Source organism: Microchirus variegatus (genome assembly GCF_963457635.1).
Source record: "Microchirus variegatus genome assembly, chromosome: 7".
Lineage (NCBI taxonomy): Eukaryota > Metazoa > Chordata > Actinopteri > Pleuronectiformes > Soleidae > Microchirus > Microchirus variegatus.
In genome coordinates, this window is record NC_139808.1 from 961460 (window position 1) to 1033548 (window position 72089).

General features: G+C 37.7%; 3 protein-coding genes across 3 annotated transcripts; 2 read left to right on the forward strand and 1 right to left on the reverse strand.

The window, feature by feature from the left end:
* Positions 1-6810: 6810 nt before the first annotated feature.
* On the forward strand, positions 6811-24261 carry fkbp5 (FKBP prolyl isomerase 5). The gene is made up of 11 exons (XM_083892298.1): positions 6811-6949; positions 13786-13911; positions 15290-15434; positions 16780-16922; positions 18356-18470; positions 18568-18724; positions 21153-21243; positions 21376-21459; positions 21670-21855; positions 21964-22203; positions 23216-24261. Exons 2-11 carry the CDS (start codon positions 13807-13809, stop codon positions 23315-23317), a joined length of 1368 nt encoding a protein of 455 aa, XP_083748424.1. The 5' UTR covers positions 6811-6949; positions 13786-13806; the 3' UTR covers positions 23318-24261.
* A 3646-nt stretch (positions 24262-27907) lies between these two features.
* Positions 27908-44484, reverse strand: slc6a22.1 (solute carrier family 6 member 22, tandem duplicate 1). Its single transcript, XM_083892294.1, has 15 exons — positions 44376-44484; positions 37786-37964; positions 36746-36880; positions 36497-36637; positions 34979-35060; positions 33785-33917; positions 33164-33298; positions 32864-32967; positions 32208-32332; positions 31983-32095; positions 30940-31077; positions 30750-30852; positions 30563-30663; positions 29473-29643; positions 27908-28618 (listed from the first exon to the last, which is right to left on the reverse strand). Exons 2-15 carry the CDS (start codon positions 37958-37960, stop codon positions 28508-28510), a joined length of 1767 nt encoding a protein of 588 aa, XP_083748420.1. The 5' UTR covers positions 37961-37964; positions 44376-44484; the 3' UTR covers positions 27908-28507.
* A 6683-nt stretch (positions 44485-51167) lies between these two features.
* On the forward strand, positions 51168-58601 carry LOC310929733 (sodium- and chloride-dependent GABA transporter 2-like; the record flags this gene model as incomplete). The annotated part of the gene is made up of 14 exons (XM_083892579.1): positions 51168-51333; positions 51684-51818; positions 52115-52255; positions 52328-52412; positions 52500-52632; positions 52719-52853; positions 54005-54108; positions 54192-54316; positions 54379-54491; positions 54581-54718; positions 54952-55054; positions 56154-56254; positions 56606-56776; positions 58440-58601. The coding sequence occupies 14 exons, from the start codon at positions 51168-51170 to the stop codon at positions 58599-58601; spliced, it is 1812 nt and encodes a 603-aa protein (XP_083748705.1).
* Positions 58602-72089: the final 13488 nt, after the last annotated feature.

A 72089-nucleotide genomic window follows, 5' to 3' on the forward strand; every position in this document is an offset into this window, starting at 1 on the left:
TGTTTTCAGGAAATCTGATTTTCAATTGAAGAAATTGAATTGCAATAATTGTTGATTTTTTGTTACCCCACAGGCTGCCATTTGGGTTCGTACAGTAACCCACAGTGGACAAAACTCAACATCCTTTGAGTCGTGATGCTAACTGAAGGCTGCGCAGATTCTCCAGCGACTTCTCTGAAAGGTAAGGGTGAAACTTTGCCACTAAATGTTTGCGAAATTTGACACATTGTGCATTTAAATGTGAGACGCTGTTGACCCGTGTCACTGAAATAGAGTTTCTGGAAAGAGTTTAGGCAAAATAAGAGACGCAGAATTGCAAAGCTAAATATATGTTGCCAACATCAGTCTCAAATAGACCTACAGAGCTAATTATTGTATTCATTTAAAGGCGCCATATGTAAGAATGTGGCCAAAAACAGTTACTACATTCAAATTCAAAATACCGAGGTCTTTTAGTTTTTGTTTCCTGACGTAACTGGCAACCCGTGGTTGCTCGGCAGCTGAGACTCTACTGACTGCGACGATTGGTAGACGGCGGTAGGTGGCGCCACATGACGCCAAAACATGATTTCAAAACATAAACATGATTTGCGGTCTGCAAAATATTTTTTTTAAATGCAAATATTTTGTCTGTACTATTGTTATTGTTGCTGAGTTCAGTATATTTATATGAACATTATTCCTGAGTTTAGAATTAGCTTTATTACATAATGCACCTTTAAAGTTAAAATAAATAAACACACTGTGAAAATGACGTTAATATTTGACTGTTTAAAAACCCAGAAGCATCGAGACTCAAAGAGGGAAAGTCTTTAACCCCTTTAATTTTTACCGTGTACCCATTGAGCATGAGAGCCATCACTGAAAATAATATAATAGTAGTATATTATACACACATATTATAAAATGAAGAAATTGCCGCTGTTTAATGTACATTGTACATGTATTATGCACTTTTATTTTATTAATATTTGCATATCAGCCGCAGTAACAATACTGTTGAATAACACTGATAGGAGTCTGATAGCACTGTTACCAGATTGTCACTGGTTTGGATCCATGGTTTTTGACCAAAGGGCCTTTTTCTGTGTGGAGTTTGTTCTCCCTCTGCATGTGTGTGTGTGTGTGTGTGTGTGTGTGTGTGTGTGTGGGTTTTCTCTGCATGGTTTCCTCCCACTCTCTAAACTGACCGTAGGTGTGAGGCGTGTGAGCGTGAGTGTGAGCGTGGTGGTGAACGGTTGTTCGTTTGCCCTCTGGACCGGTGACATGTCCGGGGGTGTACAGCAATGCCGCCTTTTGCCTTGTGTCAGCATGGGACAGACTCCAGCCTCTTCATAAAGTGTTAGAAAACGAGTTACTGAACACTGATAGGTGGCTTGTGCGACGTATATATATATACTTTATTTGCTTCTCTATGCTTGCTTTGAACAATCTAATGCAAGATATGTCTTTTTATTTTATTTCTTCAAAGTGTTAGTTCTTTCCCCACAGACACCTGCATGTAGTTAAAGTTCAGCCTTTTATGTGGTTATTGCCATGACGTCAAAGTGGATTTGTACACGTCATCACAGTCGGTTCGGGGGGGGGGGGGATGTAGACGTTAAAGACATTTAAAGAATAAAGGATCAAGCTGACGTGGTGATGATCCCTTCTGTTATTTCACAATTTGTCTTCATTATCATCATCATACGCAGCAGCAGCAGCAGCAGCAACAGTGTGGAGTCCTTACAATAAAGAACTCACTGCTCGAGCAGGCAAACGTACGTGGATAAGTGAGCTCACCCAGGAGATTAGTGCATGTACGTAACAGGGATGTCGAGAACACAAACAAAGAGCATTATGCTGCTGCTGCTGCTGCTGCTGCGTTGTATTCCAGCCGCCGCGTGTTTGTGCATGAGCTGGTGCTTCTCCAACAAGCTTATTGTCAACACCGGTCTTTTTATATCACCAAATAAGGAGTTATAGCTCGGCATGTTTTTTTTTTTTCTTTGTATGTATGTGCCCTAACTCCCCCTTTATCCTCACCCCCCACCCCCCCGCGTCGCCTTCTTGCCATATGATTCTCCTTTTAGCCGTTTCAATGAAACATCCTTCTTTCCTCGCAGCCACTCAGAGGGCAGTGTTTTTCAATCAGATTAGTACAGCACATTCTGTTCTGTTTCACTTCCTGATGACGGTGCAGCCTGTGTATCCCTGTATGAACTCAGCCTCATGCTTCTGGTTACACCAAGACACTCATTCAGACAGAAGCACTCTTGCAACCGCCTGTTAGATTTCAGCGCTGTATAGAATATTCAATAGACGCGTGGAGTCAAAACACGATATTTACACTGTATTGGTGCCTTTTTAGTGCACCATTTTTATTCTTATTTAAGACTAAAGTAAGATTTACTCACTAAAAAAAGAGACAAAGTTAAGTAATATGTACACATCATCATCATATGTAATGTGTTGTTTTTTATGTTACGGAACAGCTCATTTAACCACTTGTTTCCGAGCAGAGTGCTTGTTCTCACTAGAACAGAACAAGATGTTCTTGCAGGAAGGAAGACACAACAGCGCAGGGCCATGTGTCAATAAAGAAATCTATTCATACATTTCAGTTCAACTCAGGTCAGTTGCGCGCTCGCTCGCGTCTGCGGAGAAGATGAAGTGCCAACAAAGCAGTTCAAGAGTCTCAGGTTTAACAATAACACAACAACAACAACAACAAAAAGAGGGTCTGTTTATTTATTGTTCCACGCTCTCAGGTGGTGGGAGGCTGAGAGGCTGTGATAACACGATCATCGCAGCCTCCTGCTTTTGTCAACGTCAAGGCAATTTTTTTTTCTCCCCCATCTGATACGACAGCGAGTGAAACCTGATGTCTTCCAGTAAGTGATTGCTCTGACCATTACGCAACTGGTGGACGGCAATCTGTGGCCTTGCCCCGGAATCAGGTTGACTCGTGCTGTGTTATGTCACCTTTTTCACCGTTCATAACATCATAACGGTGCCATCGTGTTCCCTTTGGTACGGACGGTTGTCCTCGCCACCTCGACTGTGACTGTGGGACTCACCTACTGCACCACACAGACGTATAACAGGGTATCTGCGAGGTCTTAAAAAGACTTAAAGGGACACTGTGTAGTATTTATGGGTTTATATAACCCAAAATCCACTCTTTTTATACATATTATGTGCTCCTGCATTGTCTAGTCGTTGTATAATAGTTTTTGTTTCATTTTCGTGTTTCAAAAAGTCATGTTAAATAACATGGTTGCGGGCCGCGGTTGCATAGACACTGTTAGCAGAGAGACGCCATGTTTCTACGGGAGCCTGTAAGGACAAACGCGAGAGAACAAATCAAGCGTCTCTTTACTTGTAGCTGAAGTCCCGCCTCCTCTCTCTCCGCTTCGTCTGCTACGGCCGCGGTAGCTCGCCCTCTCCCTCGCCTCACGAACCTCATCTGCTGACGAGGACGACATTTGACCCTCTGAGGATACCGTAGCGCTCAGGGAAGGGAGGGGGTGAGCAGAGGAGCGGTTCTTTGTTGTAAATTTCAGCCTCTCCTCTAGATGGCACTATAAACTACTTACTTCACCTTTAAATTCTCCTAAAATCTCATAAAAGGTCTTAAATACAATTTTGAAAGGTCTTAAAAATCTATTAACGTTACTTTTATTTAAAACATGCATAAACTTCAGTCTCGCTTTTTGAGGATGCGATAACATAACTACAACGCGGAACTAAAGTAGTCCACCTGTGCTGCCCGCTGAGAAATTATCGCGCCACTAGCTAGTGTGCTGTGCACGTTCCGCGGTGTGTTATAGCTTAGCATAGCATAGCAGCGGAGAAAACTTAATGAAAGCCCACAGCTAAGCAGAATTGCTTGCATAAGATGGGTAAGTGCAAGTTCAACGATTTGTGGCTCCAATTTTCCTTCATGTCTTTTGTACTTTTTTTTTACCAGTATGGATGTGAAATGGGTCTTAAATTGTATTCATTATGGTCTTTAAAAAGTCTTAAAAAGTCTCAAAGTTGACTTGTTGAAACCTGCAGAGACCCTGGTATAACTACCACACATCAAGAGTTCCCTAAAGTTTTTGATGTAAAAATATCACCGACATGCCGTGCTGCAAACATTATATAGGGATGCAATAATGCACGGCGCCCACATCCTCACACCACAAAAACACAGCCATAAAAATGCTTTTTTAATGACTTTTAGAGTGGAATTTCAGCAAACTAGTATGAAAGACATGAAGCATTACTGCATCCCTATATAATGTTTGCAGCACGGCTGCTTACTCTTTAAGAAAACATGAAAGACATAACATCCAATATCACAGAGACTTAAAGGTGCCATATGTAAGAATGTGGCCAAAAACAGTTACTACATTCAAATTCAAAATACCAACGTCTTTGAGGTTTTGTTTTCTGACGTAACTGGCAACCCGTGGTTGTTCGGTAGATGAGACTCTACTGACCGCAATGGTTGGTAAATGGCGGTAGGTGGCGCCACATGCCAAAACATGATTTCAAAACATAAACATGATTTGCAGTCTGCAAAAGATTTGTTTCTAATGCAAATATTTTGTCTGTACTGTTGTTGTTGGTGAGTTCAGTTTGTTATATGAACATTATTCCTGAGTCTCTGTGACATATTAGGAGGATTTTATGGTCAGTTGATTTAGATTTATTACATAATGCACCTTTAAATCAATATACCAGCAACTGAATGAGTGGTTTTGTCCAGATTTAATTAATTTTATTCAACACTTTCTCTCTCTCTCACTCTCTCACGGTGTCGTTGCTCAGCTACAGTAAAACCAAATGTGTTTCATTCACCTTTACATAAATCAACTTTGAATAACCATGAATATAAAGTGACGGCTGAAACGGTGATTATGCACAAGATTTAATTTACACGTAACAATGCGGATAATTACTTTGAGCTGATTTTTAACTACCTTCAAACAGCAGAATGCTTTTGTTTATTTTGTCTTTTGACGGTTCAAGGCCTCATCGTCTACATGAAACCTGATTAAAATGCAGATTTCTGAACTTTTATTTTAAATCTTACAGAATATGGCTTCAGATTAAGCTCAAACGTGTAGTGTAAGAGTCAATAAAACAGTGTTTTTTAAATTATTTTTCACTTACAACATCTGGATCTACTGACCTTTCATTTACATTTACTCCGATTAAAAAACAACAACACTTTGTCCAATGTTTACTCTACTGTTCCCCTGAATGGTTCATTTCAGGGAGAAATAAGCACGCTGTGTATTTTTAAACGTAGAAATTAGCTGGAATGTTTGCTTTCAGAGTTAATATGTGACTCACAATGTCACTTATAACTAAACCCATTCCTATTTACCTACATCACAACAACAACAACAATAATAATAATAATAATTACACACGACATCACCTGAAATTAGCTTGTTATTTTGAATGTAGTCATCTATGCTTACTGTTATGTTAAGTATGCTGTTGCAGGGCGTGGACAACCTCACCAGATTATAGCACCAATTTGGGAATGAGGTAACAAAGTAACCTCATAACCTATATATGTACATACATACATACATACATACATACATATATATATATATGTTAGTGATTTGTATTATTTTAGTAGCCATGTGTGTTTTAGCTGTATTGTTCTCAGTTTCCTTTGCTTTGTAGTTTATTTTCAACAAGAGTTCATCAAAACAAACACTTGACACAGACTTTATTTAACCTTTTATTACCTATTATTACACAGAACTTGATTTTTTTTTACAAGTTTCTTCTACATTATAGTATATACTCACAGATAAAAGACTCAATATTATAAAAAAAAAACTTCACTACAAGAATACATCACTACTTCCTGATAAACAAGTTAATAAATCAAATTAAACAGTTATAAATTATCCCTACCTTGAAATAAGTTACAGACACGTTCAACTTGAACCACAACAACAAAAAACCCTCGCCAAAAACAAAAACACAGCATGAACACGGTTGTTTGTTTGTTTGTTTGTTTGTTTGTGTGAGTAAATCCGTGTCCTCGCGCGTCTTATCGCGGCCGTGAAGTGAGCGTTTATTTCGGGTGCTCGCACGTCCCGTCTGCTGCGAGCGAGGAGGGCGGACGGGCGGGGGCTGAAAAGCCGGCGCTCGTTCTCTCTCAGTCTCTATTATAATAACAATAATAATAAACGAGCAGTTCGTTTGGATTTCATAATAATAACAATAATAATAATATGGGTTTGTTTTGAGCGAATAGACACACAGTGTGTAGGGGGGAGGGGGGAGGGGGGGGCGGAGACAGAGAATAGGACAGTCCGCTGCGGTACAGGCTGTCCCTGGTCGGCACGGAACGGGTTACAGGGTCAGGGTGTCTGTTGGAACACAGTGTTCTCATCAACAGCGGCAGCAGCAGCAGCGACGGTACAGCGGCACAGCGCTACAGTACAGCCGGAACATTGTGTTACTTTGTGGCCGCTTTCCAAGACCTGCCCTTAATTTTACACTAAACGCCCTCCCACAACTACGCGCGCACACACACACACACACACACACACACACACACACACACACACACACACACACACACACACACACACACACACACACACACACACACACACACACACACACACACACACTGAGTAAAGGTGGATGTTGAAATAAGACACAGAGGCAGCTCCACTCACACACACACACAGAGAGACACACGCGCGCGTCCACATCACACACACACACACACACTCACACACACGCGCGCTCACGCCGGGCTATTACGCGCGCCCACGGAACGAGGCGCACACACACACGGACAGAACATTTAGTACCGTGGATGTGAGATGAGAAGAGGGGCGGGTTAGAATTAGGAGACACAGACGCGGTTTAGAGAATCCACCGACTGCGCGGACCGCGTCAGTCTGCGAAGAAACGGAGAAGGAACAAAAAGGAGCGCGTGAGTGTCTTTATTTTTATTTATTGTTATTATTGTTATTATTATTATTGTTTGTCTCTCTTCTTTTATTCTCCTGCTGCTCTTTACACTCAATTCATGAGTGAACGGAAACATAAACGCCGGCTTTTTTTCCTCTGCCTCAACATTTTTGTTGGAATAAAAGAACAGATTGTGACTTAAAAACAGGGAATTTAATCAGTATTTTTTTTTAAATTATTTCTAACAATAATAATAAATATTGTTAGAAATAAAAATACTACTAATAATAATGATAAAAATAACTGCGAATAAAAATGTGCCAAGTTTGGACAGAATGGCTCCTTTACTTGAAGGTGTCCAGTGTGAAGTTGTGAGTGGACGTGGGGGCATTTAAGGTGAACAGAGCTGTGGAAAAGAAGGGGCTGATAACACTTCACCGTGTGTGTGTGTGTGTGTGTTTGTTTGCCTGTGTGTGTGTGTGTGTGTGTGTGTGTGTGTGTGTGTGTGTGTGTGGCACTTGGCTGTGTTTCCATGATGAGGACAAACGGTTTTACATCCACAATCCCTCGAGGCTGAGGTGGATCTCCCTGCATTTGTTGGCATGTGTGAAGACAGCTTTCTTCACAATTTGCTCTTTTCTCTGCACTGACTCACATGTTTGGACCCAGTGTGTGTGTTGTGTGTGTGTGTGTGTGTGTTTACATGTTGGATCATGACTTCTACACAACTTTAAACACATATATCATGTGTGTGTGTGTGGTGGATGGCTTATGGTGCTGGCTTATGGACGCAGATTTGTCAAGTTTGTGTTTTTGAAAAAGTTTTTGAAGCTTTGTCCTGTGATCTATTTATTTATTTAGTATTAGTCCCTCGTGCATGGTTAGTCCACCATATGCTGACATGTTCACACATCAGTAGCAGAGAATGGATGTGAGACAGAATGTGCAGACACACACACACACACACACACACACACACACACTGACAACACTTTGTCTGTCTGTGGATGTGCTCTTTGATTCATTGTGTTCTTCTGATCCTGCATTCCTACACAGGCTATGCAGGGAGTTTACTGACTAACATGTAGAACCTACACACCGTCTGTCGCTTACTCGGTTATGTTGGAACTGTTTGCAGATGCACGTCTCATCTGCATGTTCCGTACAGGGAAATTTACAAGAGATAAAATTTGATGAATTCATTGCGATTCATTTGTCGCAATATAGGAGTCCACTTGCTTGTGTAACAGCTGTTAAAAAAAAAAAGAAGCACTTGCTGGATTGTAAAATTGTGTGTGATAATATACCAAATATAAAGGTATTAAATAATCACTAATATCTGCCTGTTTTTAAATCCATAAATTGGAGCTAGGTTGTATGTGAGGGTGGGGGTCAGATTGGTAAACACCATCCGGCTTTGCCAGCAGGGAACTGTGAATAGAAGGAACATTGTGTTCAGAAGCACACGCACACACACTCGCGCACGCACACACACACACACACACACACACACACACACATCTACAATGAAAATCCTTGAAATTCAAAAAGACACAGGACCAAGGTGTAATTACAGGAGGGGGACATTTTTGCTGTATTTGCATCGAGGAGTTTATTGAACAGACTTCATATTTGAAGTGGACGTAAAACCAAAGGTCTTTGTGGGACATTGGTTTGTGCCGTGGCTTTTATCTTAATCTTCGACTGATTCCGAGATCTGTTTCTTTCGTCGAGATCCAGCACGAGGACCTCGATGCTGACTGTGATCGTTGGTGCACCTCACAGCAAACAACCTCTCCTCGCAGAGAGAGCTCTTAATGAACAAAGGCAGAAGGGGTTTTCTCACATTCGTGCACTTTCATCACCGGCGTCTGAGACAACTGACGGAAAAAAATGTTCGTCCAATCCGTCTTCTACTGCTTTATCCTCCACACGAGACTTAGACAATGATGTTAAAGATGATAAACTGTCCCTGTGGAATTGTTATAAGATGTCTGCGTAGTGTCTGACATAACTGTTCTTCAAGCTCTGGGTTACTTACAAACCTATGAAGCCTTTGGAGGTTTTTTAAATCTACGTTTTGGAGAAGTAAAGGAACAGAAAAAGTAAATTTCACTGTTGTAATTAGTGATTCTGGCAAACGCTTCCCTACTATATATTATTAATTCCTTCTTATTCGGCCATTATTTGTCCTTTTTTTAATTATACCCTACAGTATTTCAGATACAGTCCTCTACCAAACGGTGGAGACGTCTGTTCATAATAATAGTACAAGTCGTATTAACTGCAATTTTGTGACCATTATTACTCACTCACAAATATTTTTGGTGGCCTGTACAACAGCACAAATGGTTTTTGACCTGTTGGAACACTGAAAAGAGCACGGACATTGCATTACTACACCAAACGGTAAAGATGTGAGTGTTGTCCACCAAATGGTTGCAAGTACCATTAAAGGTGCATTATGTAATAAATGATAAAATCCTCCTAATATGTCACAGAGACTCAGGAATAATGTTCATATAACAAACTGAACTCACCAACAACAACAGTACAGACAAAATATTTGCATTAAAAAATATATTTTGCAGACTGTAAATCATGTTTATGTTTTCAAATCATGTTTTGACATGTGGCGCCACCTACCGCCGTCTACCAATCATTGCAGTCAGTAGAGTCTCAGCTGCAGAGCAACCACAGGTTGCCAGTTACGTCAAAAAAAGAAACCTAAAAGACCTCTGTATTTTGAATTTGAATGTAGTAACTGTTTTTGGCCACATCCTTACATATGGCGCCTTTAAAGGGTTAATGAAAAAGCAACAAAATGAGGACACTGGCGTTTGTATTTCCTCATTTTGTCCCCTATTAAAATTAAATAAAAATGTCTTCAAAGACGCAAATATTCAGCTTTTGTTACTTTTCAAAGAAATATTCAGCTTTTTTCAACGACTTACTCTTTCAAAATAATACAAAAAAAGTATAACTTTCATCCCTTAATTCAGCTCTTTATAAAAAAAAAATTCATTTTCAGCCTATTCCAGAATTTTACATTGGTGTGTTTCACTCCCTGATTAGAGATAGGCATCTACCTGTCACACATTTCTCTCCTCGCACATGATTTTCAACCAGAACGTGGACAAAATTGTGTCCGTTTCATACAAACTAACGACCACGGCAGCAAAGTGACTCACAGACTTTGAACTGCGTCTCTCGGAGTGAGAGGAGAACCGTCCAGCTTCTGCAAAGAGAGCGATATAAAAGGACCTCTCCCCAAAAAAATAAATCTCAGCCATTTATGAGTCCATCTTCACAAGACTTACTGTACGTCAGGGTCTTCGGTCAAGTGTCTTGTGACACCGAGTTCATTCCGGTGTCACTGAGTTCGTTTCAGCAGAAACGACGAGTGTTCTGGAAGATGCATCAGTGGTGCTGTATCTGTGTGTGTGTGTGTGTGTGTGTGTGTGTGTGTGTATGTGTTAATGGACCAGCTTCACTCGTAACCACTTAAAACATGTGTCACACTAAAGCTGCAACTAACGACTGTTTTCGTAAAGAGTCGATTATTTTCTCGATGAATCGTTTGTTAAACCTGTAAAATGACGATGTTCATCAAAATGTCTTGTTTTTGTCCACAAACCAAAATGAATCACTTTTAATGATTTTCTTCACGTGGAGCAGAGAAACAAAGAAAATATTCACATTTAATCCTGAATAAAAGCTCCAAACCGATTAATAATCCATTAATTGTTTCAGCTCTATGCCACACAGTTGATTCAGATCAGCAGATTAGACTGCACACAGGTAAACACATACAAACATGCACTGACAGCAAATATTCAGCTCATTTAGGACATTATGGATGTTAGGATGTTAGTCCTAATGGATGTATTTAGATTTTCCATATATATATATATATATGTATGTCCTACTTTCAATCCCTAATTTTGGAAACATTTTCTACGTCGTTATTATAGCTGCAACTAACGATTATTTTTGTAATCGATTAATCTGTCGATTATTTTCTCGAATAATCGATTGGTCCATAAATTGTCAGATAATGTTAAAAAACATTGATCAGTGTTTGTCAAACCTGGAAATGACGATGTTCTAAAACGTCTTGTTTTGTCCACAAACTAAAATGATTAATCGTTTACTGATTTATTTGTTATATGGAGCAAAGAAACGAAGAAAATATTCACATTTAAGAAGCTAAAACTATCTGAAATCTTGTTTTAATCAAGATAAAAACTTCAAAACAATTAATCAATTAATTGTTTCAGCTCTATGCCACACAGTTGATTCAGATCAGCAGATTAGACTGCACACAGGTAAACACATACAAACATGCACTGACAGCAAATATTCAGCTCATTTAAGACATTATGGATGTGAGGATGTTAGTCCTGATGGATGTATTTAGATTTTACATATTATGTCCTACTTTCAATCCCTCATTTTGGACACATTTTCAACGTCTTTACAAACATTAATTCATTCTTGACAGAGTGGCTTCAGCTTCAATTGTTGTTCACTGCTTTTCTGTACTGAAGAATGTTTATTTATTTTTTTTTAATTAAAACTAAGTTACATTTCATTACTTTTAGGAAATATTGGAAGACAGCAAACCAATTTTGACCCAAATTTGAGCCAATCTGTGCTTGGAAAAACGCTGTATTTCTTCATCTAATTAAATCAAGCCACAGAGCACTTGTTGAGTAACCTCACATGACGTCTCATGGTGTGTGCGATACTTTAATATCCTTAGTCCACAGCTCTTGCTCAACGTTGGTGACATCCTGACATGGTCCTTGAGCAGAGTCGCTGCGATCTGACGCCGTTTGAGTAAATGTCAGCGCCTCAGCAGCTGTCGCACGCGGAAATAAATCACCCAATGGAACGTGACGATTGGTTTACGTGTCAAAACTTTTTCATTGTCTTCAAACGGTGTCAAAGATTACTCTGTCGGGACATAAAATTAAAATTGCCCGTGGCCGTGTTTACTGAGACGGCAGCAGTGTGTGTGTGTGTGTGTGTGTGTGTGTGTGTGTGTGTGTGTGTGTCATGATGCAGGAGGCAAGGTTTAACAGCTGTTACACAAGCAGGTCACAGCAGTTTATTTATTCTGACAAAGCTGCTGCTGACGTCTCTTTTTTTCTTTACAAGGATGTGTGAAATGTCATTGAGTACTTATTATATGTCTGTCTGTCTGTCTGTGTGTCTGCAGAGAGAAGAACTGAACGCTTGGTTAGATTAGTAAACGTATTTATGTAGAGCTGGAACAATTAAAAGTTCACTAAATTAATCTTCAACTATTTTGATAATCGATTAATGGGTTTGAAGCTTCTTTCATGATTAAAACAAGATTCCTGATCTGTTTTAGCTTCTTAAATGTGAATATTTTCTTTGTTTCTTTGCTCCACATAACAAAGAAAACGTAAAAACTGAGTCATTTTGGTTTGTGGACAAAACAAGAACATTCGAGGACATCATAATTTTTCACTGATACAGAAAATAACTAACAATTTAATCAATAATGAAAATAATTGTTAGTTGCAGCTCTACAGTTATGTGTTTTCTTCAATCAGATAATCCTAATTTCATCCAAATTGGATCTGAAATGTTTCAAATTTCACACATTTTGTTTTGAAGTTATACAGATGCATATAAAAAAGAATGAATAGGAAGAATTCCTCATGGATCAGCACTAATTAATAAATCGTGTCTATCATTATCAGTATCTGGTCAGGGTGGTAATCCCGAGGTCAGCGTTTATAAACAAACATCCTACGTGTTAATAATAATAATAATAATAATAATAATAATAATAATAATAATAATAATTTCAGTTTTTATATATGCATACATTAAACAACAACTGATGTAACTTGAAACACCGCACTGGTAAAACATGCTAAATTAATAAAATGAACATATACATTATTCATGATATAATTAGGGTAATTATGGGCTTGATAAGAAGTGCCACAGAAAGAGGAAAATTGTCCAAAAGGCTTTTTATATTTTGACAGATGACAGTATTTAATCTACAAAACATCACATCTCTGGAATAAAACAGACAATAATGTCGCAGCCTCATAATCTGATATTGTGACTCAGTCGATATAAAATAAATGAAATATGTCAGAAAATGTTGATCGTTTTTTGGTCAAACCTGAAAATTCAGTTTGAATAATTTCTTTGTTTATAATTGATAAAATATTCACATTTAAGAAGCTGAAACTATCAGAAATATTGGTTTAATAACGAAAAAATCCTCCAACCGATTAATCGATTATCAAAATAGTTGAGGATTGATTTAGTAAATGATTAATAATGGATGATGCGTTTCAGCCCTACTTACTTGTTGAAGTGTAATTTATGAACAGTTAGTTAAAGTTAGTTAAAGTTAGTTTACCGTTGGCCTTGAAGATTCCAGAGATCATTAATGTGTTATTTGATCATCACACAGTTGTGGATCTGAGATTCACGTCTCATTCCCACAACAACAGAGGGAAATCAATACATAAAATTGACTAAAAGTCGACGTCAGAGTCACTTCCTTTTAAAGAAAATAAAAGGCTCATACACCGCTGCTCTTGGAACATGAAGGAAATGTTATTATTTAAGGTTACGTTTGTCACTACAATGTGGCTTTTGCAGATGAGCTATAAACCATAATATCTTTAGTCATTTTTAACGGTGGATTATGCAGATCTTATATTGACAGTTTTCTTTGTCCCATATGTTGTTTCTCTCAAGTTTGTCTCAGTGAACCCACGACACAGATGGACGTGCTATTGTTGCTGCGACGTAAGACGTGTTTTCACGCTTGTGTTTTTTTTTTTACTTTTTTTGCAGGGTTGATACTCGCACACAAACATGACGACCGATCAGGATTTCCCCATGGATCCTCAGTCAGCCACGGCCGTGTTCGCTGCAAAGGGCATCGACGTGACACCCAACAAAGACCAGGGAGTCTTAAAGGTTTGTATTCTTATATATTTACACTACCGTTCAAAAGTTTGGGCTCACTTAGAAATGTCCTTATTTTTGAAGGAAAAGTACTTTTTTTTTTCAATGAATATAACATTAAATGAATCATAAATACACTTCATACATTGTTAATGTGGTAAATGACTATTCCAGCTGCAAACGTCTGGTTTTTAATGGAATATGTACATAGGTGTACACTCTTAGAAATAAGGGTTCCAAAAGGGTCCTTCTACAAGGGCTGAGGTTCTACCTGGAACCATTTGCTTCTGAAAAAGCCTTTCCAGAAGAAAGGGTTTTTCAAGGGTTCTTGGTAACACTAATGGTTCCAGTAAGAACCATTTTTTCCTGAATAAAGGGTTTTAAAAGGGTTCTTGGTGGAACCTTTATAAAAAGGTTCTACCTTGAGCCAAAAAGGGTTCTCCTATATGGTTCTACTTAGCACTTTTATTTTTTAGAGTGTATAGAGGCCCATTTCCCGTGTTCTAATGGTACATTGTGTTTGCTAATGGTGTTAGAAGACTATTGGATGATGAGAAAACCCTTGAAAACCCTTGTGCAATGATGTTAGCACAGCTGAAAACAGTTTTGCTGGTTCTTTGACCAAAGGGGACAAATTATTATTTGGAATAAAAAAAAAAAAAAATTATAATCTTGTCAATGTCTTGACTATATTTCTATTCATTTTGCAACTCTTTTGATGAGTAAAAGTGTGACTTTTAATGGAAAACACCAACAAATTGTATAGGTGAGCCCAAACTTTTGAACAGTAGTGTACATTTATACCTTTTTATTGTAGCACTCACTGTCCCAACAACATATGGCATGGTCACAATCATGTTTATCCATTTGTTCATCCATCCATCCATCCATCGTCTGCCACTTTATCCTCCACATGAGGGTCGCTGGTGCCAATCCCAGCTGTCGTAGAGACTATGACGTGTGTTGCTGCCTTTCTTGGCCAGGTCACCCTTGTGAAAGAGATGAACTCAATGGGTCTTTTATCTGCTTAAATAAAGGTCCAGTTCACCAGTTCATCACATGACAAACAACCATTCACTATCACAACTACGGTCCATTTAGACGGTCCATTTTACGTCCATTTAACCTCTAACCGCTAACCCTAACTCTAACTCTAACTCTAACTCTAACTCTAACTCTAACTCTAACTCTAACTCTAACTCTAACTCTAACTCTAACCCTAATCCTAAACCCAATCCTTGCCCAATCCCCAAATCTGCATGTTTCTGGACTGTGGGAGGAAAACCGGAGAACCTGGAGAAAACCCACGCACACAGAGAACACACCTATCTTATCATTATTTATTCATTCTCTTGTCAAAATACCGGAAACTTGCCTTGGGTGTTTGCAGGTGATCAAGCGGCCGGCGTTGGACGGAGAGCGACTGATGATCGGGGACAGAGTGACCGTACACTACACCGGAAAACTGCTCACGGGGAAGACGTTCGATTGCAGCCGAGGTCGTAAAGAACCCGTTTCCTTCAACGTGGGAAAGGGTGAGTGTGTGAAAATGAGTAGTGTCCAACAATTGGAGGTTAAATGAACCCTTAGAACACAGAGCACTTTGGCTGCTTTTTTTCCCATTACTATGTTTAAACCAACAGTTTATACAGAGGCTATAAGAATGTGCAATATAGAGTGTCTTATATCCTTTTTTTCAGCACAACCTCGACAATCTATGAAAACACACCTGAGCAAAAAGTACTCAAAATGTTTGAAATTGGATTGAATTTGTGAAATTCGTAAATACGTCACAGTTCAAAGTTCACTTGGCTGGTTTTTATGAACAAAAAGAAAAGAAAAACATGTCTATTTTTGTGACTTCTGCACAATTATTGCTACTTTATATCACTGCTAAAAATGTGATGTAAAATGAATTATAACTTTGACTCAACAACACATAAGAACACACTGTTTTAAAGCCTGAATTTATGACATATAAACACAGACCCCCAGGATGTCCATATAAGGAGTTGTGTATTATTCCCACGGCAATTTACCATGGGTTCACCTGCTTAAATGTCCTCTTTTTCCACATATATCCAAATGAAAGCCTGTAAAACGTACTACCAAGATAAAGCTTTAGGGAAATTCTACATATTACAGCTCTGGATAATGGAGGCACCTGCATGAGAACTAAAGCCCAATTTATACTCCTGCGTAAAGTGCTCTGCGTAGCTACGCAGAGTCCTCTGCGTCGACGCAGAACCTGTCGAAGAGCCTCTGCGTCGTCTCCGGGTGCACGGAATATTTTTTAAGTGTCCGTCACTCCGTCAAGGGACTACGGAGACGGCAAGAGTTGCGATTGGTCCTCAGGACAGGCCGAGCTAAGCTGCTCTGTGCCGGCTCTCAGTGCGCTCCGGGCGTCCTGACAGAGGCGGAGCTGATCCCCGCCGATAACGCCGCTGCCGAACTATAAATACGTCATATCTTAACACACACAGCACATGTTTAGACTCTAAATGGCCAATTTCTCGCCTCAAATTATCTTAAAACTGCGTTCCGTGACACAGAAAAGTGAGAAACGGCCACTTTTTCAACAACAGCAGTCTTTCTCTCTCTTTCTTTCTCGGACGCCATTGCTCACTGTAGCCAGAAGCACAACAACCTTGCGCAGCGACCCCTACTGATCGGGCGGGAAATTGCAGCGAGTGTCCGTCACCACGACGCAGAAGTATAAATGCTCGAGGCGTCTCCGTGGTGACGCAGACGGATAACGCATACGCAGTCGGAGAAGTATAATGTGGCCTTAAGGGTTAAACTAAGCTCTCGAGCTGAGATTCAGTTCCATCGATGCAACACATGTCATTATTCTTTTAAATGTCCTTCTTTCACTCGCAGGACAAGTCCTCAAAGCCTGGGACATCGGTGTTCTGTCCATGCGGAAAGGTGAAATGTGCACATTCCTGTGTAAACCAGAGTACGCGTACGGAGCCGTAGGAAGTCCCAACAAAATCCCTCCCAACTCCTCAGTACTGTTTGAGGTAGGTTTGCCTGTGCCATTTGTGCCGGAGAGGCTTAGTGTCAGACATTACACTCCCGAGGGCTAGTCTTAAAATGATGTCAGCAGCTAAGTGGCGAATACAAGGTTTGCTTAATCCTCTTTTATCACCTCGCTAGGAAATGATTTAGGCACGAAATTGACTCTTCCTTCCTCTGTGAACGTTGTTTTGTCAGCTCTCGCTCTGTGCCAATGTCAACAGCGTTATACTCGTACCAGAGATAGAAAAACATTGCCTATTAATGTTGAGAAGTAATAAAAAACATTAGCCAAAGCATTTCCAACACTCTGTCAATCCATATTTTCGATTCAGGATAAAGTACAGTTTGAATTTAGTTGCTTTTGAAAACACCATTAAAGGTGCATTATGTAATAAATGATAAAATCCTCCTAATATGTCACAGAGACTCAGGAATAATGTTCATATAACAAACTGAACTCACCAACAACAACAGTACAGACAAAATATTTGCATTAAAAAAAATATTTTGCAGACTGCAAATCATGTTTATGTTTTGAAATCATGTTTTTGGCATGTGGCGCCACCTACCGCTGTCTACCTATCATTGCAGTCAGTAGAGTCTCAGCTGCCGAGCAACCACGGGTTGCCAGTTAAGCCAGAAAAGGAAACCTAAACGACCTCGGTATTTTGAATTTGAATGTAGTAACTGTTTTTGGCCACATTCTTACATATGGCACCTTTAACACAGAGCGTATCGCACACAACACTTTGATTGTGGTTATTACGGTAATTTCAGAGAGTTGGAAAAACGCCTGTTTTTCACATGGAGACAAAAACTCAAACAAATGTTTATTTTAAATATGTTATACTCTTCAAATTTGAATGTACAACTACAGTGTTTTTGTTTTTTTTTACATACAATTTGTAAAAAAACCCGTTTTTTTTCGTGCAGTAAATTGTAAATAACTGCCAGATATTGGATGTTATTGTGGAAAAATGGGCAAAAACACTTAATCCCAGGGCATTTTCTGGCCCTTTTATGGTTAAAATACATTTTGAGTCTTAGGTGTTTAAGGGTTAATGATGTAATGATGCACTTTACAGTCTCTGTTGTTACTATTCTAGGTCAAACCCTGAGAGTGAGGAAGGAAATATTCGTTACTACTAATATTTATAGCCTGTGTAGTTTTTATTTTGACTTAAATTATGGACCAGGCATCAAAGAGTATTTTAGTGTGTCTCTAAATATCAATAAATTGAGCTGTAGGCTGCACTTTATACTGACAGATTAGATGTGATGATCCATTTTACATTGCTAAATAATCCCTTAACATCTAAACCCAACTGCCCATATTGAAAATAATAATTTTCTCACAATTGTACTCTAACACCACACACATTGACTCCTGCAGAGCTTGTGATTCTGTTTTCTGTGTGTGTTTCCAACAACACAGATAGAGTTGATCAAGTTCGAAGGCGAGATGCTCACAGACGACCGCGGCATCATGCGCAGAATAAAGGTCAAAGGCGATGGTTTCTTGAATCCAAACGACGGAGCAAGCGTCAGCGGTAACACAAGATTTTATTCTTATTTTCCCCAGTGCATCAGAAGTCGTGGTTTTACGCTGCGTTATTTATTTTTATTTTGTGTCATTTGTGCTCGCAGTGCACCTGGAGGGGAGCTGCGGCGGTCGACTCTTTGACTGCAGAGACGTTAGCTTTGTTGTCGGCGAGGGCGAGGACAAAGGCGTCCCTCTGGGAGTGGACCGAGCCATGGACAAGATGCAGAAAGGAGAGTGCTGTTTGCTTTACTTAAAATCAAAGTAAGTCACTATTAGGGTCTCTCTTAAAGACATACTATGTAACATTTCTGTATTAAAATATCCCAAACAAAAAAATGACAAGACTAATGTTATATAATAATAATAACATATATTGTGTTAAAAGGATACTTCACCGGTTTGAATGTGGCTTTGTTTTGCTAGAGTAGCAGTAGTATTTTTTAGAAGATGTGCTTCCCTTTCCCTGAGTTGTAAAAAAATCTGTTTTCCCTTATCCAAATGTGCCCTACTGTGAGTCAAATGACACGTTTTGCATCACAGTAGGGCAAATTTTGAAAATGGAAAACAGATTTTTTTACAACTCAGTGGAAAAACTGAGGGAGGGAAGCACATTTTCTAAAAAATACTACTGCTATTCTAGCAATACAAAGCCACATTCAAATCGGTGAAGTATCAATTTAAGTAGTGTACGCATATTAGCCAAAACATTAGCCAAAATTAGCTTAAACATTAGCCAAATACAGAAATCTGTATTTCTGTTTCATTTTATAATAATAACAGCTTTATTTGTATAGTACATTTAAACAGCAGTTTGCAAGGTGCTTTTATTATTATTAATAATAATAATACTAATAATACTAATACAAAAAATAATAATATTACTACTAATAATAATAATAATAATACATTTTATTTAAAAGCGCCTTTCTGTCACTCAAGGTACAATAAAAAATACAATTGTTTAAAAACGGACACAAACCTTTTGTGCACACAGACTGTGACGTTAAAAGATATATTCAGTTATTCTGGTAAAAACAATGCAATTACAAACTAAAAGCACGTTTAAAAAAAGAGGGTTTTGAACTGAAGGACATCGCTGGTGTTCCGGGTGTCATGTTTTTTTATTTTTTTTTTTACATACAAATCGAAATACACACATAAACAGTATAAATAAAACAAATATTAATTGTTTGGTTGCCTTTTTAATGACATCCTCCGTACAATGACGTGTTTCTGCTGCGACGTCTACGAAGAATCAGAATCAGAATCTCAGAAATTTAAGTGCGTCACCCAGACGGTGCAATTCACGACACAATTTCAATATGAAAGATGGGTAAAAAAAGATGTATTAAGATAAAAAAAAAACACAAAATACACAAGTAACAAATAAAGATAATATGTACAGATAAATACACACATATTAACAGTATAAATAAAACAAATATGAATTGTTTGGTTGCCTTTTGAATGACATCATCCGTACAATGACGTGTTTCTGCTGCGACGTCTACGAAGAATCAGAATCAGAATCTCTGAAATTTAAGTGCGTCACCCCAGACGGTGCAATTTACGACGCAATTTTCAAATATAAAATATGAAAGACGGGTAAAAAAAAAAAAGATGTATTAAGATTAAAAAAAACACAAGTAACAAATAAAGATAAATAGAGAAGCAGCAGAGGTATGAAATGTTAGCGTGAGGAAGGAAATATTCACGACTATTAGTTAGTGTTTGTCTTGTCATTGTGTGTATTTGTCACAACAGTTGTGTCCCGTGCTCTCACGTCATCGTTTCTCAATCTTCTGACAGAACGAGACTCTCTGCGGCACAAGAAAGTAACTCCAAATTTCAGAAAACAGAAAGAGCAATTCTAAGAATAAATGAGACGCGTTGTCCTGCCAAAACCCCAATCACATCATTCCTTTTTATCCCACCCAAACCAAAGCAAACCTCCCTTTTCATCCTCTCAGGAAAAAAAACGTCTCGGTACAAAGAGCTCGTGATAAATACGAGAACTCTGAAGCAATAATAAGTACTCGTGTGTTGGAAGTGCGCCAGTGCAGGAAAAACAAGTTCCTGGAAAAACAGAAAATCATGAATGACTGTAATTCACCAAGAGAAATTCACATAAGTCACTCCCTCATTTCATCAAATGATACATTTATGTACATATTAGCCATTTTAATGCAAAATAGTTCACGTAGATGATGTTTTTAATTTGTTCCTTTGTTCGTAAAACTTTTTTTTACTCTTTAGCTGTCGACCCAGACCTGTTTATTTGTGTTGTTTTTGTATTTTCTACAGTATTTTATTGTTTTATTGTACGTTTTATTGTTTCGTTCTAGTAGCTCATAGTAGCTCTTTGTTGTACGTTTTATTTGTTTTATTTATTCAGAATTAGAAACAGAATAGAAGACTTTTATGATCCCAGTTACAGTTGCTCCATATCAGACTCAATACAGTTACAAGGAGAATACAAGAAGTAAATAAAATAAATTAAAGAGCACCAAAAAGGGCGCAAAAAATAAAGATTAAAATGAAAATTGCACAAAATGATGATAGAATGATTATTAATCTCTGCTGTACTGCACTTTGTTTCAGCTGTTGTTGTTTTTAAAGTGCTTTATCAATAACGTTGGCTTGGATTGCTCCTCCTGTAAACTTTGTATTTACAATTTTTTTTTTACAGGTATGGTTTTGGGAGTGAAGGTAACACCGAGTACAAAATTGGACCAGACAAAGACGTCGTATATGAAGTTGCGCTCAAAGACTTTAAAAGGGTGAATCCTCTCTCGCTTTTCATAGTTTTATCAACATATTAATACTTTCTACATGAGATCAGACTGTTTTGTGTACGTACTCTAAACAAACAAAGGAAAACTAACTCCTAAACTCCTGTTTGTCTCCTAAAGGCTCGGGAATCCTGGGAAATGAGTTTGAATGAAAAGCTGGATTCGGCTGCAGGAGTGAAGCATAAAGGGAATCAGTATGTTAAGGTACAGACTTCATGCACTTTCCTTTCCCTTCTTTTTTCTTGGACACCATTTCTAATACTTTTGTCATCTTCCTGCATCTGTATTATGATCCTATGGCTCATTCTTTCATTATTGCACTATTTTCTTCACATTCGTATGTGTTTTTTGTCTTTGTGTCAAAACAATTTCCCCCTCAGGGACTAATAAAGTATTCCCATTCTATTCTGATAGGCAGGACGTTACCTCCAGGCCATCATCCAGTACCAGCGCATCGTTACCTGGCTGGAGATGGAGCGTGGTGCAGGGACGGAGCAGCAGGAGAAGATCCAGAACGTCATTTTGACAGCACACCTCAATTTAGCCTTGTGTTTCCTGCGGATTAAAGAGTTCTCACAAGTCGTAGAGAGCTGCAACAAGGTGTGTGGGTGAGCTCCACGTTTAAAAAACACACGTCCATTTCTTATGGATAGTTCCCCCCCCCCCCTTTTTTTTTTCAAACTCCCTTTGCGTTGTGTCGTGTTGAAGGTGATCGAGCTGGAGAAGAGCAACGAGAAAGCGCTGTATCGCCGCGGCGAGGCGCGACTCCTCCGCAACGAGTTCAGCATGGCGCTGACGGACTTTCAGCAAGTGCTTCAGGTCAACCCGGCCAATCGAGCGGCGCGCGCTCAGATTTCCATGTGCCAGAGCAAGATTAAGGAGTACAACGAACAGGACAAGAAAACCTACGCCAACATGTTCCAGAAATTTGCCGAACGGGACGCCAAGGTTTGTTCTTCGCTCTTTTGTTTTATATTCTCTGACAAAGTGAAATAAATGTCATCACGATTTACGTCTGAAGAAATATTTAGTCGTTGTACAACACACGCACAACTGATAAAGTCAAGTACTCAATTTTTTTTAGAAATCAGATTGAATTTGTGAAATTTTGGAAATACGCTACAGTTCAAAGTTCACTTGGCTCGTTTTTAGGAACAAAAAGAAAAGAAAAACACGTCTATTTTTGTGACTTCTGCTCAATTATTGCTACTTTATATCACTACTTTGACTCAACAACACCTAAGAATGCAATTTTTTAAAGCCTGAATTTCTGGACTATAAACACAGACCCCCAGGATGTCCATATAAGGAGTTGTGTATTATTCCCACCATGGGTTCACCTGCGTGCTGCGTGAGCACTAAATGTCCTCTTTTTCCACTAATATCCAAATGAAAGCCTATAAAAATGTACTACCAAACTAAAGCTTTATGGATATTCTACATATTACAGCTCTGGATAATGGAATATGGATCATTTTTAGTGGATGTGTATGTTGAAATTGGACCATTCTGCCACCATGTTGTTGTTATGACGGCAAAGCGTCCAGTTACAATCTGATCGAAAAACCACAGACTGACTGCGGTTGTCTCCTTCTTTGTGTTTTCTTTAGCTGTGTACTGCTGACCTCTAGTGTTGGTTGATGGAAGTTGACTAGCAGTAAAACGGTTTTGTATAACTATAAACTATATCAACAGTTTAAAGTTTAAGGGTTTTATGCAGCTATGAACTGTATTAAAAAATATAACGTGACAGTAGAAGTACGGTGCTGTTTAAAAAATAAATAAATAAATTACTAAAAAAAAAAAAAAGTAAATGCAGCAGAGAAGAGCAACAGCTCAACATGCTACTAAAACAATGTCTAATTTTGCTTTTTTGTTTATTTTTTTAATTTATTAATTTTTTATTAGTTTTGCTTTAATAATTCCGCTACTTTGTTAAAACCCTTGTCCGTGTGCGTAGGTCGGGAGGCCGAAGAGGAGGCGAGAGGACAGCGGTCGCAGCAGCATCAACGGTGAAGTGTCGGCGAAACGACGGCGACACAGTCAGGACTGTAATCTGTGACACTTGACACTGCAAAGGAAGAGGAGGAGAGAAATGGAAACATCCTTCTTCTTCTTCTTCTTCTTCTTCTTCTTCTTCTTGCTTTCCCAGCCCAGGGAGCAGAGGCAGGAACACAGTCATGAGAAAGCCTCGAATCCAAAACGTTTGTGTCCCAGGATCCAGCCTATGTCACCATTCCTGCGTATGAAAAAAAACAAGAGTCTGAGCAGACACATTTACAAACAGCCAAACAGCATTTCTCGTGTCTCGTGGACTGAGATACTTGAGGATCGAATCAGAATCAGAAAAAAAGAAATAACAACACAGAGGAATAACACCTTCCTTCCCAAAACTGCACTATTTTCAGATTTGGTGACTTGGTATTTGCCTTTTTCTCGGGCAGCTGCATGTATGTGTCAGATTCAGGCTTGAAGGTTTTTTCTTTTTTTAATGTGCAATAAAAGGTGATAACAAGTCCTGTTAGCTAATTGGTCTTTTTAAAAGAACTGAATTATCATCAGCTTTGTTTAAGGTAAAATACAAACAAGCCTGAATTCATCTTATATTGGGGGGAAAAAAACAAAAAGTACTAAAATACTAATAATGAATAACATAATTCTCCACATTGGCTTTTTTTAATTTACAAAACAGCACAAACTCCACATGCAAATTTATTTTACAAAACTTTTTTGACAAAGTCAAGGCACGGTTAGTGTGCATGTACTCAAAATAAATTATTGATGCATGTTCAGTCGTTCATTTGTTGAAATCTCTTTTTTTTTTTACAGTTTCAATGAAAAAAAAAAAATCAAGCGTGGTTGATAAAAAAAAAAAAACTGAGGACGCGACACGTGGTGATTCAAAATAAAAGATATGGACTGATTACATTTGAAGTCAGAGGCAGCTGCAAATTCTTTTGATGTAGAAAACTGTCAAAACTGTATTTATTCATTTTAAAATGTCTACACTCTTGAGCCTTAGTGGATTTTTTTTTTTTTGCACTCAATCACTCATCACGCAGAATCACTTCAACTGTTGACAAACGCTCATGATTATGACACAGGCAGAGGCTTTTATTGTGAAAATCACTGTCCTCTGTCAGTACAGGGGCAGAGACTCAAAGAATCATTTACAGCTTTAAAAAATAATAATAAAAAAAAAAAATCCGTTATTTCAAATCGTTCACAAACTCATTTCACATCTTTCGTTCTTTCCGCCTCAGTCCCAGAGAAAGGTGTCTTTTTTATTTTATTAATTTCACTGCATTTATGATTTATTACTATTATTTTCTAATTATTTTTTATTATTATTTTATTTTGTTTGACATGTTTGTAAATGTGTGTTAAAAAAAAAAAAAAAAAAAAATGCCGGTGGACAATGATGCACTTTTGTTGACTGCAAAACCAACACTTTTATCTGTCATGAAATGTCTGGATGAAATCCCGACAATAATCTAAAGATGTTTTTATTAACACTTGTCGAGTCAGAATGAAAAAAAAACAAAAAAAAAACCTTAGCTGTCTTAAATATTTTTGTGTAAAAACAAAGAAAGAAAAAAAAAAAGTGTTTTGTTATATGTTATTGTACGTGAGCGAGGTTTCTTTAAACAGCTTGTTGCTAAATGTTTTACTGCTGGCTCTAAACATTCAAACATTTTGGTTAAATTCAAGCAATTTAAACTCCCATTTAAACTAAGACTAAGAATTTTCAGGAATCATTTGGGAAACATTGACGATAACAAGCAGGATAAAAATGTAGTAAATCAAATCGTAGTCGCTGTTAACTTGGGTTTTTAATACAGTGTATTTGTTTGTCATACAAAGTGTTTAGATTATATTTGGACAAAAGATCATTGCCCTGTAAAGCGACGTGTGATCATTGTTTTAAAGAAGCGTTTATGCAAAAGGACTATTTTTCAGACAAAAAAAACGATGTAACGGTACCTTTGTTCATGTCTTCTTTATATATTTTTTTACATTTTTTTTTTTGCACTTTGAAAGCATTAAATAAATGCAAGAGTTGCATTAAAAGAAATATGACGTTCTTTACATCGTAGGCCACAATTTTACAGTCGAATACATTTGAATGTTGCTTTTGCATTGTTTAAAATGAAAGAAAAATATATGTTATAGTTTTTCTTAAAGAATGTGTGTATCTTAAAAAATATATACGAAGATGAGGAAACTGTAGTTGCTACCATTTTGGAATATTCTCTCTCCAATGTGACATATATTTGCTGTTTCTCTTTTAACCCTTTAAGGTACGCACCAAGAAAAAAAATGTGGTCGACCAAATGGTTGAGCAGTACCTTAAAGGGTTAATCTTTATTAATATTTTATTTCTTAAAAAATACTACTACTAATAATAATATATATATACACGTATATATACATTTATACGTGTATATATACATATATTATGTACACATAACCTAAGCTCTTATTTTCAGATCAGTGTCCACTCTGGAGTTGAACTTACATCATTTGACCACACGGGGGCAGCAGGATCAAGCGGTGAGCACAACACCTGATGTTATTCATGATTTAGAATAACACCAATTTTACTGGGTTATATCGGGCACTCAAACATGTTGACACTGGGGTTACATTTGAATCAACAAATACATTATTTTAACATCATCAGAATTTACCTTTGCCATTTCTAGTTTTTCTTTCTCAAGACGTCCTGGTGTAGACACAACACTGGTGTGAGGTTCTGTGGTGACTTGTTGGTGGTGTCCTCACCTCTTTGCACAGTCATGGTATGACCCAACCCAATGTTTAATCAGCAATCCACAGGAGGGTCACGGGTTGGGGGGGAGTGGGGGGGGGGGGGGTGCTGCGCCCATCTGACAAGGGATAGGTGATAGGCGGGGACGCAACCCTGGGCAGTTAGCCAATCCATCGCTGGGGCCACATATAGAGACAAACAACCTCTCACTCTCACACCTATGGTCAATTTTCGAGTGTCCAATTTACCTAAACCCGCGCACACACGGGGAGAACATGCCAACTCCATGCAGAAAGGCCCATGTTCCAACCGTGCAAACCCCCAATGGCTAATCAAAACAAGCCAAATATGACTGAGTGAGCCACTCATGAATACGGTTCCTTACTGATGTCAGTTTTTCTGAGGCTTGTTCCTGTGTAAACAATGATAGCATCATCTGCATATTGATGTTTTGGTAAAGCAAACTAAATGGGTCCAAGTATGGAGCCTTGGTGTACGCCAACTTGACAATCGATGTAGGATGGCTTGTCCGTGACATGGTTCCGCTGACATCTCCTGAACTGCTCCTCCTTCAATATGCGCCTGCCTCGCTTGAGATTGTGCAGCTTTACTTTTGTTTGATAAATGAACAAAAACAACTATTCAGCGCGTTAGACGATGTGGTCACTTCATCTGCAACTGTGATTATGTCTTAAGATGCCAAGAAGCACCAATGAGAAAGTTTCAGAAGTGGAGTCTGCTGCTGCTTAAAACAAACGTGAATGTTCTGTAGGATTTCACACAACAATTTTTCAATATCGGCTCCTCCCGAACTTGTACCAAACACACGGCTGCTGCTGTTCACTGCACAACGCAGCTCCAAGTTTCCTAGTTGCGGTCTGGATGAGTAACACTATGTTAAAAGACAAACGTAACTTAATAAAGTACAGACAGAAGGTAGGAGCTTTTCGTGTGTGTGTCGTGTGATTCATGTCGCATTCAAGGAACAAATACGTTTTTAATAATCACCAATTTATTTTCTTGTATTCACCCCATTTTTTTTTATTATTATTATTATTTAACAAAAGTTTGAAAAAAAACCAAAAAACTTTTCCATCAAGCAACAACAAACCTGTGACTGATTATTACATTATTTTACTTAAAGGTGCCATATGTAAGAATGTGGCCAAAAAACGGTTACTACATTCAAAATAACAATGTCTTTTAGGTTTACGACATTGTAGCTCAGACATAACTGGCAACCCGTGGTTGCTCGGTAGTGGAGACTCTACTGACTGCAATGATTGGTAGACGGCGGTAGGTGGCGCCACATGCCAAAACATGATTTCAAAACATAAACATGATTGCGTCCGCAAAATATATATATATTTTTAAAGCAAATATTTTGTCTGTACTGTTGTTGTTGGTGAGTTCAGTTTGTTATATGAACATTATTCCTGAGTCTCTGTGACATATGAGGAGGATTTTATGATTTATTACATAATGCACCTTTAAAATAAGGACGTAAAACCAGATCTGTGAGTCTGTTTTAAATGATGTGAAATCGGTGACAATTTTTATGTAAAAAAAAGGTTAATATTACAAAACTGTCTTCTGTATGTGTTATACATGTATAATGTATACGTACTGGCTCAATCTTCAAGGACATACAGTACTTTGTATAAAAAAAACCAATGATAACAAACTTGATTTCCAAACTAATAATAAATGAGTTCCAATGTATATAAAACTAGAATTGTGCTGGAAATAAAGTAAATAAAGTCAAAATATAATCAATTAGACGTTTGTAAATCATGTTTACTTGAGTCCACACGTTGACTGTAAAGTAACACTGACTAAAGGAAGACATGGATTGTAAGACGATGCTAATGTTAGCCAGCCAACATTTACTGCCATCATGTTCTATAAGGCACTAGAACAACAATGAGCACATTTTAACGTTTTAATTACTACTGAAAACAAATCCAACTGTGAGTTGTTATAATTCCAGTTCATTATTTGCTTACGGTGTAAGTAATTCTATTTTATTACGTTAGCCCACGCAAACTTATCAACTCTGTGCCAAGCAGTGATTATGGAGTAACTACTGAAGCGTCAGAAGGAGATAAATGAGATAATAATCCACATGGAACATTAACACAATTTTCACAAAGTTCCTCCGTTTCCCTTGCATTTATTTACAGGCTCAGTCTCACCTGGTCCAGTACGGCGTTAGCATCACAGCGGCGTTAGCATCACAGCGGCGCCCACTGAAAAATGTCTGAAATTGTCATCGAGGCCGAAAAAACGGCATCGGTGGAGAAGGCACGGTAACCGGTGAGTGTTGCGTTCTTGCAGGTTGCAGATAGACACTGTTGGGGCTGAGAGCTGGAAGGTAGACGTCGAAAATAAGCAAATGGAAATATTGCATTGGGAAGAAGAGGAGGAAGACTCTTCTCGTTGTGTCACACAAAGTGTTCACTGTATCTGAAGCTGCTCTGTTTAGGTCACTATGCTGTTTGGACACGTGGTCAAGTCCAACTGTTCGCTTATTTTTTTCTCCACGTTGGGAATTGGAAGGTCTTCAGCGGGAGTACACAAGATGGAGAACCTCTGAGGAAAAAAAGAATATTGGTTTAAAAAAATAGATCAAATCCATCCATTTTATACACTCTTAGAAATAAAAGTGATAAGTAGAACCATATAAGGTTCTTCGGCTTGTCCTCATAGGAGAACCCTTTTGGAGGGTTCCACCAAGAACCCTTTTAAACCCCTTTATTCAGGAACAGGGTTTTAAAGGGTTCTCTGGATCAAAATGGTTCTTACTGGAACCATTAGTGTTACCAAGAACCCTTGAAAAACCCTTTCTTCGGGGGAAAGGGTTTTTCAGAAGCAAATGGTTCCAGGTAGAACCTCAGACCTTGTAGAAGAACCATTTTGGAACCCTTGTTTCTAAGAGTGTAGAAATATCCTCCACATGAGGGTCGCCAGTCCGTCACAGGGCTACATAGAGACAAACACTACCGTTCAAAAGTTTGAGGTCACTTAGAAATGTTCTTATTTTTGAAGGAAAAGCACTTTTTTTCCAATGAATATAACATTAAATGAATCATAAATACACTCTATACATTGTTAATGTGGTAAAAGACTATTCTAGCTGCAAACGTCTGGTTTTTAATGGAATATGTACAAAGGTGTATAGAGGCACATTTACACTGTTCTAATGGTACATTGTGTTTACTAATGGTGTTAGAAGACTATTGGATGATTAGAAAACCCTTGAAAACACTTGTGCAATGATGACAACTCTTTTGATGAATAAAAGTGTGACTTTTAATGGAAAACGCAAACAAAAATGGTACAGGTGACGGCAAACTTTTGAACGGTAGTGTACAACCATCCATTCTGACCAATTTACCTAATTAGATAAAGAGACAACCACGGTGAAATACACACATATATCTCACCTGATACAGTGATCCCGGAGTGTAGATCAGCTTGTACATCATCCAGAAAGGAATCATGAGCGTAGAGGAGAGAGTGAACCACCAGCCCAGAGCGTAACCCCACCACGGATACTCAATCGTGTTGTTGAACTTCAAGGGAGTGTATTTGATCAAGGAGAAAATGAATGTGCCCTGAAAAATAATCGTGTGGGGGAAAAAAAAGTGGTTCAGATTGTAAAAAAAAAAAAAAAAAATCTGTAAAATGATTTAATATAGGATCAGGGTAACATGTATTAACTTATCCCGCATTGAAAGATTTACCGCCGTGTCCTCCACCCTTTATGAACATGTCAGCACCACTGAAACTTGACTATAGTTTAACCCTTTAAACCTTTAAAGAGTAGCTTAGCTGTGGCAGTTTGTCAAGTTAGGGATTTTTAAAAAATAATTAAAGGCTTAACCGTGCAAACATCAAATATCTTTTTGAATGAGCTCAATACTGCAATGCAAAAACAATGCATTTAAAATGCCACTTTTTGTGTTGCCAGCCATCAGCTAAATATTTAAGATACACTATGATGATATTCTCATTTTAACCCTTAGAACACAGAGCATTTTGGCTGCTATTTTTCCACATTACTATGTTAAACATACAGTTTATACAGAGGCTATAAGATTGTGCAACGTACACTCTTAGAAATAAAAGTGCTAAGAAGAACCATATAAGGTTTTTCGTCTTGTCCTCATAGGAGAACCCTTTTTGGCTTCAGGCCAATCTGGAACCCTTTTGGAGGGTTCCACCAAGAACCCTTTGAAAAAACCCTTTATTCAGGAAAGGGCTTTTTAAAGTTTTCTCTGGATCAAAATGGTTCTTAATGGAACCATTAGTGTTACCAAGAACCAGAAACAAATGGTTCCAGGTAGAACCTCAGCCCTTGTAGAAGGACCCTTTTGCAACCCTTATTTCTAAGAGTATATAAACACACACACCCCCAGGATGTCCATATAAGGAGTTGTGTATTATTTACCATGGGTGCACCTGCAGCACAGATCTAGGTTTAACTAAACCCTGTAGACTGAGAAAAATACTTCCTCTTTCACCGTAACTCACCATGCAGACGACTGGTGTGGCATATTTTAAGCAGTACTTAATCACGGGTAACGGCCTGTAGCCAATCATGTCTTCTATGTTGTCGTAAAACCGGTCTGCACCTGTAAGCGGACGCAAAAAAAACAAAGGTGAGGTAAATCCCATTTGCTAAGGTAAAGGTGTGCACGTTCGTATTTCGCCAACTCACCGTACACCCATCCGATACCGACTGACTGCACTATGGCAAAGAGAAGCAGCGTCATGCCGCTGCAGGCGTAGTAGTCGAATAGCTGAAAGATGTACATCCCCCCCTATTGGACAGGAGATAAGTTACCCCTCTGTTATAACACGAAAACGTTTGGAATCGTAAATGATGTGGCGTTTAATTCCGATCGTACCTCCGTCACCATCACGAGGCCAAATAAGAAACTGACGACGCTGATGGCGAGCAGAAGAAGTTTGCGCCTGTGACCGACGTGGAAGAAGCCCGGATTCATGTCAGAGATCGCCGTCACCAGCGCTTCCAGACCCACAAACTGAAACACAGACCTCACCGTCACGACTGCACCTTCACTTCACACAGATTAACAAACTACTGTGATTATGTCACGATAAAGATTAGACATTAATCTCTACTTGGTTACTGTGCATGTGAATGATGTCTTGCCTGTAACGTGTGATTCTCTCATCTAATTTTATTAATTTCTGAAACCAATCAAATCAATCATACACTTTTGTTTGTCTCTACAGGGACATCGTCCGTGGTCAAAGGTGCTACAACAGCTGGAAAAAAAAGCACATACAACAAAGACAACAAACAGAAAGATGAATATCGCACCTGCCCTAAAACACGTAAGGAGTAAAAAACTGCGTATGGCATCGACTGTTCTCTCTAAATGTTAATTCTAAAAGTTCCACCCAATTCTCTTATTACTTATTATTGCATTCTATATATACGGTTAGGATTGTATTTTATTTCAATGGGCCCGAAACTGCTCCTAGCACAAATTTGTGCGAGAAACCAATCGTTAGCCTTCATATTATTATTATATCCGTGGATTTGGGAGTAAATGTCCATAAAAACTTTGCACAGAGGTCAAGAATGGGGAAAAGTGCAATATTTTGGCTTACAACTTGGACCCGTGCGTTGCACCAGGGCTCTATAGCACCCCCTGAGGCGAAACGTGGATGGAGCAAGTTGCACCGAATTTTGCGAAACTTGGTGGGATCTTGTAACAGCTAAAGGCGGACAAAAAAGTAAATTGGGACCATTGCCTCAACTCAACAGGAAGTCAGCTATTTAGATTTTTTTTTTACCTTGTCAATTTAACCTTGGTACTAGATTTGTAGAAATTGAGTGAGACAATTAAAAATGTATTCAATAGAGAAAGAAATGTGTTGTTAGCATTAGTTTCACTGCTATATACTAATGCTAATGTACCTCGCTGTCCAGCCCCAGCAGGATGATCATGATGAAAAAACAGATTGCCCAGAGCTGAGGAAGAGGCATCATGGCAACTGCTCGCGGGTAAGCGATGAAAGCTAAACCAGGACCTGTTGTCAAAAAGAAACAATGGGCGTCATTGTTATTTATCTGCTGCTGCTGAGAACAAGATATTTCACGAAAATTCGAATCAAGATTTTTTGCAATTTCACTTTAAATTACCTGACTCTGCCACATTTGAGATGTGCGTGTTCTGCTCGTATGCCATGAATCCGAGCGCAGAGAAGATCGCAAAGCCTGCCACAAAACTTGTCCCGCTGTTCAGAAGGCACAAGTATACGCAATCTCTACAAGAAACAAACACACAAAAAATATTCTTTAATACACATATACACTACCGGTCAAAAGTTTGGGGTCACCTATACAACTTTTTTTTTTGTTTTTTCACACTTTTATTCATCAAAAGAGTTGCAAAATGAATAGAAAATATAGTCAAGACATTAACAACATTAGAAATAATCATATTTATTCAAAATAATCATTTTGCCCTTTGGTCAAAGAACCAGCAAAACTGTTTTCAGCTGTGCTAACATCATTGCACAATGGTTTTCTAATCATCCAATAGTCTTCTAACACCATTAGCAAACACAATGTACCATTAGAACAGTGTAAATGTGCCTCTATACACCTATGTACATATTACATTAAAAAACAGACGTTTGCAGCTAGAATAGTCGTTTACCACATTAACAATGTATAGAGTGTATTTATGATTAATTTAATGTTAACTGTAGTGCATGTTTCTTAACTGAGTGTTGTATCATTAGAATAATTGTTTCTAACAAGGCTACACGTAGCAGGCGTTACATCAAACTTACTTGTAGCAGTTATTGTCGTATCTATTATAACTGCCCAGAGCGGTGAGACATCCGATGCAAATAGCATAGGAATAAAATATCTGTGTGCCAGCATCCATCCACACCTGCAAGACAAAAAACAGTTTATGTCCACGAACGACTAGATTTGAACGATTAACCAGAACACAATCACCTGGTGAACATTTTTTTTTGCAAAAACAGCCACCTTTAAGCAGCCTTAGGATCTTTATTGTGGTAAGATCCCTTTAAGCTATACTATTTAACAGATATCAAAATACAGATGTGTGATTTCTGTAATACCTGTGGATCTGTGAGGCGGGATGGATCTGGGTAGAGGTAGAACTTGATCCCATCTATGGCCCCAGGCAACGTGACGCCGCGAATAAGCAGTGCCACCATCATCAGGTATGGAAATGTCGCAGTGAAGTAGACAACCTGCGGAGGTTGGTGAATTTTTCAACATGTGTAGGGCTCCACGTTTTATTTGATTCATTTTGTTATGTAAGAGGAATAATATTATAAACAATACATTATCAGGTTTCATATCAGGTCCTTAAAGAGAGATAACCAGTGAAAGCACTCAGAGAACACAAACCTCTGTCAAGGCTGCTCAGTTTCTGACACTAATTCCTTTCTTAATTTCCAAGATCCCCTGAAAATGTCATAAAAATCTGTCCATGACTTTTTGAGTCATGCTAAATAATTTGCTAATTTAAAATGATGTTGAAAAGCTCTATCACTTTTGGTTACCAGCCTTGACTTGAGATAATCAGGGGTCCACTGTGCTGAGCTTTAAAAGGTTATACCTTACATTTATTCACATTCTCAATCTGTGATGTATTGATATGATCTTTCTTACAGTTCTTTGAGATGTTGCATACACCAAAAAAAAAAAGAGAGGGGGGGGGTTCCTCATCCTACCTTCCCAGTGGACTTGACTCCCTTCCAGACGCAAAAGTAACAGATAACCCAGGACAGCAGAAGACACAAGGCTAACTCCCACCGTATAACGCCAAGGTCATTGGCACTTCCTGTGATATTCAGAACTCTTCTCCTGCAGAGTACACGTTCAGTGGTTAGGTCATTGAATGAATCACACACACACACACACACACACACACACACACACACACACACACACACACACACACACACACACACACACACACACACACACACACACATTCTTGTACTTGCTGCATACTGAGGACCGGGTTGCTGACAAAGTGAGGACCAGCATTTTCCACTTCATAAATCAACACAAATATAAATATTTACTTCATGAATGACAAAGAACTACTGGTTGAAGTACCATAAAATGTCTGTAGGTAGCGCCCCAGAGCAAGAAGGGCTGGAAAACTATTTTTTTTGGTCCAAAATTTGACAAAAACGTCTTACTGTACTATATAATAATAATAATGCATTATGTCGTCCAAAATTTGATTAAAAAAAGTCATACTAAACTATGTCATCCAAAATTTTTTGGTCCAAAACTTTACAAAAAAATTATACTATACAATGCCGACCAAAATTTGAAAAAAAAATCTGACCCAAAATTGTTTGTACAAAATTTGACCCAAAATTTTTTGTACAAAATTTTACCCACATTTTTTTGTCAAAAATGTGAAAAAAAAAATTGAAAAAAAAGAATTAAACATCTTTTAGAAAATCTTTTTTGACAAAAAAATTTTGAAAAAAAAAATGTGACAAAAAAATTTTGAAAAAAAAATGTGACAAATTTTTTGAAAAAAAAAAAAAATTTTTTTGAAAAAGAGATGTGAAAAACTTTTTTGAAAAAAAAATTTTGGTCCAAAATTTGAGAAAGAGTCATACTATACTATGTCATTTTTTTTGACAAATTGAGTATAGCATGTTATAACAACCTAAGGAAGTGATTTCAATGAATACAAAGTGAGGACTGGCCAAAATGTCCTCACTCCGTAAAAATGACCTCACTTTGTTGGTTAAAAACCCTCACTGGTCCTCAGTATGCCACAAGTACAAGAACACACACACACACACACACACACACACACACACACACACACACACACACACACACACACACACACACACACACAGTACAGTTTTTGGTTTTTAACTTTTCAAACTCACTCCCAAAACTCTCTCACTGACGATGTTGCATTTTCAGGCACGCTTCCATTGTAAGCGCCTCCGCCAAACTCCACACAGTTATCTGTCGCAATGAAACGGGGATGTTTTAAATATATGCATTCAAGTACACAGTATAAACACACCTGATATATAATCATATATATATATATATATATATACATACTGTATATATGTTATGAACCGAAACCGAAAACCTTGGTGCTTGGTGAAAGCATTCATGTGATATTAATGTTTTTTTCATGCATGTTTTTCTTTTGTTTATCTGTATTGAGTATCTTATTATCTCACCCCTATACTCACACTCCTCACAGGATAAGGGATCGAAGGTGGAACGAGTTATTTGACGGCAATAATACATTCAGTAGAACTCTGTGACTCTGTTCCCAGCAGCTGGACTTTGCACCTCAGATCTAAAAACCCAGCCGCTCAAATTAAAGCAGTTGATCACATGACCTCTGCCAGTAATTTGCAATTTTTTTTTATGATGATTGCCCTGTTGACTTGTGCTGACAATAGAAATAATTCAATTGCTTTTTTTGTGCTTACACTTCCTCTTTCAAACTAAAGTCAAAACACCTTAAGGATGAAGCACCACATCAGTTCAATCACTCTGAACAAAACAGCCCTGTTCAGAACGCTCGCTTTTGAGTGCCTGTCTCTTTAAATATGCAAATGAGACACAGGAAACTACGTCAGCATCACTGAGGCTCAGGCAGCTAACAGCAGTTAGCATTTGGAAAAGCTATCATTATTGCCGTCATATGTAAAATATATCCACTGGACAGATCAATCCTCTGAGGCTGGAAGTTTGTGTAGAACTCTGTGCTGCACTGTGCAGCCAAGAATAGTACACTTTGCGGACTTCTGCTCTTCGGGATACTATTGCCCTCGCCTGCACTCTCGCCTTTTTTAGGGACAGGGCGGAGCTCCGCGAGACAACAATTCCAGGAATGTCTCATTGTGACGTAGCAATGAGTGCAGAAGTCAACATCACATGTTTTATCTCCTGTACTTAGACTGAGGAGGACGACAAAAACAGTGAGTGAGTCATCTTTTTTCACACTTTGCCGACTCATAGTGCCTCCAGAGCCCCAAATATAAGTATTAACATGATTAAAAAGTGGATTTTGCATAATATGACCCCTTTAAAGCTGGGGAAAGCTGCTAAAAAGGCAAATAACACTGTTCCCATTGCATGTGGTTGTTCTGTTCTGTGGTCTTCCCCCCCCCCCCCCCATCCCTACGTCAACCGTGTGAGCTGTGACGTCATGGACGTGACAGCTACAACGCGTGTCATTGGCTTGTGTCAGAAATGGCTAATCTGTCAAAAAACTTAGCATGTTTACACTCGTCTTACATTCCCACTGACGCTCATTTTGGAGATGGAGGCAATAACAACTCATGCTTTGCAGAGTCATTTGGCCTGGGAGTAAATTATGGTCATAAATCTTCCGATTAAACAGGTTTTTTTTGGAGCAGTGGAGTGGCCGCACGCACCTGTGTTCCAATAGTTTCTGCAAGTTCCCCAGGGAAGTTCAGAATTAAAGGCCGAGAAGAGGTAGAAGAACGCCCAGGCCAGTATGATGATGTAATAGATACTGGAGTACAAAACAACGATCTGGCTGCCGTATCCTATACCTGAAGAACAGACAAACACATGCAGATTTTGTTAGCATTCTGTAATGATACATGCTGTACTTTTTATAAACAGACATATTGTATTAAACATTCTAACATCTTTTTTACCTTCAAACAGGGGACAGACTTTCCTCCAGCAGGTGATCCCTCCTTGTTTGGTGTATTGGCCAAGTGACGTCTCCAGCAGGAACAGGGGGATGCCACAGGTGAAAAAGAAGATTATATAAGGGATGAAGAACACGCCTATGGAAATGGACAAAGACAACAACACATGATGTTGTTTGTATGTAGGTTGAACACTTTAAACATCACACGTCACACACCACACAACAAGAGGATTTGATTGTGTTAAAACTAAGGAACTGGTGGTGGAGGATTTTCTGCAGGAGACGACGTGCTCTTCCAACATCACTGAATCCAGGAAATGGACATTGAGTTTATGTGTTTAATGCAACATGCAATGGGTGGTCACATAAACACTAAAGTGGACTGGTCTGATCATGCTGCTGCTCTTTACAGGAAGTAGACTCTACCCGTTGAGAGGTCTTTTGGAGTGCGGGGAGAACTCCGTAAGACCTACAATGGCTCAGCGGTGGCATCAGCCATCTTTTTTGGAGTGTTCTGCTAGCATCTCAGCTGCGGACAGGAAGAGGCCAGCTCTGAACTTGGATGTCCCCTTGAACCCAGTGGAGGTGGTGGGAGAGGGGAGGAAGACGACCAAGCTATCATCTCTGATGGACAATCTCTCCAACCCTCCTGCAGGACACCATCACAGCACTGGGCAGCTCCTACAGTAACAGACTGAAACATCCTAGATGTCTGAAGGAGCACAGGACGTTCCTCCATGCAGATGTTAGACTAAGGGACTAGACTATGTTGTTTGATCAGCACAACTGCCCTCTTGAGCAGGGTTCATCAATCCTGGTCCTGGGGACCCATTGCCCTGCATGTTTTAGAGGTTTCCTTGCTCCAACACACCTGATTCAAATTATCAGGCTCCTGCAGAGCTTGTTGATGAGCTGAACGTTTGAATCAGGTGTGTTGGAGCAAGGAAACTTCTAAAACATGGAGGGCAGTGGGTCCCCAGGACCAGGATTGAAGAACCCTGCACTAGAGGTTTCCAAGCTACACTCGCAGCAGTCACTCACCTCCACCATTTTTGTAGCACAGATAAGGAAACCTCCACACGTTTCCCAGGCCAATGATTTGTCCCGCTACGGCCAGGAGGAATTCAATTTTGCTGGACCACTGTCCTCGACTCAGGGTGCCTGGAAGGGCCGTGTCCACCTTGAACGGGACCATTGGACCTTCGGCCTTTTCCATGTCGCTGCAATGACACAAAAATGAACAGGGCGACCGGTTATTGTTTAGAGTTTAAGCACAGATGCGCAAGACTTTTTAACTTTCTTCCCAGAGGCTTCTTCAGGTCACTTTGCCGAAGCAAACTGTACATTCTTTGTATTTTCGGAACATTTATCGAGTCCCGTTCTTTTGGACAATTCCTGCTGTCTTGTCCCAGGAGGTCAACGAGAGGTCACTGCTGCCTCGCACAAGCTTGTCATTCTTTCTCCAGCGTTGCTCTTGTTCTGCAGTGTCGTGTGGGAGTGGAGAAACTAGAACTGGAACATATGTGTCACAGTATTACCGAAGAGAAACAAAGAAACTGAAAGCATCTTAGTGATCGTCAAGTAGACTCAGAGGGACCACGCAGAAGCCTAACTGTCATTTGCCATTTGAACAACCTTTAAGGGTCAGACCAAATCACCCAGCACATATTAGTGACATACACACTATTAGCATTAGTTAAGCATTAATACATATTGAATTCATCACTACATGCTAATGAGTATTCATGCGTTATAATTGATTAATTCAATGTTTATTAATGCGTAACTAATGCTAATAGTTTGTACTTATTATAAAGTGTTACCCTGTAGAGTATCTCACTAACCTCTCTTGTGCTGATGTCGGATGTCAAATCATATTCTTGACGATGCTACATGATGGTATTTTCCCAGTTGGGACAAGTTCCAACTGTTACACCCAGATAACAAAAAAATAAAAATAAATGAACACTGAACAAGTTACCCCTCTTTTTTGCTGTTCTGTGCATCCGTGCACTCAAAAATATCTGGTGCAATCAAATCATTTTTAACCGCCAGACTAGGTCAGAATTACTTTCTGCATGGAGTTCACATTTTCTTTCGCATGTTAGTTCATGCCCGATACCTTCTCACATGCACACGTGTTACTTCATCACTGCATACTTTACTTCTTGTCGAGAAAGAACATGCCAAGCACGAACTCTTTTGGCTTTGGCCAACATTTGGCTATGTTGGCTTTAACGACTTTTTGAATCCTCTCCCCGTATGTGCATGCGTGTGGGTTTTCGCCGGGTTTCCTCCCACATTCCAAAAACATTCAGATTTCATGGATTATAGGCACATTGGACACTCTAAATTGACTGTGAGGTTGAATGGGTTGGTCGTCTCTATAGTCCATAAATATTGGGACATCGATATTTCTCTTCTTTTTGGCTCTATACACCCCTACAATGGATTTGAAATGAAACAAACAAGATGTGATTTAACTGCACATTTTCAGCTTTCCAGATCAATTGAACGGTGTAGGAATTAAAACACTTTCTATATGTGCCCCCCCCACTTTTTAGGGGACCAAAAGTAATGGGACAATTGACTGAAAAGCTATCTCATGGACAGTTGTGGGCTATTCCCTCGTTATGTAATCTTCAATTAAGCAGGTAAAAGGTCTGGAATCTGTTGCTGTCAACTCTCAATATGAGATCCAAGGAGCTGTCACTGTCCGTGAATCAAGCCATCATTAGGCTGAAAAATCAAAACAAACCCCTCAGAGAAATAGCAAAAACATTAGGTGTGGCCAAATCAACTGTTTGGAACATTCTTAAAAAAGAAGGAAGGCAGCGGTGAGCTCAGCAACACCAAAAGACCTGGAAGACCACAGAAAAACACTGTGGTGGACGACAGAAGAATTCTTTCCCAGGTGAAGAAAAAGCCCTTCACAACAGTTGGCCAGATCAAAAACACTCTCCAGGAGGAAGGTGTTTGTGTTTCAAAGTCAACAATCAAAAGAAGACTTCACCAGAGTGAATACAGAGGGTTCACCACAAGATGGAAACCATTGGTGAGTCTCAAAAACAGGAAGACGAGATTAGAATTTGCCAAACAACACCTAAAAAAGCCGTTATAATTCTGGAAGAACATCCTCTGGACAGATGAGACCAAGATCAACTTGTACCACAGTGATGGGAAGAGAAGAGTGTGGAGAAGGACAGGAACTGCTCATGATCCACAACATACCACCTCATCAGTGAAGCATGGTGGTGCTAGTCTCATGGTGTGGACATGTATGGCTGACAATGGAACTGGTTCCCTTGTGTTTATTGATGATGTAACTGCTGACAAAAGCAGCAGGATGAATTCTGAACAATATTATCTGCTCATATTCAGCCAAACGCTTCAGAACTCATTGGACGTCGCTTCACAGTGCAGATGGACAATGACCCAAAGCATGCTGCAAAAGCATCCAAATAGTTGTTTTTAAGACAAATAAGTGGAATGTTACGCAATGGCCAAGTCAATCACCTGACCTGAATCTGATTGAGCATGCATTTCACTTTCTGAAGACCAAACTGAAGGAAAAATGGTTCCAAGAACAAGCAGGAACTGAAGAGCGTGTCAGTAGAGGCCTGACAGAGCATCACCAGGGATGAAACCCAGCGTCTGGTGATGTCTATGCCTTCAAGACTTCAGGCTGGAATTGACTGCAAAGGATTTGCAACCAAGTATTAAATGATGAAAGTTTGATTTATGATTTGAGTTTGTCCCATTTCTTTTGGCCCCCCTAAAAAGTGGAAGGCACATATAGAGTGTGGTAGAAGTGTTGTAATTCCTACACCGTTCACTTGATTTAGATGTAAATGCCCTCAAATTAAAGCTGAAAGTCTGCAGTGAACACACTTCTTATTCGTTTCATTTCAAATCCATTGTAATGATGTACAGAGCCAAAAAGAAGAGAATTGTGTCGATGTCCCAATATTTATGGACCTGACTGTGTGTGGCCTTGTGATGCACTGGCGACACCCACGATGAATGGATGAATATGACATGAAAGTATCACTGATAAATGTACATTTCTCAGTTATAATCACACTTGTTGGGTCTTAATCTTTGTACGTCGGTAAATTGACTAGTAAGATAGTAAGATTGCTCAATTTTGTTGTACTTTTTGTTTAATGACAATAAAGACTCTGCGATTTGACACTTTAAACCCAACACATGATCAAATACAGCACTGTGCAAAAGGCTTAGTTCTGACAAAGCCTTTAAGATTTAACCTACCTCACATTCTGGGTCAAAGCCAGTGTTGATGATTATGTCAATGTTATATAACTTAACGGCATAAATGCCTCAATTGTTCCTTCACACGTCTGCAGGCGTTTTTTGGAAATTCACCAGCATATGTGTTACTTAGTCACTGTTTGACTTCACAGCTTGTGTTGTCGTTGATTTTTCCTCTCGAGAAATTCTATCGTTGTGACAGAGCGTCGTCTAAGAGCGGCGACTGATGTCAGCCGAGGTCACGGTCAGGCATTTCAGGAATCCCTTCGAGGCATTTGAGAGAGATTTAAATTGACTACGTGCTGTAGACGGAGGCATGTGTCTCTGGAGAGAAACGCCTCCCTGTGGTGTTTGGCATCGAGTCAGGGAATTAGCCGAGGAAATGTTTGACCACAGCTGTATATAGTTGTGTTTATTCACTCGGTTTATATTTAAATAGAAGCAGTGCTGTTGAACTGAAGTGAACTGTGCATTAGAGATGTGAGGCTTTGTCTAGACGGCTACAATGGACCTCATTCATCAGATATTAACAGATATAAACAGACATGGGTTAAAATTATGGGTAACAGTTTAGATCAGGGAACACATATTCACCATGAACTAGGTGTTTACTAACATATATAAGCCGCATAGTAGTCCTTTATTAGTGATCATTAAGCACATATTAACACCTTATTCTACCTCTATTATGACATGAATTAAGATTTTTCCTACATAAGGTGTTAATACGTGCTTAATATTTACTAATAATATGCTGTGATCCAAAGTTGTAGTGATTGTGATAATAACGAGGACAAAGGGCCAATTCCAATTCCTATCTTAACCCTCAATCTTAACCCTCAAGCTCAACCCTTATGGTGAATTCCAATTCCTTGCTTAACCCTCAATCTCAAAAAATGATCTTAGTTTAGGCCCATATTATGGATTACTGACGTCATTGTTGCGTAACATTTATTTTTATTTTACGATCTTTTGTCAATAGTTGGCCGGTGTGGTTTACTTTTCAATAAGTCGTGGTGTGTGGTAACTGTCAGCTGAATATTTGTATGAGTATCATCTTATAACTAACTGACAACCTAATAACTTGACTGACAAACGGATCAGAATAAATAATCCTGACGTAAATGTCTTCTTCTTCTTCTTCTTTTTTGGAGTCGACAGACTGGACGCAGCTTTGGCGTTATTCTGCCCCCTACAGTCTGAAGACGTATCTGCATTTAAGGGGTGTCCCATTTCTAAGTGACAAAATAACCCTCAACACTTGGTTTTGAGGGACAGTTAATATTAAGGGTTGAGCTTGAGGGTTAAGATAGGAATTGGAATTGGCCCCAAATCTTTGCTGCATCTAATTAAATACAAGTAAAAACCAGCTTATTAAGAGCCAGCAGCTTATTTGTGATCCAAAGTTGTAGTGATTGTGATAATAGCAAAGCAGACGTCAGGTGATGCTCTATATAACGAGGACACTGTGTCAGTGGGCGACACAGTCATCGACTTGAGTGATGAATATTGTAACATATATCCTCTCCATCCTGTCCTGAAATCTAACTGAGTTCCTTTGACTGACCCTAACATTCCTGCATCCTGGTTTTCGCTGTGTATGTCACAACTGAAACTGCCGGTTTGACTCCTGGTCACTCTTTGATATTTTGTGTTTCGTGTCACTGCTGGTTTTTTTCCACAGCGACTCCGCTCTGTGCAGATGTTGGATGTCAGATTATAACTTCACTCCTCACTCCCTGTTAGAGATAATGACACAACATGACTCAGTCCGTCCAGCAGTGTTATATAACCAGCACTTGCAGGTTTGTCACATAAAATGCTATCGCTGCTATAATCTGAATTTTAGGACGTTTTAATGATTACCACTGAGACAAAAACATCACAGCTGAAAGTGACGTAAACGTCACGTTTTAAACGTGTCCTTGGACACAAATCACACCAAATTGGGCACTTAAGATAATAAAAAGGTTAATGGGACAACACATAAAACACTTTTATCAATCTAGAGTAAAGGGGAGGACTGACTCGGCCACATACACAGTTACACGTCCACCTCCACTGTCCAGCTTTTTCTTTTTTTTTAACAATAACACTGGAAATATTTTGTCTGGCTGGCTCGCAGAACTTCTTATTTACACTAACAAATTGTTTCCATACCAACACGACGTTGTTTGAATTCCTAAATCCTTGGTGCTGGGAGAAAATACGGTCAACAATTTCTGATCTTCAAACCCTGCATGTGATAACACGTTGAAAAACAACACATTTTTGTGCTTTTTTTTTTTTTTTCTGCCACTGATGATTTTTTTTTCTTTAGGATTTAAGATACAGATAATTAAAAAAAAATACTTAAAAAGGAATTGTAGGCATTCGTTCAGCTAATATACACTCTTAGAAATAAGGGTTTCAAAAGTGTCCTTCTACAAGGGCTGAGGTTCTACCTGGAACCATTTGCTTCTGAAAAATCCTTTCCCTCTTGGTAACATTAATGGTTCCAGTAAGAACCATTTTGATACAGAGAACCCTTTAAAACCCCTTTCTTGAATAAAGGCTTTTAAAAGGGTTCTTGGTGGAACCTTTATAAAAGTGTCTACCTGGAGCCAAAACAGGTTCTCCTACACTCTTATAAATAAAAGTGCTAAGTAGAACCATATAAGGTTCTTCGGCTTGTCCTCATAGAGGAGAACCCTTCTTTGGCTCCAGGTAGAACCCTTTTGAGACCTTTGATGAAAAACCCTTTCTTCAGGAAAGGTTCCAGGTAGAACCCTAGTAAAAGGACCTTGTAGAAGGACCCTTTTGGAACCCTTATTTCTAAGGGTGTATGAGGACAAGCCGAAGAACCTTATATGGTTCTACTTAGCACTTTTATTTCTAAGAGTGTAAAACACAGTGCATCTCCAATAATTCTCTTCTCAGTCACAGTGGATCTCACAGTAGTACACAGCACCTCTCTCTCCCTGTCTCTCTCTCTCTCTGTAATAATAATAATAGCATATTTGTTGCTCTTCAGTCTGGAGAAACATTTGCACACAAGGAATAAACACTTTGTCTTTGTGCAAACCATAATCACAGATCAGCCAAGTGAGTTCACAGGGGATGGGGGGGGGGGGGAATAGCTGCAGCACAGGCACCATAACCTTTGGCCTACTTCACTGTACCACAGCTACCAGCGCCAAGTACAAGCAGAAGCGTGGTTGTCTCAAAAGCTGCAAGTTTCCAACCAATTCCGGATAAACATCACAGGAATGTCACACATTTGTAAACACACACACACACACACACACACAGCGCACACAGGAGAAAGAAAGACACACAAAACCCTGGTGTGTGACCTTTCAGGGAAAAGAGAATCATACCTGACAGAGTGATCTGTGGCCTGTTTTTTTTTTTTTTTTTTTTTTTTTTTGTAGCTCTAGGTGGAATTCATCTGCTGCCTGATCCCAGTCTCTCCAGGACAAGTGTTCCTCCTCGCTCTGACCATGAGGGAGTCCATGAGTGGAGTTTTGAGAAAGCTTGTGTTTGTGTGACAATGAGAGAGAGAGAGAGAGAGAGAGAGAGAGAGAGAGAGAGAGAGAGAGAGAGAAACAGATAGAGACAGAGGGGCGGGGGAATTATGCACTTGTGAATGAGCAACTCATGGCACGGACTTTTCCGACAGCCACACGGCTGTCAGTGGTGAAAGGAGGAGGAGATTTACACATGGTGAGGGCGAGGTGGGTGGAGAGGAGAGGAGAGAATACAGATGAGAGACAGAGGAACGGTTGTGAAACACCAGGACCAAAGCAATCAGTGTAATAACAACAGCAATAATAATAGTAATAGCAATAAATGACGTCCAGTTTACTAAACACCACATAGTAGTTCTTTATAGTGTAATAAAATGTGTCTCCTGCTGCTCATCACAAGAGGTTAACCCTCTTATGACCATCATTTTTACCACGTTGTCTTGGCTTATTTTGATTTTATGGCTGTAGAATTGTCAAAAAAATGCTCAATGAGTGAGTTCTTCTGCTCCCCCCCCCCCCCAACATAACTTTCACTTTCAATATCTGGCAGTTATTCAATATCACTGTGTGTTGTGATTGTGCAATAACAGTTTAAAGGAATAGAAGAAGGATTTTTCAAGTTTATTTACAAGGTAGGAACTCTAAAAGGACATAAACACTCAAGTTCACATACACAATTTGAACGTTGAACTATTTTACATAGAGTGTGTGTAAGAAAAATTCACTCAGTCTTGGACTTTTTTTTTTAGTTTTCAAGTTTCTGCAGTGTTTTCAGTTTTCTTGCAGTGTTTCTCAATCCTGGTCCTGTCCTGGAACCCACTGCCGGACCTGCTTCAACACATCTGATTCAAATTAATGGTTCATTATTCTGGGCTTTTTGCAGCACTTGGTGATGAGCTAGAGCTAAATATCTAAAAAAGTTCCAGGAGTTCCAGTAGTGAGTAGTATGGATGCAAAATCGATGGTCACAGAAGGGTTAAAACAAGGCAGCTGCAATTGCAGTTCTCATTCCCCCCCAACACAGACATTATATGAAGCAATACAACAGAATAACAATGTTGGTTTAATTTGTCCGTGCTAAATCAGTCACGCTGAGCTCTGGGAATGTTTTGGGTTAGGTGAGGTTTCTTCAAATCTTTAATGTTGCATGAATTAAACATTCACTGAAGAAAAGTCACCTTAATCTTGGGTTATCAAGTAACTAAAGGCCTGTCTTCCAATCTTAGTGGCGCATTGAACACAATTGATCACACTAACAATATTTTCCTATGGAGCTCTCAGTCGTATCATTTCATCAGTTAGGACTAACTTCCATTATTACGCTGATGATACGCAGTTGTACGTGCCCGATAAATTACAACGGTCAATCTTTCCCAGGTCAAACGTGCTGAGTCATGCTTATCTGCAGGAAAAGCCCTGGACGTCTGATAGTGTCGTCCTCCTTTTAAAGGGACACTGTGTAGTATTTATGGGTTTATATAACCCAAAATCCACTTTTTTATACATATTATGTGCTCCTGCATTGTCTAGTCGCTGTATAATAGTATTTGTTTCATTTTCGTAGTGTTTCAAAAAGTCATGTAAAATAACATGGTCGCGGGCCGCGGTTGCATAGCCACTGTTAGCAGAGAGACGCCATGTTTCTACAGGAGCCTGTAAGGACAAACGCGAGAGAACAAATCAAGCGTCTCTTTACTTGTAGCTGAAGTCCCGCCTCCTCTCTCTCCGCTTCGTCTGCTACGGCCGCGGTAGCTCCGCCCTCTCCCTCGCCTCACGAACCTCATCTGCTGACACGGAGAAAGACGACGAGGACGACATTTGACTGACCCTCTGAGGACACCGTAGCGCTCAGGGAAGGGAGGGTTGAGCAGAGGAGCAGTTCTTTGTTGTAAATTTCATCCTCTCCTCTAGATGGCACTATAAACTACTTACTTCACCTTTAAACGCTGACAAAACAGATGCTGCTTATTGCTCCAGCTAATCTCATCTGTCTTTCAATCAGCACAGTCATCTCCAAGGCAAGCTCGCGTTTTTTCAGTGGAGGAATGCGTAAAAAACCCTAATTCATGCATGTGTTACATCGAGATTTGCTTATTGCAATGCTCTATTGTCTGGTCCCCCCCCCCCCCCCCCCCACGTACGAGCACCAAAAGCTTTCAGTTGGTCCAAAAATTGCCGCAGCGACTGCAGGATTCTGACGAGAACTATTCATTCCTGGAAGAGCGATCCCTCCTGTGTGGCTCTTCTTGAGGTTTCTCCCATTTCTTTTTTCCCTGTGCAAAGGTTTTTATGGACTTTTGCTTCACTCGACGCGAGGGTCTAACGACAGAGGACAAAGGGCTTCAAACTTGTGTTATAAACACAATTTACTTGACTTTTTCTTCATCGGCAAACATGTGATTTCTGCTGTAACTTGTCCAATCATTAGCGTCGGCTGTACGCGAGTGCAAAGCTTACTGATTTATTATGTTCTCTCAATACGCGTCCATCTTTTAACCACGAGTGAAGACACACTGAGCTCTGATTTCACAATGCTGTGCTGGCAGACAGGTAGCACTAGATCCTGCCTAACCAAACCCAGATTGACCTATAAATATAGGTACTGAAGTCCTGTCGGTATGCCTATGTCCAGTTAGGCGAGTCTATTTATACTGTTAGAAGTGTCAGTTACTTTGTAATGTGGTTAGCCTCACTGACCTGGATATCTACCGACTGTGGTATTGTTTTTATTGGCACGGGAAGGAGGGCAATGTGATGTAATGCTATAAAATTAAAACGCATGAGGAGCAATTAAGGCTTCAGTTGTGACTGTTAGTCAGAATTTGGTGTGCTATAACAACCAAGGGCAGAAGCTCAATTAAATACACTGCTGTCACTTAGAAATGTCCTTATTTTTGAAGGAAAATCACTTTTTTTTCAATGAATATAACATTAAATGAATCAGAAATACACTCTATACATTGTTAATGTGGTAAACGACTATTCTAGCTGCAAAGGTCTGGTTTTGAATGGAATATGTACATAGGTGTAAAGAGGCACATTTACACTGTTCTAATGGTACATTGTGTTTGCTAATGGCGTTACCCCGGATTTCCACCGGGGGCGTTGCGATCATCGTTGCTGATCACTTCCTTTCTAATCAATATGAGCATTTCCACCGGGCACGCCACGGCACGTCTCAGCAGCGTCCCAGAAGCCCCCCTCTTAAAATAAAACACAATGCGTAGGTCAAATAGCCCTGTCACAACTTCACATCAACATTACGTCGTAAACCGGTGCTACCAGGTCAACAGTCAATGGATCAGAGGGTCTTCGGAGAGTCACGATGGACGACTAGAGACTGATTGATGAAGTGGAGGAACATAAAATCATTTATGACGCACAGGGGTAGAAGCACAATATTGAAGGGAGAATGAAAGAAGCTGTGTTGTTGTTGTTTCCTTTAAACACACAGTCTATCGTGGGCGCTCGCGTCCGTTCTGGATTATCGCATGATCTTCCATGAACACCGTAACGCCCCCCGGTGGGGATTGACGCCGGGCAGAGGATGGTGCAAAACCGCGCAGCTGACGTTATACTGCTGTAAAGAGCCCGGTGGAAATCCGGGGTGAGAAGGCTATTGGATGATTAGAAAACCCTTGAAAACCCTTGTGCAATGATGTTAGCACAGCGGAAAACAGTCTTGTTTGAAAGTTTGAAGGGCAAATTTTTTATCTTGAATAAAAATCTTTATTTCTATTCTTGTCAATGTCTTGACTATATTTTCTATTCATTTCGCAACTCTTTTGATGAATAAAAGTGTGACTTTTAATGGAAAACACAACAAAAATTGTACAGGTAGGGTATTCAGTGATTAAGATCAGTGCACAAGATAGACTCGCGGCACAAACGTCTACCAGAAGCCACCAAGAGTACCAGGGCAAGACGACTTTGCAATCTTGCAGTCAGCGACCGATCCATTATCTCCCAGCTGTCAAAACAGACGGAAAGTCAGCACGAGTCTAGGACTTAAAGCTCATGGAAATAAACAGCTCTGCACTGACTCCATGTGCAAGTCTGAGCAGCTGACAGCTGTGGAAATACAAGCATGGTTTGTTATTTATGTGATGGGTCTAAATGCCTTTAAGCAAATTTCACACTGCAATCATTTCGCTGCCAAAAAAAGAAAAAGACGACCTCTACAAAGTTTAATGAAATTAAAATTGGAATTTGAGTGAGATCTATTTGACCTGATAGAGGAGTAAATCTCATGAATACTCAACTTTGACCTTTTTTTGTCAGTTTAGTGCTGATCTGTGACACATGTAAAACACTAAAATAACACGATTCTGCAATAAATCATTATACCAGCGGTCAATGAATGATCTCGTTCTGTTAAAGCGAGGCTGTGGGCTGAGCCAGAGTGTGAGGGTAACATGAGTTTAAAGCAACACAGGTGTCAGTGGGATATTTCTCTTCAACTCTTCAACTTCAGAGATCATCCTTTTGGGTTGGCAAATGTAGCCTGAAAAGTCAACGACTGTAGGCCGATTGGAAACGATCCTATAACTTCCTTTCAAGGTCATTGTATGTTCAGATACACGCTCTGATTCAACAACTTAGAACACATTTTTGAGGTAAAATGTCACGACAAAAGGGCAAGAAAAGTTAATACGTGTCACCTAATTTAACTTTTACCTCCACGTTTCACTCTTTCCAAAGTGACCCATGACTGACAGATAAGATAAGATAAGATGAAATCAGCGACCAATCAAGCGTTACAGAGCACTTGTTACAGCAGGAGTCAAAAGAAAGTAGATAAAAGCAAGTGTGAGCTTTAAAAAGAAGCAGGTGATACCAACAGAGTAGAAATAAAATGGCCAATAAAATCAAAGGTGTGAATGTGCGAGTGAATGGTTGTTCTTCTCTGTGTGTTGACCCTGAGATGGAGATGGAGATCTGTCCACTGCGCCTTTCACCAGCTGTGTCAGCAACCCACAACCCTCATGTGTGGGATAAATCAGTAGACAATGAATGAATGAATGAATGAATGAATGAATGAATGAACTAGCTTGTGTGTAATTAATCACGCTTCATACTATGGTATCTGTATCTCGTTGAAGTTCTCACTTTAACCCTTAGTGCTCACATATGCACCCATGTTAATTTGCTGTGGAAATAATAAACTCCTTATATGGACATCCTGGGGGTCTGTGTTTATAGGTCACAAATTCAGGCTTTCTTATGTGTTGTTGTGAGTCAAAGTTACGATTCAATTTATATCAGATTTTCAGTTGTGATGTAGTAATAATTGTGCAGAAGTCACAAAATAGACGTGTTTTTCTTTTTGTTCATAAAAACGAGCCAAGTGAACTTTGAACTGTGATGTATATCCAATTCAATCCAGATTTCAAACATTCTGAGTATTTTTTTGCTCAGGTGTTTTTATATAGTTGGTGAAAATGACTTTTCTTCCCCATCCAATTGCCTACATCTTTAGAAATAAAAGTGCTAGGTAGAACCATATACGGTTCTTTGGCTTGTCCTCACAGGAGAACTCTTTTTGGTTCCCCTAAGTGTTACCAAGAACCCTTTTAAAACCCTTTATTCAGGAAAGGGTTTTTAAAGGGTTCTCTTGATCTGGAACCATTAGTGTTACCAAGAACCCTTGAAAAACTAATTGTTCCAGGTAGAACCTCAGCCTTTGTAGAAGAACACTATTGGAACCATTATTTCTAAGAGTGTAGGCTGTGCTGAAAAAGAGGATATAAGACACTCTATGTTGCACATTCTTATAGCCTCTGTATATATAAAAAGTGTTCTCACTTTTAATAAGCAGAATTATACACATAATTAAAACACTTCCACTGCCTGCTATAAAACACTAATACAAATATTAATAAATCTTTCAAATATTTCAATAAAGTAAATTAGGAGAACACTACAGAAACACACCAACCCCCAATGCGACGATCTCTAAACGCAGCAAACAGACAAAGAACAACATTAACACAAAACTCTTTCTTTCTTACTTCCTCCTCTACTGGTTTCTACCAAATAAAAGCCTGGATCTAGTTTCAGTGACCACACCTCACGCATCTATTTAAGCCGAGGTACTTCCTCTGGAAGCGGTCTTCAGAGGAGACACTTCAGCATGATGTCTTCAAGGTAATGATTTGTTTTTAATGAAGAAATAATCCTGCACTTTAATTAGTTTATTCAGCGATTCTCGCGTCATGTTAAATCAGTCAAACCGAGACACAACAATGGATAAGACACATGAGTGTCTATGTCCTCAGGGAAATCGAGGCTAAGATCAGCACAGTGAAGCCATTCACACACTATTACATTGGTCTGGACTGTGTAGTAACTCATGTCAGTGTAAACTATAACATGCACATTATTACTATTAGTGGTGGAATTGTAATAGCTTGACCACATTTAACGCATTTGAAGATTTAAAATGCGGTTTGCGTCTTTATCCCTGTATAGTTTTTGTATGTATGCGATGCTAATCAGGAACAAATCAAAACTAAGAATACCAAATATAAATAAAAATGAATACACGTACATCATAATGGCCTTCACTGTACTTACATATGCTCTTTTAAACCCCATTTAGGGTTTAAAAAATGGACTAAAAATCTAAATTCATCGGTGAAAATGAGTCCGATGAGCCTCGCGACTGGACCAGCACATATTCAGTCCAAACCGCAGGAGAGGGAGGTGTGGGGCAGTAAGGTGGAGTTCATCCTGGCAGTTGCCGGACACATTGTCGGTCTGGGAAACGTCTGGAGGTTTCCATATCTTTGTTACAAAAATGGAGGAGGTAAATGAGGCCATACTCGCGTACGCGATTGTATTTCTTACCTCGATGGGACATTTTCTGTCATAAATATTGACCTTGTTGGGACCAGTCGTTGGGACCACATGGAGACCAAAACCTGGTCCTGATGCGGCAGAACCTCATTTCTGAGGAAAATGTTAGGAATAAGTCTTTTGTTTGGTTGTCAAAATGAATAGAAGTTGATGCGATTCCTTCAAAGTATGGGTTAGGGTTAGCGGTCGGGTTTCTCACTAATGTCTCACCACTGTTTCTCTTTGCCCTTGTGCATAGCTGCAGTGCAGTCAAGCGTGAGCAATTACAATAACAACACATTTGCATTCTTATCTTTAAAGGGGCTTTCTTCATTCCGTATGTTTTGTTCTTGTTCACCTGTGGAATGCCGCTCTTCTTCCTCGAGACATCTTTGGGACAGTTCACGAGTCATGGTGGAATAACTTGCTGGAGGAAGATTTGCCCTCTATTTGAAGGTACGTCGTGGATGTTAGAAAGATTAATGTGATAATAAACATGCCACAGCTGTATGTAAATATCTTTGTTCAGCAACAGTAAGCTTTATTCATTTTTAAAAGCAGGCTTAAAACTGATCCCTTTTGACCACGATAGATAGATAGCATTGGCCCCCAGGTCATTTGAGTTTGAGAGCCCTGCATTACAGTTTGAAATGATGTATTCTTAAAAGTTGATTTGATGAGTCGTCCATCCATCATCTCAGTATCGGAAGTTACAAACATCGACGCATTTGAACATTTCTGTTCATGTACAGGTTTGGGTTATGGAAGCCAAGTGGTGACTTTATACACTGGAGTGTATTACATCATCATCCTGGCTTGGGCATTCCTCTATCTGTTTTCATCCTTCAGCTCTGAGCTTCCGTGGGCGAGTTGTGGCAACAGCTGGAACACAGGTACAGGATCACAGAAGACTTGTGATACATTGATCATTAAGTTTGTGCTGATGAGTTTTCAAACTATTCCAGAAAGCTGTTTGGACTCCAGTCCCAACCAAACATCCTTACTGTTCCTGTCTGGAAACAGAACGTCTTCTGTTGTAGAGTTCTGGGAGTAAGTTCCTTTTTTGATGATTCGTTATACCAGGGCAGGGTGGGTTCTCCTCTTTCCTTCTAATATGTCCCTTAAATAAACTCACAGGAGGAGAATCTTGGGTCTGTCCAGTGGAATTGAGAAAATTGGACATATCCGTTGGGACTTGGCTCTTTGTCTACTCCTTGCCTGGGTTTTGTGCTACTTCTGTATCTGGAATGGAGTGAAGTCCACAGGAAAGGTAAGTCACAATCGCATCATGACTGATTTCATGTTCATTTAATACACGTCAAAATAAATAATTGAGTTTTGGTCCCGTCCTTATAGGTGGTCTACTTCACTGCCACGTTCCCGTATGTGATGCTGGTGGTGCTGCTTGTTCGTGGTCTCACGTTACCTGGCGCTAAAGACGGGATTAAGTTCTACCTTTACCCCGACATATCCCGCCTCGTCGATCCAGAGGTAACGCAACGGAAATAAAGCAGTCACTGGTCACTTTATTATGTTCACCTGTTTTAGTTCAAACCCATGAGAATGGGCAAGAAAGGGGACTTAGAATGTGACATAGATATTGGTACAGATGCTGTGGCCGGACTATATCAGAAACTGCTGATTTACTGGGATTTTCATGCACAAACTATTTTCTCTATCAATTTAATTTAATTTAATTGAATGTATACGTCTTGCTGCAGCTAATTTGCAGCCTTTGTCCCTGGCCAGGATTTTGCATGTTGCAACAGAGGTAAATGAGGAGTTGAGTTGTTTTCATGTGGTGTGTTATTCATGTTCACAGCTACTGCTTTAGACAAACTTTAACTTTCACACTAAACATCTTCAGTTCTGTATATGGCGTTTCAGCTCCTGTGGTAGAGAAGTCCATAGGTATATGTTCCTTTCACTGATTTTACAATTCAGGCTTGATGGTGATTCTTTGATTCTGACACATAGAAGACTGTGTCATCAGCATACGTCTGACATTCAGTGTCTTTACAAACATTAGGCCAATCATTTATGTACAAGCAGAACAGAATGTATTATTTGTGCTGCTATCTTGACCCTAGAAGAAGAGATCTTGTAAATAAAGGTTTAAAAAAATAGGGGCCCAACACTGATCCCTGTGGCACACCAGTCTAAATGCACAGAGGAGATGTTTTCTTATTCTATAATCGTACACATTGCTGTCGATGCTTTTTTTCTTTTTTCAAATCTATAGGAACATTCCAACTAATATTCCTGGCAAGGTCTGAAAAAGAGAAATGTCAGTTAGCAGTTTACCTTGTTGCAGCAGGTTTTTGAGGGCACAAAAAGGCAACTGTCACTCAAATAAGTGCTCAAGGTATATGCACATGTCGAAACTTGAAGCAGGTTGGCTACGGCATTTGAAAAAAACACATAATTCATCTTCCACCACTTTGCGAAAGTACAGTGGGAAAACATACAATGAGACAAACAATTTACACTCTACTTTAGCGTGTATGACAATCACAGTAAGCCAAGAGTGTTAGGGTCATGGTCAGGTTGGTGATTAATGCAGATGACGTGTGAATTCTGTGTACACTCTCCTGCTTTGAAATATCTTTACATGTCTGTTGTGTTATGTAACCCTAACCCAGGTGTGGATGGATGCCGGTGGCCAGATTTTCTACTCCTTCGGAGTTTGTAAAGGGGTTCTGACATCTCTGGGGAGTTACAACAAACACAGCAACAACTGTTATAAGTTCGTACTTTTATACCTTCACTGACTACCTGAATTCACTTCATTCAAACTTCCTGGTACTGAATAATGTTTTCCTCCTTCAGAGACTGCATTTACCTGTGCCTGTTGAACAGCCTCACCAGCTTTGTCGCCGGCTTCGCTATCTTTTCTGTGCTCGGTTTCATGGCAAAAGAGCAAGGTGTGGATATATCGATGGTGGCTGAGTCAGGTATGGATTTTTTTTTTTCCTGTGTGTGAATTATGACCAATAATCTCAATGTAACATTCCAGGTCCAGGTTTGGCATTTATTGCCTACCCTCGAGCTGTGGTGCAAATGCCACTGCCTCAGCTTTGGGCTGTTGCTTTCTTCATCATGATCATCTTTCTGGGGTTAGACAGTGAGGTAAGATATTATGCTCATCTAAAAGACAGCATTGGCACCAGTAATTTGCATTAATTTCCTATCACAATTATATAAATATGCTTCCACAGTTTGTCTGTCAAGAGGCCTTGGTCACGACCATCTCCGACTTGTATCCCTCAATCTTTCAAAGCAGCTGTCGACGGAAACTCCTCCTTCTCGGCATCAACACTGGGAGTTTCTTGATCGGCCTTTTCATGGTGACTGAGGTGAGCGGTTTCTGGAGTTGACTTTTGAATCATTTGTTTGTTGTACATACGTCAGCGTAATAAACTTGTGCACACAAACAGCTCTATTTAAAAACAGTAAGTAATAAAATGTTCTCTCTTTCGAGGATGACATTTGAGAGAATAATCAGCCTCTGTAGAAGCTGCAGCATTGGTAGCTGAACCTGTGTATTCACCATACTTATCGTACTTATACTCATCCATCGTATTTGCAGGGAGGCCTTTATATTTTCCAGCTCTTTGACCACTACGCCTGCAGTGGGATGACACTGCTGTTTTTTGCTGTTCTTGAATCTGCCTGCATTGGCTGGGTCTATGGTAAGAAGCACTGATGGTAACATCAGAGCTGGAAAACATACTGAAATATTCCACTCAAGTAAAAGTACTGGTCTAAAAATGTACTAAGTTAAAGTAAAAAAGAGTAGCTTGTTTAAAATGTACTCAGAGTAAAAGTAAGTTCATGCCAATTCACCTGTTCTCATCATCATTCCCCTGTCCTCGTAGTTCACCTGTCATCATTCCCCTGTCCTCATTGTTCCCCTGTCCTCCTCATTCACATGTACTCATCGTTCCCCTGTCCTCGTCGTTCACCTGTCCTCGTCATTCACCTGTCCTCATCGTTCACCTTTCCTCATCGTTCACCTTTCCTCATCGTTCACCTGTCCTCATCGTTCACCTGTCCTCGTCATTCAACGTTCCTCGTCATTCACCTGTCCTCGTCATTCACATGTACTCATCGTTCACCTGTCCTCGTCATTCACCTGTCCTCATCTGTCATCTGTCCTTGTCATTCACCTGTCCTCATCATTCACCTGTCCTCATCGTTCACTTGTCCTCATCATTCCCCTGTCCTCATCATTCCACTGTCCTCATAGTTCACCTGTCCTCAATTATTCACCTGTCCTCATCATTCACCTGTCCTCATCGTTCACCTTTCCTCATCGTTCACCTGTCTTCATCATTCACCTGTCCTCATCGTTCACCTGTCCTTATCGTTCACCTGTCCTCGTCATTCAACGTTCCTCGTCATTCACCTGTCCAAGTCATTCACATGTACTCGTCGTTCACCTGTCCTCGTCATTCACTACCAAAGTTTCCAGTGCATCAATTTATTCATTTTTTTTTTCTCTGTAACAAATGTGATTTTAAACTTGAACGTGAGTAAATGTAATTCATTATTTTCCACCTCTCAGTAACATGTACTTGCAACAACAATAATTCCTCTCTGAGCTCACTGGACAAGTGAAATGCTATTTTATAACCTGTGTTAAATAACAAGTTACAACAAGAAACACACTGAAAATTCCAGAAACCTCAAAGTTTTAATGTGACATCGTGTTCACAAGGTGCACAGGTTTGACAAGGCCGTGATGTAACTGAATACCTGTGATGTAACTAACGCTGCGTCTCTCTGAAGGGGCAGATCGCCAGTACGATAATATTAAGGACATGATTGGATATCGACCTTGGCCTTTTATGAAATACTGCTGGCAGTACTTCACCTCAGCAATCTGCACTGTAAGTACTGGGAAAGGCATTCACTGAGTCATGACTGTAGTAAAACGATTGGCAAATATGAGAAGAGAGTGTTTCCGTAACTGTATCTCACTGTGTGTGTGTAAATAATCAGCCATGTGTAAAATAATCTCTAATCTAGTAATCAGTGGAGTCACTCCAATTGTAAGTAGCAGCAAACACATTCTGCAAATCTCTGCCAAGCCGAGATAAAACTGCATATTTTCGAAGCTAATCAGCTGTTGCTTATCGTCTCACTGTGTACTTTATTGCATAATTCGATGCTTTATTCATTAAATTGGACCTTTATACTCGTTTTTTTTACGTTCTTTTCTCCCTCTGTTGTGTTCTCAGTGTACGTTGCTCTTCACCGTAGTCAGATACACTCCGCTTAAATTCAACAACACGTATGAATATCCCTGGTGGGGCTACGCCTTAGGAGGATTTCTTGCTCTGTCGTCGACTCTTTTGGTTCCTCTGTGGATGTTGTACGCCGTGAGCGTCACTCCTGGAACCCTGAGGCAGGTGCGTTACTGTAACTTACTGTGCATTTGACAAAATATGTGTATTTATTAGATTTATTCTTCATTCCCCCCCCCCCCTTATCGTTAAAGTAAACACCCGTACACAACACGTCTGCACTCACCACATTTTTAACCCTCAGAACACAGAGCATTTTGGCTGCTTTTTTCCATTACTATGTTTAAAAGTACAGAGGATATAAGAATGTGTCATATAGAGTCTTATATCCTTTTTTCAGCATAACCTAGGCAATCTGATGAAACATTTTTTTTTTTACATTTTCACTCAAAATATTTCAAGGTGCATTATGTAATAAATGATAAAATCCTCCTAATATGTCACAGAGACTCAGGAATAATGTTCATATAACAAACTGAACTCACCAACAACAACAGTACAGACAAAATATTTGCATTAAAAAAAAACATCTTTTGCAGACTGCAAATCATGTTTATGTTTTGAAATCATGTTTTAGCATGTGGCACCACCTACCGCCGTCTACCAATCATTGCAGTCAGTAGAGTCTCAGCTGCTGAGCAACCATGGGTTGCCAGTTACGTCAGAAAACGAAACCTTAAAGACCCCGGTATTTTGAATTGGAATGTAGTAACTGTTTTTGACCACATTCTTACATATGGCACCTTCAAAATGGGGTTGAATTTGTGAAATTTGGTAATACGTCAGCTTGAACAAGAAATCTAATCGATCTGCACAATTATTACTACTTTATATCACTACTAAATGTGATATATAAAGAATCATAAACCGCCCCTCCCCCCACCCCCCCCAGGATGTCCATATAAGGAGTTGTAATCTTGGGTGGACGGACAGTAAAACTAGGGAAAGGTTGGGGAAACAAATAATGTTTAAGAAAAAGGACTGTCTGATAACATTGTAAACCTCTCCAGATTAGATAAGATAAGATAAGAGCAGCAAAGACAGTAAATACCCATCCATCCATCCATTATCTACCACTTTATCCTCCACCAGAGGGTCGTTCTGGACAGATTACCAGTGACAGTAAAGATAATAAAGATGATAAATAATAAAGATGCATTTCCAAGAAAGTGCAGTATAGAAAGATATAGCAATAAGATAAGAAGATAAAAAAGTTAAAATAGAATGCACATTATAGACAGTTTCCAGATGGGCTTGATATGAACAGATAACATCTCACACTGTTATTGTTTTTATTCAGTGTGGCCTTGTTTTGCTGTGCTACACATTTTCTCTACTCTACTGTGTGTATCAATCCAGTTATATAGAAATACCTCATACTCTCCGTCTTCAAAAAAACTTATTCACACATATTCAGACTTTAAATTTTTTTTTTCTTTCTTCTTCTTATTTGTTGTTGAGTCATAGTGACGAATAATTTTATATCGCATTTTTAGTAGTGATATAAAGTAGCAATAATTGTGCAAAAGTCAAAAAATGGACGTGATTTTCTTTTCTTTTTGTCCAAATTCAATCCAATTTTTAAACATTTTGAGTTCTCGTGCTCAGGTGTGTTTATATACTTGGGTGAAAATGATTTTTTTTGCAGAGGTTGTGTTGCAATAAAAGGCGGTAAGACACTCTATATTTCACAATTCTACATGTTTTAACATAGTAAAACGTGTTCTAAGGGCTCACAGTTGTATCTTACTTTCCTCCACACACACAGAGACTGGAGGTTCTGTGCAGTCCAGCAGAGGACCTCGCCACGGCATCGAGGAAAGCATCTAATCGTGAAGCTTTCCAGACATTTACAGGATTGCACACACTCCGCGATACAGAAAACCCTGAGCACAGAGACAGTCGTGTCCAGAGAACATCTTTTATTTGAGTTGCAACCCACACACACACAGAGTGTGTTTCATGTCTTTCGGTCAGCAGCATATTTACTTCTGCCGAAAGAGGTTGTGTTCTTTTCTTTTTCTTTTTTTTTACCTTGTTTGTCTGTGTGAGAGCAGGAATGATCTAAACCTCAGGACATGAAGTGTATTGATACTGTGGGAAAACGGAAAGGTGATAATCTACTGAATACATTTATTTCTGTTTTAGGGGGGAAATAAAACAATTATACACTACTGTATATTAAGTGTTCTGGTGGTACATAAAAATGTCTTTCAGGTGAGCTGCATGTTACTGTGAATTTAGCTCTTATATTAATTGTTATTAGGTATGTCATATTTTTTTGACTTGAAGGTTTGAAAACTTGAAAGTTTTAAAATTATGAAATTTGAAGGAGTATGCGGTATTTGTATACACCTGTAGTTTTTATTCATAAATCATCAAGACCACGAGGAGTATGTTATGTTGTTGTTGTTGGGTTGTTTTTTTTAAACATTGTTTGTTTACAAAACTTGCTTTTTTTTGTAAATATTAAAAATACAGAGGTGAAGAAGGTTGAGTTTTTGGTAAGTAGTTGACAAAATCTTACTTTGGTATGTCGTCCAAAATTAGACAAAAATGTCATAGGTTAGTATGTCGTCCAAAATATGACAAAAAAGTCAGACTAGTATGTTGTCGGAAATTTGACGAAAAAGTCATACTATAGTATGTCGTCCAAAATGTAACAATTTAAAAAAAAAAAATTTGGTCCAAAATTTGACAAAAACGGCATACTATACAATGTCGTCCAAAATTTGAAAATTTTTCAGAAAAAAAAAGTTATTTGGTCCAAAATCTGACGAAAACGTCATACTACAGTATATTGTCAAAAGTAGACTAAACGTCATACAATAGTATGTCATGTTTTTGAATAATTATAATAATTATAATAATAATAATAATTTTGACAAAAACACCATACTATACTATGTCGTCCAATAATTGGCTATTTTTTTGAAAAATATTTTTAGTCCCAAATTTGACAAAAACGCCAGACTATACTATATCGTCCAAATTATGACAATTTTTTTGAAAAAAATTATTCGGTCGAAAATTGAAAAAACATGTCATACAATACTATGTTGTAAAAAATTTGACAAAAACGTCATACTATACTAGGTCGTCCAAAATTGGACAACTTTTTTGAGAAATTTTATTTGGTCCAAAATTTGACAAAATCGCCATACTATGTCTTCAAAGAAATTTGGGAAAAAATGTCGTGCAAAATGTGACATAAACACTATACTATGTTGTCCAAAATGTGACAATTTTTTTGAAAAAATAAAAAACTTTTGGTCCAAAATTAGACAAAAACGCCATACTATACTATGTCGTCCAAAATCTGACATAAACACGATACTATGTCATCCAAAATTTGAAAATTTTTCAGAAAAAATGGTATTTGGTCCAAAATCTGACTAAAACGTCATACTACAGTATGTTGTCAAAAGTAGACAAAAAGTAGACAAACAGTAGACTGTCGTCCAAAATCTAATTTTTTTATTTTTCTTTTTAGCCCAAAATATGAACAAAACGTCATACTATACTATGTCTTTGACCTCAATGTCATACTACACTATTTCGTCCAAAATCTGAATTTTTTTCAGAAAAAAAACTTTTGGTCCAAAATTTGACAAAAACATCATACTATACTATGTCGTCCAAAATCTAAAAAAAAATGTAAAAATTTTTTTTGCCCAAAATGTGACCAAAACGTCATACTATACTATGTCTTTAACCTCAATGTCATACGACACTATTTTGTCCAAAATCTAACCAATTTAAAAAAAAAAAAAACTTTTGGTCCAAAATTTGACAAAAACATCATACTATACTATGACGTCCAAAATCGGAATTTTTTTGAAAGCTTTTTTTGTAAGCCAAAATGTTACCAAAACGTCATACAGTACTATGTCGTCAACCTCAATGTCATACTACACTATTTCGTCCAAAATCTGACCATTTTTTGGAAAAAACACTTTTGGTCCAAAATTTGACAAAAACATCATACTATACTATGTCGTCCAAAATCGGATTTTTTTTTTTGAAAGCTTTTTTTTAAGCCAAAATGTTACAAAAACGTCATACAGTACTATGTCGTCAACCTCAATGTCATACTACACTATTTCGTCCAAAATCAGACCATTTTTTTGAAAAAAAACTTTTGGTCCAAAATTTGACCAAAACATCATACTATACTATGACGTCCAAAATCGGAATTTTTTTTTGAAAGATTTTCTTTAAGCCAAAATGTGACCAAAACGTCATACTATACTATGTCGTCCAAAATCGGATTTTTTTTTTGAAAGCTTTTTTTTTAAGCCAAAATGTTACCAAAACGTCATACAGTACTATGTCGTCAACCTCAATGTCATACTACACTATTTCGTCCAAAATCAGACCATTTTTTTGAAAAAAAACTTTTGGTCCAAAATTTGACAAAAACATCATACTATACTATGACGTCCAAAATCGGAATTTTTTTTTAAGCCAAAATGTGACCAAAACGTCATACTATACTATGTCTTTGACATCAATGTCATACTACACTATTTCGTCCAAAATCTGACCAATTTTTTGAAAAAAAACTTTTGGTCCAAAATTTGACCAAAACATCATACTATACTATGACGTCCAAAATCGGAATTTTTTTTTGAAAGCTTCTTCTTTAAGCCAAAATGTGACCAAAACGTCATACTATACTATGTCTTTGACCTCAGTGTCATACTACACTATTTCGTCCAAAATCTGACAATTTTTTGAAAAAAAACTTTTGGTCTGAAAATTGACAAAAACGTCATACTATACTATGTTGTCCAAAATCGAAAAAAAAATGTAAATCTTTTTTTTTGCCCAAAATGTGACCAAAACGTCATACTATACTATGTCGTTGACCTCAATGTCATACTACACTATTTCGTCCAAAATTTGACCAATTTTTTGAAAAAAAACTTTTGGTCCAAAATTTGACAAAAACATCATACTATACTATGTCGTCCAAAATCGAATTTTTTTTTGAAAGCTTTTTTTTTAGCCCAAAATGTGACCAAAACGTCATACTAAACTATGTCTTTGACCTCAATGTCATACTTAACTATTTTGTCCAAAATCTGACCAATTTTTTGAAAAAAAACTTTTGGTCCAAAATTTGACAAAAACATCATACTATACTATGTCGTCCAAAATCTGATCTTTTTTTTGAAAGCTTTTTTTTTAACCCAAAATGTTACCAAAACGTCATACTATACTATGTCTTTGACCTCAATGTCATACTAAACTATTTCGTCCAAAATCTGACCAATTTTTTGAAAAAAAACTTTTGGTCCAAAATTTGACAAAAACATCATACTATACTATGTCGTCCAAAATCAAATTTTTTTTTGAAAGCTTTTTTTTTAACCCAAAATGTTACCAAAACGTCATACTATACTATGTCGTCGACCTCAATGTCATACTACACTATTTTGTCCAAAATCTGACCATTTTTTTGAAAAAAAAAGTTTTGTTCCAAAATTTGACAAAAACGACATACTGTACTATGTCGTCCAAAATCTGTAAAAAATTTTGAATTGTTTTTTTTAGCCCAAAATGTGACTGAAACGTCATACTATACTATGTCGTCGACCTCAATGTCATACTACACTATTTCGTGCAAAATCTGACCATTTTTTGGAAAAAACAATTTTGGTCCAAAATTTGACAAAAACGACATACTATACTATGTCGTCCAAAATCTGTAAGATATTTTGAATTGTTTTTTTTAACCCAAAATGTGACCGAACGGTCAAACTATACTATGTCGTCGACCTCAATGTCATACTACACTACTTCGTCCAAAATCTGACCATTTTTTTGAAAAAAACATTTTGGTCCAAAATTTGACAAAAACGACATACTATACTATGTCGTCCAAAATCTGTAAAAAATTTTGAATTGTTTTTTTTAGCCCAAAATGTGACCGAAAGGTCATACTATACTATGTCGTCGACCTCAATGTCATACTACACTATTTCGTCCAAAATCTGACCATTTTTTTGAAAAAACTATTTTGGTCCAAAATTTGACAAAAACGACATACTATACTATGTCGTCCAAAATCTGTAAAAAATTTTGAATTGTTTTTTTTTAACCCAAAATGTGACCGAACGGTCATACTATACTATGTCGTCGACCTCAATGTCATACTACACTATTTGTCCAAAATCTGACCATTTTTTTGAAAAAAAAAGTTTTGGTCCAAAATTTGACAAAAACGACATACGATACTATGTCGTCCAAAATCTGTAAAAAATTTTGAATTGTTTTTTTTAGCCCAAAATGTGACCGAAACGTCATACTATACTATGTCGTCGACCTCAATGTCATACTACACTATTTCGTCCAAAATCTGACCATTTTTTTGAAAAAACAATTTTGGTCCAAAATTTGACAAAAACGACATACTATACTATGTCGTCCAAAATCTGTAAAAAATTTTGAATTGTTTTGTTTAGCCCAAAATGTGACCAAAACGTCATACTATACTATGTCGTCGACCTCAATGTCATACTACACTACTTCGTCCAAAATCTGACCATTTTTTTGAAAAAAACATTTTGGTCCAAAATTTGACAAAAACATCATACTATACTATGTCGTCCAAAATCGGATTTTTTTTTTGAAAGCTTTTTTTTTAGCCCAAAATGTGACCAAAACGTCATACTATACTATGTCTTTGACCTCAATGTCATACTAAACTATTTTGTCCAAAATCTGACCAATTTTTTGAAAAAAAACTTTTGGTCCAAAATTTGACAAAAACGTCATACTATACTATGTCGTCCAAAATCGAATTTTTTTTTGAAAGATTTTTTTTTTACCCAAAATGTGACCAAAACGTCATACTATACTATGTCGTCGACCTCAATGTCATACTACACTATTTCGTCCAAAATTTGACCAATTTTTTGAAAAAAAACTTTTGGTCCAAAATTTGACAAAAACATCATACTATACTATGTCGTCCAAAATCGAATTTTTTTTGAAAGCTTTTTTTTTAGCCCAAAATGTGACCAAAACGTCATACTATACTATGTCGTTGACCTCAATGTCATACTACACTATTTCGTCCAAAATTTGACCAATTTTTTGAAAAAAAACTTTTGGTCCAAAATTTGACAAAAACATCATACTATACTATGTCGTCCAAAATCGAATTTTTTTTTGAAAGCTTTTTTTTTAGCCCAAAATGTGACCAAAACGTCATACTAAACTATGTCTTTGACCTCAATGTCATACTTAACTATTTTGTCCAAAATCTGACCAATTTTTTGAAAAAAAACTTTTGGTCCAAAATTTGACAAAAACATCATACTATACTATGTCGTCCAAAATCTGATCTTTTTTTTGAAAGCTTTTTTTTTAACCCAAAATGTTACCAAAACGTCATACTATACTATGTCTTTGACCTCAATGTCATACTAAACTATTTCGTCCAAAATCTGACCAATTTTTTGAAAAAAAACTTTTGGTCCAAAATTTGACAAAAACATCATACTATACTATGTCGTCCAAAATCAAATTTTTTTTTGAAAGCTTTTTTTTTAACCCAAAATGTTACCAAAACGTCATACTATACTATGTCGTCGACCTCAATGTCATACTACACTATTTTGTCCAAAATCTGACCATTTTTTTGAAAAAAAAAGTTTTGTTCCAAAATTTGACAAAAACGACATACTGTACTATGTCGTCCAAAATCTGTAAAAAATTTTGAATTGTTTTTTTTAGCCCAAAATGTGACTGAAACGTCATACTATACTATGTCGTCGACCTCAATGTCATACTACACTATTTCGTGCAAAATCTGACCATTTTTTGGAAAAAACAATTTTGGTCCAAAATTTGACAAAAACGACATACTATACTATGTCGTCCAAAATCTGTAAGATATTTTGAATTGTTTTTTTTAACCCAAAATGTGACCGAACGGTCAAACTATACTATGTCGTCGACCTCAATGTCATACTACACTACTTCGTCCAAAATCTGACCATTTTTTTGAAAAAAACATTTTGGTCCAAAATTTGACAAAAACGACATACTATACTATGTCGTCCAAAATCTGTAAAAAATTTTGAATTGTTTTTTTTAGCCCAAAATGTGACCGAAAGGTCATACTATACTATGTCGTCGACCTCAATGTCATACTACACTATTTCGTCCAAAATCTGACCATTTTTTTGAAAAAACTATTTTGGTCCAAAATTTGACAAAAACGACATACTATACTATGTCGTCCAAAATCTGTAAAAAATTTTGAATTGTTTTTTTTTAACCCAAAATGTGACCGAACGGTCATACTATACTATGTCGTCGACCTCAATGTCATACTACACTATTTGTCCAAAATCTGACCATTTTTTTGAAAAAAAAAGTTTTGGTCCAAAATTTGACAAAAACGACATACGATACTATGTCGTCCAAAATCTGTAAAAAATTTTGAATTGTTTTTTTTAGCCCAAAATGTGACCGAAACGTCATACTATACTATGTCGTCGACCTCAATGTCATACTACACTATTTCGTCCAAAATCTGACCATTTTTTGAAAAAACAATTTTGGTCCAAAATTTGACAAAAACGACATACTATACTATGTCGTCCAAAATCTGTAAAAAATTTTGAATTGTTTTGTTTAGCCCAAAATGTGACCAAAACGTCATACTATACTATGTCGTCGACCTCAATGTCATACTACACTACTTCGTCCAAAATCTGACCATTTTTTTGAAAAAAACATTTTGGTCCAAAATTTGACAAAAACATCATACTATACTATGTCGTCCAAAATCGGATTTTTTTTTTGAAAGCTTTTTTTTTAGCCCAAAATGTGACCAAAACGTCATACTATACTATGTCTTTGACCTCAATGTCATACTAAACTATTTTGTCCAAAATCTGACCAATTTTTTGAAAAAAAACTTTTGGTCCAAAATTTGACAAAAACGTCATACTATACTATGTCGTCCAAAATCGAATTTTTTTTTGAAAGATTTTTTTTTTACCCAAAATGTGACCAAAACGTCATACTATACTATGTCGTCGACCTCAATGTCATACTACACTATTTGTCCAAAATCTGACCATTTTTTTGAAAAAAAAAGTTTAGGTCCAAAATTTGACAAAAACGACATACTATACTATGTCGTCCAAAATCTGTAAAAAAGTTTTGAATTGTTTTTTTTAGCCCAAAATGTGACCGAAACGTCATACTATACTATGTCGTCGACCTCAATGTCATACTACACTATTTCGTCCAAAATCTGACCATTTTTTTGAAAAAACTATTTTGGTCCAAAATTTGACAAAAACGACATACTATACTATGTCGTCCAAAATCTGTAAAAAATTTTGAATTGTTTTTTTTAGCCCAAAATGTGACCGAAACGTCATACTATACTATGTCGTCGACCTCAATGTCATACTACACTACTTCGTCCAAAATCTGACCATTTTTTTGAAAAAAACATTTTGGTCCAAAATTTGACAAAAACGACATACTATACTATGTCGTCCAAAATCTGTAAAAAATTTTGAATTTTTTTTTTTAGCCCAAAATTTGACCGAAACATCATACTATACTATGTCGTCGACCTCAATGTCATACTACACTATTTGTCCAAAATCTGACCATTTTTTTGAAAAAACAATTTTGGTCCAAAATTTGACAAAAACGACATACTATACTATGTCGTCCAAAATCTGTAAAAAATTTTGAATTGTTTTTTTTAGCCCAAAATGTGACCGAAATTTCAAACTATACTATGTCGTCGACCTCAATGTCATACTACACTATTTGTCCAAAATCTGACCATTTTTTTGAAAAAACAATTTTGGTCCAAAATTTGACAAAAACGACATACTATACTATGTCGTCCAAAATCTGTAAAAAATTTTGAATTGTTTTTTTTAGCCCAAAATGTGACCAAAACGTCATACAATACTATGTCGTCGACCTCAATGTCATACTACACTATTTCGTCCAAAATCTGACCCTTTTTTGAAAAAAAAACTTTTGGTCCAAAATTTGACAAAAACAACATACTATACTATGTCGTCCAAAATCTGATTTTTTTTTGGAAAGCTTTTCTTTTAGCCCAAAATGTGACCAAAACGTCATACTATACTATGTCGTCGACCTCAATGTCATACTACACTATTTGTCCAAAATCTGACCATTTTTTTGAAAAAACAATTTTGGTCCAAAATTTGACAAAAACGACATACTATACTATGTCGTCCAAAATCTGTAAAAAATTTTGAATTGTTTTTTTTAGCCCAAAATGTGACCGAAACGTCATACTATACTATGTCGTCGACCTCAATGTCATACTAAACTATTTTGTCCAAAATCTGACCAATTTTTTGAAAAAAAACTTTTGGTCCAAAATTTTACAAAAAACGACATACTATACTATGTCGTCCAAAATCGAATTTTTTTTTGAAAGATTTTTTTTTAACTCAAAATGTTACCAAAATGTCATACTATACTATGTCGTCGACCTCAATGTCATACTACACTATTTGTCCAAAATCTGACCATTTTTTTGAAAAAACAAAGTTTTGGTCCAAAATTTGACAAAAACGACATACTATACTATGTCGTCCAAAATCTGTAAAAAATTTTGAATTGTTTTTTTTAGCCCAAAATGTGACCGAAACGTCATACTATACTATGTCGTCGACCTCAATGTCATACTACACTATTTCGTCCAAAATCTGACCATTTTTTTGAAAAAACAATTTTGGTCCAAAATTTGACAAAAACGACATACTATACTATGTCGTCCAAAATCTGTAAAAAAATTTGAATTGTTTTTTTTAACCCAAAATGTGACCGAACGGTCATACTATACTATGTCGTCGACCTCAATGTCATACTACACTACTTCGTCCAAAATCTGACCATTTTTTTGAAAAAAACATTTTGGTCCAAAATTTGACAAAAACGACATACTATACTATGTCGTCCAAAATCTGTAAAAAATTTTGAATTGTTTTTTTTAGCCCAAAATGTGACCGAAACGTCATACTATACTATGTCGTCGACCTCAATGTCATACTACACTATTTCGTCCAAAATCTGACCATTTTTTTGAAAAAACTATTTTTGTCCAAAATTTGACAAAAACGACATACTATACTATGTCGTCCAAAATCTGTAAAAAATTTTGAATTGTTTTTTTTAACCCAAAATGTGACCGAACGGTCATACTATACTATGTCGTCGACCTCAATGTCATACTAAACTATTTTGTCCAAAATCTGACCAATTTTTTGAAAAAAAACTTTTGGTCCAAAATTTGACAAAAACATCATACTATACTATGTCGTCCAAAATCGAATTTTTTTTTGAAAGATTTTTTTTTAACCCAAAATGTGACCGAAATGTCATACTATACTATGTCGTCGACCTCAATGTCATACTACACTATTTGTCCAAAATCTGACCATTTTTTTGAAAAAACAATTTTGGTCCAAAATTTGACAAAAACGACATACTATACTATGTCGTCCAAAATCTGTAAAAAATTTTGAATTGTTTTTATTAGCCCAAAATGTGACCGAAATGTCATACTATACTATGTTGTCGACCTCAATGTCATACTACACTATTTGTCCAAAATCTGACCATTTTTTTGAAAAAACAATTTTGGTCCAAAATTTGACAAAAACGACATACTATACTATGTCGTCCAAAATCTGTAAAAAATTTTGAATTGTTTTTTTTAGCCCAAAATGTGACTGAAACGTCATACTATACTATGTCGTCGACCTCAATGTCATACTACACTATTTGTCCAAAATCTGACCATTTTTTTGAAAAAACAATTTTGGTCCAAAATTTGACAAAAACGACATACTATACTATGTCGTCCAAAATCTGTAAAAAATTTTGAATTGTTTTTATTAGCCCAAAATGTGACCGAAATGTCATACTATACTATGTCGTCGACCTCAATGTCATACTACACTATTTGTCCAAAATCTGACCATTTTTTTGAAAAAACAATTTTGGTCCAAAATTTGACAAAAACGACATACTATACTATGTCGTCCAAAATCTGTAAAAAATTTTGAATTGTTTTTATTAGCCCAAAATGTGACCGAAATGTCATACTATACTATGTCGTCGACCTCAATGTCATACTACACTATTTGTCCAAAATCTGACCATTTTTTTGAAAAAACAATTTTGGTCCAAAATTTGACAAAAACGACATACTATACTATGTCGTCCAAAATCTGTAAAAAATTTTGAATTGTTTTTTTTAGCCCAAAATGTGACCGAAATGTCATACTATACTATGTCGTCGACCTCAATGTCATACTACACTATTTCGTCCAAAATCTGACCATTTTTTTGAAAAAACAATTTTGGTCCAAAATTTGACAAAAACGACATACTATACTATGTCGTCCAAAATCTGTAAAAAATTTTGAATTGTTTTTATTAGCCCAAAATGTGACCGAAATGTCATACTATACTATGTCGTCGACCTCAATGTCATACTACACTATTTGTCCAAAATCTGACCATTTTTTTGAAAAAACAATTTTGGTCCAAAATTTGACAAAAACGACATACTATACTATGTCGTCCAAAATCTGTAAAAAATTTTGAATTGTTTTTATTAGCCCAAAATGTGACCGAAATGTCATACTATACTATGTCGTCGACCTCAATGTCATACTACACTATTTGTCCAAAATCTGACCATTTTTTTGAAAAAAAAACTTTTGGTCCAAAATTTGACAAAAACAACATACTATACTATGTCGTCCAAAATCTGATTTTTTTTTGGAAAGCTTTTCTTTTAGCCCAAAATGTGACCAAAACGTCATACTATACTATGTCGTCGACCTCAATGTCATACTACACTATTTGTCCAAAATCTGACCATTTTTTTGAAAAAACAATTTTGGTCCAAAATTTGACAAAAACGACATACTATACTATGTCGTCCAAAATCTGTAAAAAATTTTGAATTGTTTTTTTTAGCCCAAAATGTGACCGAAACGTCATACTATACTATGTCGTCGACCTCAATGTCATACTAAACTATTTTGTCCAAAATCTGACCAATTTTTTGAAAAAAAACTTTTGGTCCAAAATTTTACAAAAAACGACATACTATACTATGTCGTCCAAAATCGAATTTTTTTTTGAAAGATTTTTTTTTAACTCAAAATGTTACCAAAATGTCATACTATACTATGTCGTCGACCTCAATGTCATACTACACTATTTGTCCAAAATCTGACCATTTTTTTGAAAAAACAAAGTTTTGGTCCAAAATTTGACAAAAACGACATACTATACTATGTCGTCCAAAATCTGTAAAAATTTTGAATTGTTTTTTTTAGCCCAAAATGTGACCGAAACGTCATACTATACTATGTCGTCGACCTCAATGTCATACTACACTATTTCGTCCAAAATCTGACCATTTTTTTGAAAAAACAATTTTGGTCCAAAATTTGACAAAAACGACATACTATACTATGTCGTCCAAAATCTGTAAAAAAATTTGAATTGTTTTTTTTAACCCAAAATGTGACCGAACGGTCATACTATACTATGTCGTCGACCTCAATGTCATACTACACTACTTCGTCCAAAATCTGACCATTTTTTTGAAAAAAACATTTTGGTCCAAAATTTGACAAAAACGACATACTATACTATGTCGTCCAAAATCTGTAAAAAATTTTGAATTGTTTTTTTTAGCCCAAAATGTGACCGAAACGTCATACTATACTATGTCGTCGACCTCAATGTCATACTACACTATTTCGTCCAAAATCTGACCATTTTTTTGAAAAAACTATTTTTGTCCAAAATTTGACAAAAACGACATACTATACTATGTCGTCCAAAATCTGTAAAAAATTTTGAATTGTTTTTTTTAACCCAAAATGTGACCGAACGGTCATACTATACTATGTCGTCGACCTCAATGTCATACTAAACTATTTTGTCCAAAATCTGACCAATTTTTTGAAAAAAAACTTTTGGTCCAAAATTTGACAAAAACATCATACTATACTATGTCGTCCAAAATCGAATTTTTTTTTGAAAGATTTTTTTTTAACCCAAAATGTGACCGAAATGTCATACTATACTATGTCGTCGACCTCAATGTCATACTACACTATTTGTCCAAAATCTGACCATTTTTTTGAAAAAACAATTTTGGTCCAAAATTTGACAAAAACGACATACTATACTATGTCGTCCAAAATCTGTAAAAAATTTTGAATTGTTTTTATTAGCCCAAAATGTGACCGAAATGTCATACTATACTATGTTGTCGACCTCAATGTCATACTACACTATTTGTCCAAAATCTGACCATTTTTTTGAAAAAACAATTTTGGTCCAAAATTTGACAAAAACGACATACTATACTATGTCGTCCAAAATCTGTAAAAAATTTTGAATTGTTTTTTTTAGCCCAAAATGTGACTGAAACGTCATACTATACTATGTCGTCGACCTCAATGTCATACTACACTATTTGTCCAAAATCTGACCATTTTTTTGAAAAAACAATTTTGGTCCAAAATTTGACAAAAACGACATACTATACTATGTCGTCCAAAATCTGTAAAAAATTTTGAATTGTTTTTATTAGCCCAAAATGTGACCGAAATGTCATACTATACTATGTCGTCGACCTCAATGTCATACTACACTATTTGTCCAAAATCTGACCATTTTTTTGAAAAAACAATTTTGGTCCAAAATTTGACAAAAACGACATACTATACTATGTCGTCCAAAATCTGTAAAAAATTTTGAATTGTTTTTATTAGCCCAAAATGTGACCGAAATGTCATACTATACTATGTCGTCGACCTCAATGTCATACTACACTATTTGTCCAAAATCTGACCATTTTTTTGAAAAAACAATTTTGGTCCAAAATTTGACAAAAACGACATACTATACTATGTCGTCCAAAATCTGTAAAAAATTTTGAATTGTTTTTTTTAGCCCAAAATGTGACCGAAATGTCATACTATACTATGTCGTCGACCTCAATGTCATACTACACTATTTCGTCCAAAATCTGACCATTTTTTTGAAAAAACAATTTTGGTCCAAAATTTGACAAAAACGACATACTATACTATGTCGTCCAAAATCTGTAAAAAATTTTGAATTGTTTTTATTAGCCCAAAATGTGACCGAAATGTCATACTATACTATGTCGTCGACCTCAATGTCATACTACACTATTTGTCCAAAATCTGACCATTTTTTTGAAAAAACAATTTTGGTCCAAAATTTGACAAAAACGACATACTATACTATGTCGTCCAAAATCTGTAAAAAATTTTGAATTGTTTTTATTAGCCCAAAATGTGACCGAAATGTCATACTATACTATGTC

Excerpts from the sequence above, each read along its gene's own strand:
- fkbp5 (XM_083892298.1), top strand. The coding sequence starts at position 13,807 with ATGACGACCGATCAGGATTTCCCCATGGATCCTCAGTCAGCCACGGCC. Across the intron at positions 16,923-18,355 it reads ACTCCTCAGTACTGTTTGAG|ATAGAGTTGATCAAGTTCGA; the intron begins GTAGGTTTGCCT and ends CCAACAACACAG. Across the intron at positions 22,204-23,215 it reads TTGCCGAACGGGACGCCAAG|GTCGGGAGGCCGAAGAGGAG; the intron begins GTTTGTTCTTCG and ends CCGTGTGCGTAG.
- slc6a22.1 (XM_083892294.1), bottom strand. The coding sequence starts at position 37,960 with ATGGAAAAGGCCGAAGGTCCAATGGTCCCGTTCAAGGTGGACACGGCC. Across the intron at positions 31,078-31,982 it reads TGCTGGGGCTGGACAGCGAG|TTTGTGGGTCTGGAAGCGCT; the intron begins GTACATTAGCAT and ends TCTGTGTTTCAG. Across the intron at positions 29,644-30,562 it reads CCACACCAGTCGTCTGCATG|GGCACATTCATTTTCTCCTT; the intron begins GTGAGTTACGGT and ends ATTATTTTTCAG.